We start from the raw sequence: 72,089 nt of genomic DNA on the forward strand, positions 1-72,089 counted from the left end.
GCTGAAAGCCCCTGAAGTCATGCAGCAAAGGATCGTCTTGGGCCACAAAGGGTACAGACCAGTCCGCGGCACTACCACTCAGGTAGGATAGCACAAAAGCGACCCGTGATTGGTCATTCGGAAAGGCCTACAAAGGAAGTGCAGGCGGCACTGGTTCATGAACGTTGCAAACCTCTTGGGATCTCCCGTAAATCGTTCGGATGGGGCCAAGGGAACTGCCCCAGGAAGGGTTAGCTGAACGGGATTGGCTGATGGCGCTGGCATCGAGGGCACGCTTCCCAGCAATGGTGCATGCCCTGCTTGTGACTGGAGAAGTTGCCGGCTTAAATCATCAGTGCGTTCTTTGGCTACTATCAGCTCTCTCCTCAGGGTGTTGGTCTCCTGCCTGGCTGCATATACTTTGGAACATAGCTGCCCCAACATGTGGGCTAACTGGTCAGTTTCTGATGTTTCCATGACGCCCAGGTGGATTTTGATGTGAGTCTTTGCTATCTGTAACGCTCACCTGGTATCCACGGGGACATCACTCAGCCTGTTCTGACCTCTTATGACCTCAAACCCTTCCCTGGAGCCTATTCGACTGGAGACTGGGCCTGAAACACAGGATTGGTAGAGTTTAACTCCCTATTGTCTCTGTGTGCTTGAACCCCTTCTTCCCCGGGGTCCAACCCTTCCCTTTGATCCACAGCTCACCTTGTTTTCTTGGATAGTGTGCTCTACGTCCTGCCTTCAGCGCAGGGGCGCGTTGATTGATGCAGGCTCGTTGCTGCCTAGTTACTTCACTGGCAAGAGTCTGACCGGTAAGTATAATGAGTCTTTTGAACAGTTCTCTAACTTCGTTCCTTTCCTTCCTTAGATGATGGCCGACGTATTTGTATTTGTATTTATTTATTTATAACGCGCAAACCAGCAGGCCCGGAGGCATCAGGGCGCAATTTGTAAAAGGTTACAGATATGCAGGTAGAGCAGAGAATCATAAACATTTACACATGGGATCCGATATGCAGGTATAACAAAGAATCATTATATACATTTGCAAGAGGATCTTATATACATATGTACAGTAGTTTCAGTGCCGATAGGTGATAGTAGCGGTCGGCAAGTCAGGGTAGGTCAGGAAGAAACGTGAAGCTGGCCTTAAAGCTGGTTGAAAAGCCAAGATCTAGTATTGGCTTTGAAGGTATTGAAAGAGTCTTCCGCTCTAATTGAAACAGGGAGGGAGTTCCATAACTTGGAAGCTAAGACGGGGAAACTTGAGCCCCCTGCTTTTTGCAATTTAAATCTGGGGATCGCTAGACAGTGGGATTGGGCTGTTCTTAGAGGTCGGGAGGTAGAGTGGCGCGACAGTCGACTACCAAGGTAGATCGGGGCTTTGTTGGCTAGGCATTTGTGCGTAAGGGCGAGTGTTTTGAGTGAAATTCTCTGTTTGACAGGTAGCCAATTTAACTTACTTCTGGTTTCTGTGATGTGGTGGTGTCGGGGAATGTTTAAAGCGGCACGAATGGCGTTGTTTTGTGTCGTTTGAAGTCTGTTCAGGTTCTCTTGGCTGGTGCCAAGATAAAGAGCACTGCAATAATCAATTTTAGCCATAGTAAGGGTTCTCGCTAGCGTAACGCTGTTAGACGTAGTGAGGAATGGTCTGCAAGCTGCGATAAGTTTGCATGTGTATGCAGACGCAGATCTGACAGCATTAGTTTGTCGGGTTAATGAGAGTGTGGCATCAAGGAAGAAACCTAACGTTTTGGTATCTTTTGAGACACGAATGATATTACCATCTATGTTGAATGACTGATAGGACGGCTCTAGTCTGCTCAGGCGTTGTGCAGTGCCCAAGATCAGGAGCTCCGTCTTGTCATCATTCAAGCACAACTGATGTTGGGCCATCCAGGCTTGGATGACCAAGTAGACGTCGTTAAGGGCCTTGGTGTCACCTAGATAATCACCAGTGATGGGGATGAGTATCTGGGTGTCGTCCGCATAGTTAGTATAGGAGACACCCAGATAGTCAAGCACATCAAAGAGTGGTTTCGTGAAAATGTTATAGAGTGTAGGTGACACACAAGATCCCTGAGGAACGCCACAGTGAATCGGGGAAGGGTCCGCGGCTGCGGATGGGGCAAAGACTCTCATGGATCTGTTGCTCAGGAAAGATTTGATCCAAGCCGCAGCCGAGGAAGAGAAGTTGGCAGCTGAATGGAGGTGCTCGCACAGGATCTGATGGTTGACCAGATCGAATGCGGCTGAAAGGTCGAGAAGTAGTAGCATTGCTAGTTTGCCTTGATCCTTTAGATCCTCGATTTGAGTTTTAAGGTCTAATAATGCGGTCTCTGTCCCGTGTCTGGGGCGGAAACCAGATTGTCGTAGACCTAGCAAGTTATTAGTTTCCAAGTAATTTTGGATCTGAAAGTATGCGGCACGGTCTAGGATCTTGAGCAGAAATGGTACAGTGGTGATAGGTCGGAAGTTAGTGGGAATGTTAGGGTCTAGGGAAGGTTTTTTAAGCAGTGGGATAACCCAAGCGTCCTTCAGATTGTCCGGGACAATACCTGTTAGAAAGGAAGAGTTGATGAAGGCCGTGATGAATGGGGCCAACTCATGCGCTGAGTCCTTGATAGTAGGGGCTGGGCACGGGTCACCTTGGCAGTTAGTTGGCTTAATTCTAAGAATTATATTTTCTACCTCTGCCACGGTAAGCGGAGAGAATGCGAATGGTGTGATGTTGGTAGAGTCTGGCAAGGGGGCCTTAGTGAGGGAAGGAGCGTGGTTGTCGCGCTTCAGGCTGTCCTGTTTATCTTTGATTTTGTCTTGTAGTGTGGAGATTTTATTTAGTAAGGCTGCTTGGATGTTGGCACACCATTTACTATCTTTCACGCATGTGTCAGGGGGGGCCACTGGAGTTTCAAGCTCTCTTAGGATTTTAAAGAGTTCCTTGGTGTTCGAGTCGGCTTGAATAATGCGGTTGTTGAAAGATTCCTTTTTTGCCGTGATGATGGCATCTTTGTAGGAGAGTGAGGCTAGAAGGAAGCTGTCTTTATGCTCGTCTGAGGGGTGGCTTTTCCATCGATTTTCGGCACAGCGTTTAGCTTTGCGGAGCAATCTTAACTGTGGTGTGAACCATGAATTAAGATAAGCTTGAGGTTTAGCCTTTCTAAGTTTGAGAGGTGCTATACAATCAATGGCAGTTCGCATTGTTTGGTTGTAGGTGTGTGCTAGTGAGGTTGGATCAGAGTAAGAGTTGGTGGCTGTGTTAAGGGACGGGAGTAACAATGGGAGGAGTTTCTCCTTAGTTATATCTTTTTTGCTTCTAGTTGGGAGTGCTGGGGCTAATGGTGACGGGATTCGTGGTGTGGCTTCAATGTTGAAAGTTATAATGTGATGGTCGGACCATAGACAGGGGGTATTGTTAAGGACCTTGATATTGCAATTGGAGCCAGCTACCCAGTCAAGTGTTCTACCTTTAATATGGGTAGGCTCTTGGATGTATAAGGTAAGGCCGAGGTCAGATAGTGCGATCTCCAGGTCAGAGGCCACAGGGTCTTTTAAGTCACCAAGACCTAAGTTAAGGTCGCCTAGGATGATTGTTTGCGAATTGTTCTTTGTATTGTTGAGGAGGAGAGTGGAGATTTCACTGACAAAGGTAGGTGCGGGTCCTGGAGGTCTATAGATTAGGTGCATGGTGGCTGTTTGGTTAGGTGTGAGTGCTAGTTTGACAGACAGCAATTCGACTGATGTGAGTTTGGAATCAGGTAACACTCTTAGGTCAAGAGTATTTTTATGGATGAAGGCCACACCGCCGCCTTTGGAAGAGGCGGTGGAGCGGTCACATCGTGTGATGCCGTAGTTCGGCGGTAGGGCTAACGCTAGTAAGGGGCCAGATGCGGCATGAAGCCATGTTTCGGAGATAGCTATGAAGTCAAGGTCAGACGTGGTGATGAGGTCAGCTATGTCAAGTGCGTGTGCAGTGAGGGATCTAGCATTAATAAGGGCACCTTTGAACATGGGCAGTTTAACCTCGGTGGTGGTGGGTTTGCATGTGGTGGCAGTTGACAGAGATCCAGGAGAGAGGGGGGTTTGTTTCCTGGTGATGTGACGGATGTGGCGCAGGCGTAGGCGGAATCTGGTGCCTAGTCTCTTATTTCTAAGAGCGAGGGGGCAGGGTTGGTTAGGTGTAGGTTTCCTAGCAAAGTGATCCAGCCATAAAGCTGGGTCGTTGAGGTATTGGTTGGTATGGCCTACAGCGGGTGCTGCCGGGCTCATTCTAGGTGACACGAGAGGTCGTGGGGGTGCCATGCTGGTAGAAGGCTGGTCCATTTTAACCCAGAGTGTGGAGGTTGCTACCGTAGGAAGCTGGAGAACTTGGGCAAGTCGAAGGGATAGTGTGTAGAGTAATGGAAGGAGTACACTGACGTGCATGATGACAGTCCTGGTCACCTAGGTGAGAGAGGAGATGGTGGCGTGCTGCTGAGATGAGTAGCACTGAAGGTGAGTGAGAGCGCGATGCGCGATGCCCCCCTTTCGTATTTGCATTGAACTGAGTTATTTTTCTGTGTCTTTTAGGTGCCGTGACGTTTTCAGCCTGGATGCCGGTTATGAAGAACAAATGCGGTGGGTAAGCGCGGTATGCGGCGCCTCTAGATGTTTCCACGCTAACCTGGAGTATCTTTTCCCTCTTGCAGATGGATGAGAAGTTCTGGAGACAGAGTTCCCCCAGAGCGGCTGGGATTCAGGTAAGCGTTTGAAGCTCGTACAGTATTAAAAAATAAGCGAAGGTTTGCAGAATACTTACTAATTACTTTTTTCTGTTCTTTTCCCTTTTCCTTAGGAAGCGGCGTGCCAGGATGGGAATGACACAGCTGAAGATGCCCGCAGAACAGAAGGAGCGATGACTGATGGGCAGAAGCGCCGCAAGGTAAGGCTGTTCCTAACAGTGTTCTTGTTCTTGCAGGAGCTGAGCGCAGAAGAAAGATGCAGGCCTACTGGAGACCGACCCGAACACGGTGAATGTCACGCTGGAGGTGAAGAAAATGCAAAGCATGGTTCTCAGCCTGGGTGTGGCTTAAATAGTCTCTGGGTATCCCAGGTGCCGCTGAACCACACCCAAAAGACTAGACCGCACATGCAGTTCTGGGAACCGAAATATGTGGGGGCATCCATCTTGTCCCCATCAATGCACTACAAGTCCAATCCCCAATGTTATCCTATGGGAGTGAGTGAGTCTGGTGCCACAAGCGCCAAGTCTGACTCCAAGTGGGTCTTTGGAGGGATGGAGAGGCCTTTGACGGCCATGTAGGTGATCGTGGCCTGGCTCCAGCCTGACATCTTGGAGGGCTGGGGACATGAGGGGCAGGAATCATGACAGCGGTTGGGGACAAACAATCGGATATACAATGTTCTGAACCAAGAAATAAGGAGCCTGCTGCCCTGTTGATGTAAGGGTTGTGCTTCTGTAACCAAGGCATGCCAAGAACCATAGGATAGTGGGCAGATCTTATGATATCTAATTTAATCCTCTCTTGGTGGTGGTTTATAGAAAGAAGAATCTCTTTGGTTTGAAGAGTTATGGGTCCTGAAGATAAGGTTCTCCCATCAATAGCTTCAACAGGTTGCATAATCTCTCGTGTTTCTTGCGGAATATTGTGACTAGTGACCCAATCATGATCTATGAATATGCCCATGGCTCCGCAATCCACTAATGGCAGGATGGGGTAGGATTCTTTCTTAGAAGGCGATAGGAATGCCTGTAGAATCACAAGATTGTTTTGTCCAGGAGAGTTCAAGGAAGGAATTGATGAGGAGCAGACAGCTTTCTCCCGAAACTGTGCCCCATCTAGGATCGAGAGCTGGCGTTTCCCGAACGCCGTGGTGGAGCGATAGGGCACTTTCTCACAAGGTGTTTATCGGAGGCACAGTACATGCACAGTCCAGTGTGAATCCGACACACCCTTTCCTGTGGGGTAATAGGTCCACGGAAGGCCCCTAATTGCATGGGTTCTGGATCCGAGGTTGGAGATGCAGCGGGCTCTGGTCTATATGGATGGTCTGTGGCAGCCTTTTGGGACATTGACTTAGACTTCCTTTTCTCTGCCTTTCTTTCCTGGATTTGGAAGTCGATTTGTAGGGAGAGGTCCATGAGGGCTTGGAAGGAGCTTGGGCGAGCTACCCTGGCTAACTCGTCCTTTATTTCTTCATTTAGGCCTCTTCGAAAGAGGGTGAAGCTGGCCTCTTGGGACCAATCAGCCTCTTTTACCAGTTGTTTAAAGCGGGTCACATAGGTAAGCATATCCTGGGATCCTTGTTGAAATTCAAGTAGTCGTTCTTGAGCGCTGTAAACAAGCTCTGGACGATCAAACATGGCTTTTAGGGCTTCCACGAACCCATCATAATCATCCAGGAGGGCGTTGTCCGAATTAACTAGGGGGGTTGCCCAGGTCAAGGCGTTACCAGTGAGGTGTGAGATCATAAACCCCACTTTTGCTCTTGGGGTGGAAAAGTAGTAGGGCTTGAAGGTGAAATGCACCAAACATGAATCAAGGAAAGCACAAAGGTTCTTTGAAGAGCCATCATATTTGTCCACAACTCCTCCCAACAAGACACTTTGTTTGGTTGCTAAGTCACGAGACAAGACTAGCTGCTTTAAAGCAGCGTTCTCTGCCTTAAGGTTCTGGACTTCAGTCGTTAATTCCTGCACACCTCGCATGAGGTCTTGAACGGCGGCTTCCATCTCTGTATTCGTATCGTTTTTTAGGCAAATCAATCTGTCACAAGTCTCTCCCCTTCTCACCTGTTTTTCCTTGCTTGCGACCTTCTGGGATGATTTCTTTCGCATGGTCCGGGATTTGTACAGACCCGTGTGCTGGTCTTCGGGTCCCAGCGTGAGGATAGCAGTCCTATACTAGGAGGCGTTCAGATGTCCAGGACCGGGAACCAGGAAGGAAACAATGTCTGAGCTCGGAGGCACGGAACGCTGTGACCCGAGCGCAGGCGAGGATCCAGGAAGAAGCTCGAAGGAAGTTGGAGGAAGGAAAAGGGAAGGAAGATAATTCAAGGAATCGGGAAACAGGACTCGGAAGGAGACCCCGAGCAAACTCCATCGACACAGACTACACAGAGCGGTAGCGTTGAGACGCGCAGAGCCACGGGGGCGTGACTGTTTTGTAGGAAGTTGAACGTAGCGCGTAAAGACTGGCAAGCTGCGTTCCGTACCAAGCGGCCATGTTGGAAGGATCACAGAATTCAGTCCTCTATGGGTCAGGGACCACGAAGTCAAGAATGGACGCAGGCGGCGGTTCATGACACCCAGAGACCGTGCCTCATACAGGCCAATCTCAGTGTTAAACATTGACATGAATATCTTCTCCAAAATCTTGGCCAGTAGGTTGGCAACGATTCCGCCCAAAGTGATTGACATAGATCAGACCAGCTTTATTCTGGGCAGAACCACAGAGAATAATATTTGCCGGGCCTTAAACTTGGTGGAAATAGCAACAACCGATCTCTGTAAGATGGCTCTCCTGGCGTTGGAGAGCACTAAAGCCTTCGATAAGGTTGACTGGGCCTTTTTGAAGCTGACCCTAAAGGCATTTTACTTTGGGCTAACTTTACAGATTATGGTTCTGGCCAACAACCACTCCCCAAGTCATACATACGGGTAAACTAAAAGCAATCAGTGGCTATACAGCTTACGTGAGGAACGAGACACGGGTGCCCCCTTTCCCCGCAAATGTTTGCCCTAGTAATGGAACAATTGGCAAAGCGCATCAGGGATAACCTGGCTATTGAAGGGGTAAAGGTGAGCCAGAAAGTGTATAAACTGTCCTTATATGCGGACAATGTAATGCTAACCCTCACAAATGTTCAGTCCTCCCAGCAGCAATCCCTGATAGAACTGGAATCTGGAGCTACAGGGGTGGGCTTGATAGAAGAAGACATCGGAATGTTCCTCTCCTGCTGTCCAATAACGTGGAAAAAGGATGCATAAGGATAACTGGGGGTGCAGATCTTGGCACGACCAAAAGAGCTATATACGCGTATATTTCTGCAGCTGTTTAAATACCTGGAAGCAGATTTATAGAGGTAGAAAGCCCAGGAAATCTCACCAATGGGTCGCATTACGGGCAGAAAAATGAATTTGCTGCCAAGGTTCCTATATCAGTGTGCGGTGCTCCTGGTGGAGATCCCACGGAAATCCTTATTATGACAGCAGCAGGTCTTCTAATTTGTATGGTAGTGGAAAAGACCTAGAATTTCTAAAGCAGTGATGATGGGCAATGTGCGACTAGGAGGGATGGGAGTTCCTAACTTTTGTCACTACTATGCAGCAGCGCAATTGGCAAATGTAATCACCTGGAATATGTCCACTGATCATCCTAAATGAGTTGAACTAGAGTAGGCCAGACTCCCACTCCCCCTTCGCTCCTTGCCATACACCTCCCGGCTGGTGTCAAAACATTGGCGCTAACTCCTTTCCTCCACGAAAACCACAGTAAGGTTATGGGACTGGGCAAGGAAGCAGGCTTGCACCCAATGGGATTGGGCCCATGCATCCCCATCTTTCATAATCCGGACTTCACCGGCCCACAGACTTAAGCCGTTGGTCACAAAGGGGCCTACACTACATTTCACAGCTCTTCAAGAATGGCTCACCCCTAACCTTCGCAGATTGCAGGAACAGGTTTGCCCTAATGGAGGCAGAGCAATATAGCTATGCCCAGACCAGGCACTGGATAGTCCATCCCTTGATCCAACACAGGGCAACCCGTGAACTGGGGGCCATTGCACACACTCTGCTAGAGTCCACAGGAAGGTACCATATCCAAAATATATAGGTTCCTGTGGATGCAAACGTGGTTGCTCTGGCCCCGTTATATGATGCAGTGGGAATCAAACCTGGGCCGCCCCATAGAAGAACGTGGGTGGACATCTGGTCATGAAATTACTCCTCCTCGAAATGAGTGACCAATAAGGAATGCACCTTTAAGCTGACATATCGTTGGTACTATCCGCCAACCAAATTACATAGGATTAAGAGATCACTAGACCCATCCCGCTGGTGGAGGTGCAGGGTGAGTGTGACTTTCTTACTTTCATAAGTAGTGGGAGTACCCAGGAGTACAGACTTTTTGGGTTAAGGTGGCATTTACAGTTGGAATCCGTTATAATGCTGCTGGGGGTCTTGCTAATGGATGTGTACCCAAGATCAGGGCTGAAGGCCAAACTGATCACCCACCTCCTGTTGGTGGCAAGGATTATGGTTGGATGACCCCTGAGGGCCCTCTCACTCTCATTCCCCAGTGATGGACCAAAATCTGGGACATCCTAGCAGTGGAAAAAGTCACAGCTGCCAAAGAATGGGCCTGGATTTCCATGCACAGGTATACAAGCCAAGGCAGGCGACGAAGTTCTTACGAGACAATTAATGACACTGTTGCAGGCCTACATTGCGGGAGCCAGGGAGGGGGGGTGGGAGAGGAGAATAGGAGGGAGGGTGCAGCTGTTAGGAACCACTAATCAGCACTCTCCGGCTGCCTAATGTTTAAGCATCAATAATTTGGTGAACTGAAATAACGTTGGTAAAAAAAGAAAGAATGGTTTCCACCTGAAAGGAACCATAAAGACGAGGAAAATGGGAAGTCTGAAGAATGTGCATGTTCACACAGAAGTAGATAGTTATTCATAAGAATACTTAGTGCAGACAAAGAACTATGAAGAGGTTTAATGGCAGGACTGTGACTTTTCAATCTCTTTTGTATCCATTTCTTCAAATACCATCAGTACCTGCCCCAAAAGATAATAAAGTGACTTATGTCTTCTCTGCAAGGCAGGCTCTCAATGTTGGGCGACCTTTGCATATGGTGTCAGATGCTGGGTATATTACCATATGCCCCCTCCCCACCTGCACATCATTTGCAGAAAACATGATCCATAACTTGAGCCATCACTCACTCCCAGAGGCACTAGGTGAGGAGCAGAGGTGTAAGGGTGGGTTAAAGAAGTTGGTGATGGAGAGGGTCTTTTTTAGGATATTGATAGGCTGAATCTTTTTAGATGGAGTAGGAGTGTTAATCTGCTAATTTTATTACACAGCAGAAATCTATGGGATGAAGTACTCCCGTCCATACGTTATAAGGATCTTGCAAGTCCCTGAGGTGTTCTCTGGCCAAATAGAGCAGTAAGATTGAAGGCCGAGTTCCTTTATAAGATGAGAGAACTCTGAGGTCATTGCAATGCCCATGTTACATAAGTAATATGTATTGTGCCTTGTAATGCATGGTTACACAATGTCATCACCTTTAACAGCTGGCCGATTGCTTAATTTAATGTAAGGAATCTTCCAGTTGAAGATAAATATAATCAATGTAGAATTTGTTTGGATTAAGAAAAAACATGAATAGGCAACTTTCAACATGTTGGAGAAAAATAGTTCCATAACTTTAATAAGATACATCTAAAAACCCTTTTGTAGTTTAAAAACATTGTTAACATGCAGATAGAGTCTTGCTCTCCAGTGTTAAACTCCAGCAGTGCAGTCACGGAACATAACATTATTAACATTTCCTTATCAATCCATGGCGTAAAGTGGCACAGAAAGATATTCTAGAAAAAAAGAATTCGAAAAATGTGCATCTACTCAACGTTAATATCTTATTACAGGTACAGTAGTGATGTAGTTTTCCTATTACAGGACAGTAGTGATGTTACATCTAACCCATAATAAGGAATTGGTAATTTTGTAGGCATCATCTGGGCTTGAATCAATAACTATGGTATAACTGCTGCAGAAGGTAAAACATAATGATGCATATTTTTGATGTATTCCATTCCTAACATAGACAAGAGCAAAATATACTTTAATGATTAAACAAGCAAACAATGTGTGCAAATATATACACCTGAAATGAGCATGAGACAAACACTTTGATTCAGTCCTGTGTGCAGGGGGCTGTATTGCTGTTAATCAAGTTGCTAAAAGGCCACCTTGGTCAGGAAGATAGCATCTGTTGAATTACCTTTCAAACTGTTGATTTTCTTCTAAATAACCATATCATTATAAAGATAAAGTTAAGGACATGCTGTAGTGGCTACAATTGACCCTATTACTTTGTATTTGTATTTCTTTGAAGAACAGGGATGTCAGTTTTGATCAGAAACGACCTACAGTAACGCATTTACAGATGGCAGAAGTATTCCCAAAAAGGGTGCCTGTACAATAACATAAAGATGCGAACAAGTAGTGAGCCAGTTTACAAGGGTGTAAACAATTAGCACAAAACAAAAGAAACAAAAACTAAATATATATAAGAAAATAGGTGACTTATAAAGGTAACGTTTACCTAAGGGGGCAGGTGCTTCAAACTAAAGAGGAGTACTAATTAAATATTGAAAAATACATTATTAAGCATCACTGGAGGCAGTGGTTGGTCAGGTACGGAGGAAGGTGGTGCTCTCTCTTTAGCAAGTATAGGAAGTTTAAGCCAAGCTTTGAAGAGATTCACAGTTGGGCTGGCTTTGATTGTTATGGGCATTGGGTTCCAGTGGAGTGGGGTGGGTAGGGAGAGAAAGTGGAAGCAAGAGGAAGCACAGGGAGGGTATGAGATTTTGCAGTTGAGTGCAGGGGAGGATCGTAGGGAACAAGATGTTGAACAAAGTGAGATACAATCAGACAAGTACTGAGGAGCAAGGCCATTGATAGCTTGTAGACTAGGAGAAAGAACTTGAAAAGAGAACGGTTGTGCATTGACAGCCAACCTGCATGCTGTTGGTAGGTAGAAGTCGGGAAGGATCTAGGAAGGTTGTAGAGAGTGCGGGTAGCAATGTTGAGAACTCTGTCTAGTGGGAGCAATGAATAGAAAGGAAGGCCAAGGAGTAGGCTGTAGCAGTAGTCCAGTTTGCTAAGCATGAGTGTAGATTAGACTTTTTGTAACTGGTTAATAAGACAAGGATGAATTTCTGAATGCTGATCGGTTTAATATGAGCAGCCGAGGCAGTGGTAGTGATGAATTGTTGCAGACATAGGTCGCTATCAAGGAGAACACCAAGATTGCAAGCAACGGAGCAAGAAGGTTAGGCAGGGATGAGATAGGCGAGGAGATGAATGTCATTGGAAGCTGGGAGAAAGATTACTTCTGTTTTTGAAGAGTTCAGCATGAGGGTCTGGATAGACATCCAGCGATGAACTGTAGTCCAGCAGTTTGTGATCTGTTCCGAGTTAGCGAGGGGGAGAGGGGAGAAATATTTGAGTGTCATTAGCAATGAGGTTATTGTGAAAACGATAAAGGATCCTTGTGGGACGCTGACAGGCATAGTGGTGAGGCCAGAGGTTTGCGAGTTTCGACAGAGTTTAAAGGATCAACTTTCCAGGTAGAACAGCACCACAAACCTTAGAGATTTTAGAGGAAAAGTATTAAGCAACATCTTAGCAGAAAGGGAGGTAGCAATGAATATTGGCTTGGGAGTTGTGAGCAAAACCTTGAGAGTAGATGAAAGTTGCCAGGGTGATGGCTGAGGGAAGCGATTAGCTTTGTGAAAAAGAAGGATTTGGCAGTCCAGCACGGAGGTTAGGGCAGCAAAGGAATTTGTGTACACTAGGTGTAGGGAAGGCATTCTTAATTTGCACCAGCATAATAGGTCACGGCACATGTTTGTTTTAAGGGTCTGAATTTCAGAGGTGCCCATGGCTGAGAATGAGAAGGTGTAAACAAGATACTGTTGGTCAAATGGAGTCATAAGTGCATAGTGAAAGCTAGAGAAAGCACAGTCAATGGAAGAGACATGAATAAGGGAAGAGAAAGGACCTAACATCATCACGGTAAAGGACAAGAAAGTCCTGCCTAAATGTCCTCTTAGTCCAGGAAGAGGGGAGACGAGTTGTACTAGATGGAGGGACTGGGATGTTAAAGTGAACAATGGAGTGATCAGAGGGGGAGGGGTCAATAGAGAGGTCAGAGTAGGAAAGTGAATTGGAGAGAAAGACAAGGTCACGAGAGTGGGGAGGCTGCTCGTGGAGGTAGTGATCAGATTGGAGGTATTTAAGTTCAATGCAGGTGGCTACAGAGGGCTTGCGAAGGTTGAAGTACCCCAGCATGGTGTACGGTCAAAGGTTCAACACCAAAAGGATCGAATGCAATAGGGTCGAAGCAATAGGACCGAAAACCAAAGGGTCACATTTTTTTAAAAAATATATATTTTTTTGGGTTTTCGTATAGTAAAAAAAAGTGTTTTTTACACCAAAAACAGGGGCTTGGGGGGGACCCCTCCAAAAAAAATAATAATAATTCAACCCTTTGGTTTTCGGTTCTTTTGATTCGACCCTATTGCATTTCGGTCCTTTGGATTCGATCCTTTGACCTATAATCCCCCAGCATGACAATGGAGATGTTGGTAGGAAGTAACTCAAGCAGAAGGATCCGATCAGGAAAGAAGGTGTTGAGAGGACTACAGGGTTGATAGAGAGCCAGAAAAGTGAGAGGAGTATAAGGAGGGAGTTAAATGGTGGCATATTCAAAAGAAGAATAGTTGATGTCGGAGGGGGGAAGAGTGTTGAGGTCCTTATTAATAATGAACCCCATACACTCACCCTTCCGAACAGGTCTGGGTGTGCACCAGAAGGAACCAGAGTCAGTGTGGAGAGTTGTGAGGTTAGATCCAGGATTCTGTGATAGCAAGAAGGAAAAGTTGAGCTTGATAAGAGTCAAAGTGGTCAGTAATGTAGGATGCCTTGTTGCAGAGAGATTGTGCATTCCAGAGGTGGGGGAGAGGAGCTAGCATTGTGCAGTAGGTGACGAGGATATATGAGATTGGAGATACTCGCAGCACGGTAGTCTCTTACTTGAGGGGCGCAGGTTCAGGGGGCAAGGAGGAAGATGGGAACGGCGGAGATTGATGCAGAAGTTACATCAAGTTGAGGCTGAAGGATATTTATTTGTTTATTATGCACCGAGGGAAGTGTGAGTATAAGGAGGAATGGAGTGAAATCAGAATGCATGATGTATGGTAGAAGAAGTAGACAAGTGAAGGCAATGAAGAAAGAGTGCTGCCCAAGAGAGAGAGAGGGGGTGTGTGGGTGAATGGAAAGGTACGGGGTGGATGGCTGGCTGAGAAGACACAGGTGTAAGTTCTGAGTTCAGCTAGAATGGGTCGATAGGTAACAGGAGTGGACTGGAACCCGAAAGAGGCCCCGGAAATAATTTTCAAAGTGGCCCCATATTACATATTTTCACCAAGCCCAACCCTTTTCCTATGGGAAAATATTTAAATTCCACACAAAAGAGGCCCAGGGTGCCGAGGCCTACTGGGAAATCTCCAAATTGAAGTGCAATAATGTCTTGTTTCAAAAGAAAAAAACACTCTTCTAACCAAACCTAATGAATGCAGATAGGAGGAATATATATATACATACATATATTACACAGCCACGCTAGTGGCTGTGTAGTTATGGTTAAGTTGCTGTTTCCATAGGAAGAGCACTTTTTGGGCGGCTTATAACTTATAACTTCGCTCTCCCTGGACGAATCCTCACTAAAGTGTGCAAAAAAAGTATATGCCGTACTCTGAATTTTTTTTGCAAAGTTTGGTGAGGTTTTGTCCAGGGGGGGCAAAGTTATAGGGGGGTCCCAAAATGTATTTATTTCCCATAGACTGAATGGGGGAAAAACTTTGCGCACGGCTACAGATCAAACCACAGGACGGATTTTCACCAAATTTGTGGCAGGAGCAGCGGTTTCGTCCCGAAAGCGTGCTTTTGCAAATTTAGTGAAAATCTGTTCAGTACTTTTTTTTTAAACGATCAAAAAGCAGGTCTAAAAAAATTAGCTCCGTGGTCACACTTCCCTGTTCGTTCCGCGGACAAGATAACGATTGGCTAATAGGCCGCGTCATTTCTGCGGGCATGTGACATGTGACATGTGACATGCGGACATGTGACGCATTCACTCATTGGATGGTGAACAGCGTGAAGTGCGTCAGATTGTTTCGATGCGTCCGCCATCTTTCATCCGTGTTTTGGTGTCTACCGCTAAAACATATAAAAAAACACAACATTGCACTTGCTAAACTCATCAAATACTGTCTCGGAAGGTGAGGGTTGATGAGGCTGGGATGGGATGTGGCAGCAGGAAGTAATAAAGTGGTGTTTTATTTGTCACGAAAGTCATACAGTACATTTGGAGTCAATATAATGTGCATAAAGTACAGGCGAAGAACTAATGTGTCTGTGTTACAATGTATTTAAAATAATATTGAAGTCAGACTGGCGCCCTAGAGTTTGACATCTGAGGCAGCCACCTGCAGTGTTTGATGGAAACAGCGGGTCTGCAAGTGTATGTGAGTACCAGTTCTCATGAATGCATTGAGCCATATTGTTGCAAAGTGAGAATGTATTTGGATTCTGAGTAAAGGTCACCAGCTTTGATTTCTTGGTTGCGAGCTCAGGAGGCCCACGCATCGGACTGAACCCATAAGGTTCAATTGTTTTTTGACCTTGGGTCGAAAGGCAATGTTCAGTAACAATGCAGGGGGAGGAGGTTTGCAATAAGGAACATTTGATAAGGTTATGCATTCCAAATGTTTGTAAGGCACATGGAAAATCAGTTAATGAAGATTATTTGGTGCAAGCACGTTGGTGTCTGAGTTACACAAACAGAATGGAGACGGTCAATATCATTTAAGTTTGCTTTTGACGACTGTACACCGGAACGAGATTTAATTTTTTATTACCTGATCATTAATCTTTCTGTGTGGTTGTAATTTTTTTGTAGTTATGGGGGGTGCAGAATCTCTGCGTTTGTAGACTATCACTAGATTCACCCAGGTTCAACGCTAATATTTCTTTAAAATGTCATGTATGATCACATCGATTTGTGTATCAGTTTCCACGTTCTTTTTGTCTTTTTTTAAATTGTTTGCTGTGTTTACTAATCGTTAGTTTAAACTGTATGCCGAATTAAGAAATCACTAGATGTATCGTAATAAAAGTTGGGTATTGATATGTATTTTCTTTTATGTTTTCCAAATAGCTACATGCTGCCTTACTGCGATTGCCATGGATTCCAGATGCCAAGTGATGGATTCTTTGTACGCCAGGTGCACGTACTCGTGAACGGCTGCATCACCGTGACTGTTTTGTGGGATGATAACGCTGAATTCCATAGGTTTTTAGTAGCGCAACCTAACCATAACGTCCCTTTAACAAAGTTTTTTTACAGAATTTCATAGGTTTTTAATAGCGCAACTTAACCATAAATTCCCCTTATTAAATTGGATTTTACTGAATACACATATTCATAGTGTGAATTTGATCGATGTTTACTAGGATTCCCTTACTTTATATACATGTAACATAGAATATACCGGACCCCCTGTGCGTATGTCCGCGGACTGACACGGACAACGGCAACACTACCCAAGTACTTAGGGGGTATCTTAGATTGTTGTATCATGTTATATAAACACTGAACAAGTTCAAAAAGCACTATATAAACATTTTATATGTAATAATAAATAAGAAGTGGAACCTATATATGTAACACATCAACCATCCATTTAAATACCTTATGTACTAAAATGGAATATACCAAAACAAAAAAAATATGCTTCCAACATAATTACCTCACAGAAACTGCACAACTAGGAGCAACAGTAGACCTACAGAACAGTAAGAACACAATTGACCAGAAACTAGTAAGTAAACTTCATTTTTCTTATATATTTCTAAACTTTCTGTATTAGATACACTAAAAGTAATATATATTTTCTTTTTTTACACAGAAATGTCCAGTACTTTGGAATGGCTTAAGGAAAATTTCCCACATGAGGAAATGTCTGAAAACAGTTATACTAATGGTAGACACTTCTCTTTATAATCAAATTAATAATCATTACTTTATGTCCACTTAATATATATATATTTTTTAACAGACCATACAAACATTGAAAAGAATACACCAAAAGAGACATTGGAAAATACTCTGCAGCGCATGGAACAAAAAATGGACATGCTAATGGAAAATTTTAATCTTTTGAAACATTTTGTGGAGGACCACATAAAAGAAAAAAATAAATTTAATTGTCCCACATGCACTTGTTCCCCCTCTCAATGTCCCAGTCAACTATCCCCAAACCCTCCCACAACACCAGGAAAAACGTTTTGATGAGACTTCTATCCCTTCATCTCCTCCCATCCATCCTCTCCAAACCCCTAATTCCCCGGTATTTGTGTCAGTTTCTGCTTTCCCCTCTCCTTCATAAATTTTGTATCTGTATATAATAAAAAAAAATATTATATGTCTTTTAATTCAATCCTTTGTGTCTTATTTTTTTTTAAAAAGCAGTTAAAGTGTCTGCGGACAGCGCAGGTGTCCTGGATGTCCGTAATTAGGAAAATGGGGGTCTCCTAAGGACACTGGGCCTGTCCGTACCGTTCGCAAGCAAGATGGAACTGTTCTTAGAACACAGTCGGTGTCCGGGATGTCTGTAATTAAACAAAATGGAGGTGTCCTAAGGACACTATGGCCCTCATTCCAAGTTTGGAGGTAAGTATCGTCCCTTACCGGCATGGCGCAAATAGCGTGTCCGAGCTGGCAGCAGCCTGCTAATAGAGGACTATTACGACTTTGCGGGCACGAGCTTTGCGCCATGCCGGTAAGGTACCTAGCGCCATACCTCAAAAGGGCCCCAAAAAGCCCTTACCGGCATCAAGCGCACCATAGATAACACTACCGCCATAGTCCAAAGCAGCATTATCTGTGACCGTAAATAGCGGTGGCCGTAATTAGCGGTCACCGCTATTTACGGTCACCGTTAAATAGCAGAACCGGAAATAGCATCATTGCAGAGGAACGGGAAGGAGCACAGCGGCCATCTTTAAAAACACAATCCACTGCCATCCTCACCGCACAGTACCCCTGGCACACTGGTAATTGTCAGAACAGCACATCCTACCTTCCAAGAATGCCTGAAGCACCCAAGAAGGGATCTGCCCGCCTCCAAAAGGAGCGCTTCAGCCCGGATGAACTACAGATGCTCGTCGACACCCTGCATGAGCATGCAGGGACAGTGTTCAACAGCAACATGAGGAGGGAGGCAGTGTTGCGGAAAAAGGAGATTTGGGCACTAGTTGGGCAGAAGGTCAGTGCAGTGGGCAACACCTCCTGCACGGTCAAGGATTGCCACAAAAGGTGGGATGACCTGCGGCTGAGGGTGCAGAACATTCTTTCCGCAAACCGAACCCAGGCCTTGGAGACTGGAGGAGGACCAAGTTCTCCAATTATGCTCACACCGTGGGAGGAAACATGTGCGAGCATAATTGTCCCAGAATCCATAGAAGGCGTAGGAGAGATGGAGTGTGGCGCCACGTCTTCTGCTGATGGAGGTGAGTGTCCAAAGTAAAAACAGCTAAGCCAAATCTGATGAAAGTCAATTCCAATGTCTGTCCAAAGAGTGATGCCATGGTTGGACACACACACACTCCCTGTAAAGTATGCCGAAGTAAGTGAGACACATGCCGATGCCTGGTGCAAGGCCGTAACATACATGACACATACCACACAAAGCAGGAAATTTCATGAGACACACACCGTCCATGACCTAAATTGTGATCATGTCAGACAGCACAGTACCTGGCCAACGTGATTGACACCGAAATATGGCTGCATTTATCACCCATGTATGGAATGATGTGCCGTTCCCAACCCAAATGCCTATTACCCACAATTGTGTGGATGTGCAATTGTACCAATGTATGTATGATGCCTATCCGAACATCACTCATGCCGTCCCTCTCTTTCACCCCCACAGGCAGTGAGCATGACGGTGAGGAGCAGGACACCACCCCTGCAGAGGACTGCAACCGTCCCTCTACATCCAGGGGCCAAGCCAGGGGGCGCCGTGTCCCTGCAAGGAAGCCACCACAGGGACACATACCACCAACAACAGCAAGGCCCATGGAGGGCACACCACCCCCACCCCCACCACTCACTGCACTGCCTGCAGACACCTGTCCAACACCCCGTTCAGAGGAGTCCAGTGTGGCTGGGGAGGTGGCAGCCACGGCCCCCATCACAGCCGAAGACAGCCCCATGACATCTGGGGCACCATTCAGGATGACTCAGTGTATGTTGTCCACACCCCAATGCAATTGCCATCCCCCCAGGTATCCCCCCAGAGTGACACCGTTGATACCAACACCCCGCAGCAGTCTGGGCAAGACCAGACCCAGGGACATTTCAGTCCGGTATACAGTCCCGGTAGGATGAGCAGGCAGGGCATGCCAGCCAGATCCCCAGCAGGGCCACTGGTGCAGCCACAGGAGCACAGCGGGCTGACCGGCTCACTGCACTAATACAGGAATTTGTCCAGAACAACCGTCAGGCCAGGGAGGAGTGGCGCACGTATTTGAGGGCACTAGGCCGGTCCATCACTGATAACACGAACCGCCTCTGCGAGGTGCTTGGGCGCATCCCTGATGCTTTGGAGACAGCTCTTCCCACCCAACAGCCTCAGCATGAGGCCACACCATCAACAAGCAGCTCAACACAGACCAGCCCGCTCCGCCGGTCGGTCTGTGTGCTGCGCCGATGGGACATGCCACCCCCTGGCCCTGGGAGTGCTGAGTGACTGTTCTGGCAGCCTCATGTAGGATCTGTGGACCCTATGGGACTTGTGTGGGAGAGTTGTGGGGGGAGAGGGAGGAGGGTGAGGGTGTGTGGAGGAGTTGTGGGCGGAGGGGGAGGGAGGTGAGGGTGGTGGAGGGTTTTGTTATTCACATTACTATTGTTACTTTCAATACACCGGTTGTGTAAAAAAAGAGACCACAGTGGACCTTCATCATTGCGGATGTGTCATTTAATCTTGCACAGTGCATAGTGTATATGTACCCCCACACCTAGTGCCCTATGTCCAACCATTATGTCACCCTCTGCTGACATGTATGTCAGAAATTGTGCGATCACTGACTGGCGCACAGCACGTCCCTCCTGTGCATCGCCAACGTGATGAGGTCCTGCCACATCTTCATCATCCCCTTCATCATCATCAGGTGGTATCAGTTCCATGTCGGGGGCAGGGGCACGTTCCGGCGGATGCACATATTGTGCAGCATTACACATGCCATGGTGATCTTGGCCACCTTCTCATGACTGTAGAGGAGTGCCCCACCCGACCGGCTGAGGCAGCGAAATCGTGCATTCAACAGCCCAAAGGTCTGCTCAATTGACACACGTGCACGGGAACAATTGTTATCCTCCTCATGCCTGTTCTGTGGATTTCGGACAGGGGTCAGGAGCCACGGCTTCAAGGGATAGCCACTGTCACCTGCATGAGAGGGGAATGAAGGTAATTGTTTGAAGAATCATGTTGGACAACTGTACTAGTCTCACATGCCTGCAGGTACTCGTTGCCCACATGCACATGTCCCTGGATGCTTTGACCCCATTTCAGGTCCCCTCTATGTGTCCTGTGCCATGGACTAATGGTGTGGGTTGCATCTTCAAGATGATTCATGGTGTGCACTGACATCTTGTTGCACGTGCATTGTATATGCAAACAGCAGTGTTGGAGTCAAATTAGTGATTTGTTGTGTTCTGTGAGATTTACTAGTAGGGAGCGTTGGCAATAGTCTGTACAATATTGGGCATTCTGCGCTGATCATTCCCATGGTGACATGCAGTACTCCTATGGGTGTGCCGACCCGGTGACACACTGTGGAATCCCTAGTTGGCTCGTTCAATGCACTCCCAGGGATGATTGTCCTGTGTGGCGATATGCTGGAGGCAGCAACATAGTGCATATGCACTGCATGGTGCAGGATGGCCTCACGGTGGGTTAGGGCTGCTGATGAGTGGTGCATGTGTTATGAGATGTGGGCTGGTTGCCTGTTAGTCATGTAGTGATAGGTGTCGACCTTTCTTCATCACTATGGGATTTGGGTGTCATGTACCATTTCTGATGCTTTGGGGCACAGTGTTCGGTGATGTGCACGTCGTGCAGTCACATCAACATTCCCACCCAGGTGGAGTATGCATCCCCCCCATTCCCACCCAGGTGGAGTATGCATCCCCTCCCACCCATTCCCACCAAGGTGGAGTATTCATCCCCCACCCCCATTCCCACCCAGGTTGAGTATGCATCCACCCACCCCACAACCCCGATGCACTGACATGGCCCTGTCAGGCAACTCACCAATCAGCCAGGCACGTCATCCAGCATGTCGCTCCATGAAGCGTGGTAGCGTGGAGTTCCGCAGGACCATAGAGTCATGGGTTGATCCGGGATATCGGGCAAAGCAATGTGTGATGATCCTGCTGGCGTTGCATACCATCTGCACATTGATGGAGTGGTATTGCTTGCGGTTGTGATACACCACCTCCGTGGCATGCGGGACCACCAACTCTATGTGGGTGCAGTCGAGGGCACCTATACAATTTGGCATGTCTGCCAGTGCATGGAAGGCAATTTTTGTATTGAATATCTCCTGGGTAGTCCTTGGTAAGGATATGTAGTCCCTTGTGTGATTGAGGAGGGTATCCAGCACTTGGTTCAGAATCTGGGAAAATAAGGGTTGTGATATGCCATGCATGTGCCCCACTGGTAGGTGCCTGTGGCGAGGAAGTGGAGCACAGACACTACCTTTAGTAGAGGTGGGATGGCGGTGCGTATTTCTATGAGGCTCACTATGTCGTTGTGTATCAGGTCCACTATGGTGGTCATGGTGTCCCGGTCAAGCCGGTACAGGGTGTGGATCTGCTAAGGGTTAGATTGAATGGACTGGCTCTGTTGCTAGGGATTGGGGGCTGCCTGCGTGGCAATGGTGGCTGCACTGGTGGGGCATGGTGGCCCTGTCTCACCCTCCTCCTCCTGCGTCTCCTCTGTGGTGGCGGCTGTTGTTGTTGTTATTGTTGGTGTTGAGGCATTGCAAGCAGGTCCTCCAGATCCAGTAATGCTACTACTATTAGTATCATCTTGGTGTGGGAGGGGGTGTGGTGTGTGGGTGTGCTCCTTTTGTACTGGGCCTGACTCCATTACCTCCACCTGTGCTGATTGTGTGCACCTGTGGCAGTAAGCCTCTTTCCGCCTGGTCGGCGATGCCGGTATTTACGCCATGTCGGTAGGCACTTTTTCCGCCTTCATGAGGCCGTTATTTCCATGTCCACCTCAATTGTGATCTTCTCCGGTTTACTTCGTGCCGCTAATGCCAGCATGGTGTGTCACGTGCGCATGCCCGGGCCGCTATTAACGGCATCGTACTTTACGATGCCGTTAATAGCGGTCTGGTTGGTCAGAATAGCCCGTAGCGGTAAGCGATGCCGGTAATCCTTAACCGGCATCGTTTTTCCCTTACCTCCAAACGCAGAATAAGGGCCCATACCCGTCCGTACAGTCTGTAGAACATCTACGCACATGCGCACCACACCCATAAGTCCTGCGAACATCACGCCTGTCTGTAACTGTCCGTCTCACTTTTGTCTGAGGACCCGAACAGTGTCCGTAGAACACCCGCGCGAATGCGCACGACCGTCCCCATGCATTTGGTGTCCTACAGACACCCGTTCCCTTCGCGGACATGTTCTCGACGTCATCATGTGACCGCACCCACGCTGAGCGTGTGTCCTTATTTGCAGACACTGTCCGGGTCCCCAAACATTTTTAAAGTACTTTTTCAAACAATCCAAAGTATTTCACATTAAAAATTCACCATTGCACATGTCCCAGATAATGACCCTGGCTTTTCACGTACTTTTTGGAACTTTTTCAACCTTTTTGGGGTGTTCGATCTGTCTGCGAAGTGCACCCCTCCACCCCTATAAAAACCACACCCCAGAGCTGATCTTCATTGTGCTTCTGGCTATTACAGATTGCCTTTTGCTGCCTTTGCTGCTCTTCCTGATATTATCTCATCAACCCTGATGGCATCCATGGCTGCTGCTGCTCCAGCTGGTGCTACATCTGCCTCAGCACCACCCCCAACCCCTCCACCACCACCACCTCCCCAAGGATCTGCAGAGGGGAACAGGCATGTGGATGTAGAGGAGGAGGATGAAGAGGATGAGGTAGTGGAAGTCCCTACTACAGCACTCGCCGGGAGTCTTGGGTGTGGCGGTTGTTTACCATTCATGGTGACGTACCAAAAGCACGTGCGAACAAGGTCACATGCAACCAGTGCAAAATGGTGCTGAGGCATGGGAGGCGTGGTTCGTACAGCTTTGGTACGAAATCCATGAAGCGACACCTAACGTCGTTCCACGGTGGGGCCATTCGCAAGGTTCTACCTTGTGATAAATGTAGTAGGTTGAGTTCCTCTACCACATCCCCTGTTTCCGCTCATCTCACCACAAGAGACACTCCTGTGGGAGAGCGCATCCCTCCAGCTGCCTCACAGGACATTCACAATGCTGTTGACCCTTAACTTTCGAGGAACACAATATTGTGTATGTACTGCGACGCAGTACTCTGCAGGTGGGTGAGTCTTCGGAGTGCTTTCGAGACTGCGGTCACACAGCATGAGAAGGTCTCCTACCTACCTAAATAAGGCCCACCCTACATCTTCCTCTCTCCACCTGCCCTTTCTTATCCCCGTGGTGGGTGTCCCCTCCTTACCCTCCTTTCCCCTCCTCTCCTAGTGTGTCTTGTGTAAAAAAAAAAATGTATATAAAAGAACAAAAATAAAAAAAAACAAAGGCTCTTTTCAGAGCCGCCTTTCACAGTTTAAAAATAGAAGTGGCAAATAAATAGTGCAGGGCCCTGTGCAATTTTTAGAAGTCTGCGGACAGTTCGAGGACATATAAAGATTTGGGGTGCTGCCCTAGCAAGACCAATGCACTTTTCTCTGGGAGAAAGTGGTGGCTCTGAAAAGAGCCTTTTGGTGGTGTTTTTGTGTGTTTGAAAAACTTGAAATCGTCAATATCTACTGCCTTAACAGCCTTATTGACATCGCGCCTCGCTTTTTCCATTTGTGGATCAAATGAAGCAGAACGCAGCCACATTTGTCTTTGCGCAATACGAGAAAAAATTACTTGGAAATTTGGAAACATGTCCATGACCTTCCCAAGTCCTTCTTTCATTGCAAATTGCAATAAAATTCCAGACACATGTCCTAAACTGTTCCCTCCACAATGAATTATAATTATGTCTGGATGATGCGCTGTCTCTAAAGTAGCACAGAGAGATACCAAGTCCAGCCACCTCATTCCATGCACTCCATGCCAGTGCACTTCCACATGAGGGAATCCAAGATCTACAGCTACTCCACACTGTTATGCATGCACCTCCAACCAATGTATCCATGAGTTTCCCAAAATCCAGATAATCTGTTTTCTGAAACACACAGCCATAGCTATCTGTTCTTCTCTCAGGAAAAAGACTTTCTGACAAACTCTTTCCTTACACAACACACCCATTAAACTTTACTGACCAATCCCTTGCTCTGCTCATTCTCATTTGCATGCCTCTCCACTCCAAAATCCCTGTATGTAATACGCGCTGTTCGCGGACTACCACCATGTCCGCGGACATATCGAAAATCTGAGCGTGGTGAATGTAAATTTAAATAGTGTGCCCCATTTCCCCTTTGAGGTTGGCTCTGAAAAGAGACTTTTATTTTGTTTTTTTTGCAGATGCTTGACAGACACCTGTTATTTAGTATTTTTTGGGGGGTTTTTTCTTCTTACTTTACTACTAAAATCTTTACATAACCTTCTCCAAAGCAACCCTTACATTCCGAAGCAGCATAGCATTTCCCAAAAAAGATAAGAAAATGCCATCTTCTTTAAAATAAACAGCATTAGTGGAATCAATATTCTCATTATTACAGAAAAACATACCAGCTCTAAGCATGAAAGCAGACATGCCTCGCTTGATTGCACACCTACCAATGTTTTGCTGAGGACAAAAAACAGAACTATTGTCCCATATTGCCCAAGATAGTAATCCAGAAAAAAATACTTTGGCATTTGGAAGGATGTTCATTACTACTTGAACCAAGTGTTCCAAATCTGCCAACAAAGTATGGGCACTGACATAGCTCAAATGGAAAGCACCATAATGCAAAACTACCACATGGGGACTGTTCATCCTGCCCATATCTTAACAAACTTGTACAATTCCCTGTACAATGCAATCAGGCACAGTGCTCCGCACCACCTCCACTCATGTAATATCAAAATTGTTTGCCACATGCCTGCATTGAACATACTGCTGTAAACCATGCACAAACATATCTCCAAGCACCAACACCCTGACTTTCTTAACCTCTGCCATCATCACTACACACAGCCTCTTTCTACACAAATCCACAACCTCAACATCTGATTGGCTGATCCCTACAGTCCCCTTTCCATGCTGGATTTGCTGGAAAACCCTGGATGTGGCACGCCTTGCCCATGGACAGCCGCGGTGTCCGCGGAGTGCGTAATTCTTAGACTGCCTTTCTACCCTTTCCACATCACTCTCTGTGCCATTTCCTCATTGGACACAGCTAAGCAGTCACACAACCATCCACCAATCACATCCAAGACCTCTACATCTAACTCCATCATCAGAGTTCCGCACTTCAAATGTACTGTTGTTCACTCTCATATCATTGGAAAGCACCTACTACAAAAACTACTCAACAAGTCTCCAAGATTTCTACTTGCAGCTGCATGCATATCCACATGCATGAAAACAAACTACAGGTATGCATATTTTCTGCACAGTGCATGTACAACTCTTATGAATGCATATAAACAGAGTAACTCCCACTTAACCTGTATAACCTATGAAACAAACTTACTGTCATTTTCCCCATCTGCTGTAATCAACAGTCACTTCCAAACCTGTCTGCTATCTACAACACAGCTTTAAAAAACCAAGTGAATTTCATACACTTAATATTCTACTCATTTACAAACCATGTTGAACTAACATATTGTAAATAAAATATAAAGGCTGCACATAAGTCACATGAAATGCATGCATACACTATGTTCAGATATCAAACAAGAATACTACTACAAAAACATAGATATCAATGTCTAAATTAACATCAGTGCTATAAACACACACAATTACTAACTTCTTTCTTTTACAATTGCAGTGAAGACCACTCTCCTGAAAAGCAGCAGCTTCTGAACTACAAACAACATCTCCGAAGAAACCTGCTCATTCGACAAAAAAGAGTAAGTACAATACTACCTTAATATTCTTACTGTTACTCAAACACACTGTGTGGTTTATTCATGTAATTTGTGCACCAAAAAAACAGATTTCTGAACCATTCTGCCCACAAATCCCCATTTATTAAACAGGTATTAGCAGGCAGAATGGCACACAAATCCCCGTTTTTTGGAACACAAATAACATAACTAGACCCCTAGAATGTTAGTATTACAAAACAAAGAAGTGTTTTAATTGTATACCATTAAATTTACTATTAGTGCTTCTCCTCACCACTGGCTCACTTTCTACTGTCATCTGAACCGCAGTATAGTAACACACAAATGGAAGAATAGCCTTTCCAACTAATTGTAGCTGCCCAATGCACAATCACACACCACCACATACATCTTTACCATCATACTCAGACACTCATGCACACAGCACACATACATTGCAGAACGGCCCAACCCATACCTTCTTTTATTTTCAACAGACCCCAAAGAATGCCTACCAAAAAGCAAGTCCGTAGAAAGGAACGCAGAAATAGAGCAAATGAAAATAAAACTGTCCAAAATAAGCATCCATCTCTAGCAGTTTGTACAAAAAGTTCAAACAAAACAGCTACTATAGTAATTTAGCGAAACAAAACAAGCTTCCAGTACAGAAACGTTGCCTCCTCTATCAAAATGTAAAACGAAACAGAAAATGATTAACAAGAATTCAGCTACCACTACTGCTAAAACTCCTCCTATAATCTTGAAATAATGGCAAGTAACCATACCAAAAAAAGTCAGAATCTTATAAGAACAGGAGACAAATCATGCAGAACCCTTAAAACCTACCATAGAAAATTAATCTTCGAAGCTTTGATGGACAGTGCAATCCTTCTCCAAAGAAAGTTATTTATTTTAGTGTTAAACAGAATGAAACAAAACTAACTACTAAATTACAAAAAACACTTCTCAATAAACGGAATGTCAACAAAAATAACTTCTTAAATATCTGTGGAGGTGAATGGAGTCACACCACGAGCACAGAACCATATTTTAATGAAGAAGCATACAAACAAAAGCAAACAAACACAATTGCCATACATAGTATTGGACGAGGTTATGAAATAATACCATAATACAACAAGAAATACTGCTTACAAAAATATCCCCAGAAAACTCAGTATTACCTCTCTATTCGACTGAACCAGAATGTCCAGTGTACAAATGGCCATGCACGTCAATGTGTAACTTTGCCCAAAAATCTTTCAAATCTTTACGCCAGTTCCTCAATAAGTATGTGAAAGGCAAAGGCAAAATCAAAATGAAACTGCTGCAAAATATGAATACCTGTTCAGTGCGCAAATACACAGGACTACAAGGACATTCATTAGCCTGCATTTCAGGACCTATTTGCAAAAGCACCTTCCATCATATCAAAATAATATCAGCACATCATTCAACTATAAGAAATCTACTCTATAAACTGTACTATGCTAAAAGTCCGGCTTTAGCAGTAGCCAATTTAAATAACAATCTTCTACATGGTACAGCCAAAGACCTACTCGAAGAAATAGAGCATATCCAGAAAAAATATTTTGGAAGTAAAAGCCACTTACAAAATGCATTAGCTTTACAACAGACTAGCAACAATTGTACAGATGGCAACCTTCTACTACACACATAAAAAAAGAAATACTAAAATTTAAAAGTACATCAGCTGAAGTACCAAACCATGTGTGTGTGTGTTGCCGCAGAACTTTTTATAAAAGTAACACAAAAACTATAGACGTATCATACAAAATAGAAAACAATGAAGATTCCAAATGGTTTGAATTAGCTCTCTACCTTATAGCAGAAAAGAAATAAGAAATAACTGACCCCTTAATACTTTGCAGTTACTGCACTACAAAACTTGACAACAATAAAACTCCTTCACGTGCTGTCACAAATAACTTGGAATTATTCCCACTACCAAAACCCCTGCAACAACTGAATTTATATGAGAGCATCATAATTCAAACAGTGCACCCATTTCAAGCAATAATACGCCTTCAACCAAAAACAGCAAAATTACCTCCCTCTGAATTGGTGAAAGGCATTCGTGGCAAAGTAGTTTATTTACCATTAGATCTAAAAGAAAATGTGCACACTCTGGGAGTGCAACGTCCTATAGAGCAATCTTTAATTGTCTTAGTAAATGGTGTACCTACAAAAGACAAAAAAAATTGGCGACAACTCGTAGACTTACATAAAGTTAGACAAGCCTTGCAATATCTAAAAGACAATAATGAATACTACAAAGAAATACATATTGAAGAAAACTTAAGGGAAATAACTGAAATAATTCAAGAGTCACCAGAAACTGGTCAATTTGAACTTCTAGATCCTGCTACAGTATCCAATATTTTAGACCATTATACAATTCATCCATTACACTCTAATGACTCCATAGATGATGCACTAGAAACGTACCAAATGCGACAAACCAAAGGATCACCAATCAGCATATGGGAAAAAAGTATAGAAGCACGTGCTTTTCCTCTACTCTTTCCTACTGGTAAAGGAGGAAGGTACGATGATAGACATATTCAGATTACAGCATCAGAATACCGCTCATTACGAATGTATTCTGAAGATCCCAGATTTAGACAAAATGTGGAATACATATTCCACCTACTCTTTGAAAGTGAACTAGCAACTCTATGTTACAGAGTTGCACACACATTGAAATCAGGAACCCACTTTCAAAATATGTCAGCTACACAATTACTACAAAAAGTGCAAGAAAAAGATGAGGTTTTACAATCAAGCATTACAGATCTATTAGCAAACATGAGTGGTACTAAAGAGTACTGGTTCCGACATCACGGAGATGAACGTTTTATGATAAGAAACTTTGGCCCACCCACTTGGTTTGTTACATTAAGTTGTGCAGAATATGCATGGGAAGATTTACATGATTTCCTACGCATATCAAACAAAAACAAAACAAACATAGATATACTAGCACCTGGAGAACTTTGCTCTCTAGATCCTGTTAATGTTTCAAGATATTTCCATCATCGTTTCATTGCTATGCTGCACTTTATTTGTAATAACACTGTTCCTCCCCTCAGAAAAGTGCAACACTTCTTTTGGAGAAAAGAATACCAAGCCAGAGAAGCACCACATATCCACATGCTTTTATGGATTAAAGATGCTCCTAAATTTGGTCAGGCAGTGATGACACTGTTTTACAGTTTGTCAAAAAAAATGTCACTTATGAAATTCCATCAGAAGCAACAAATAGGGATCTTCATGCACAAATTGTACAATTTCAAAGACACAAATGTGGCAAATATTGTCATTGCAAATACAAAACCAAAGGGAAATACTACACCAAATGCTTCTTTGGTTTCCCTAGACCAGTTACAGAAACAGATGAAGTGAACAACTTCATGTCTTCAGTTAGACATAGTGTTAAAGGTAGATCACCTAAGAACACATGTTACATAAAAAGAACAGAAGAAGCAAAATATATCAATGATTACAATGCAATCATTGCCCTCTTATGGAATGCAAACATAGATGTGCAGTACATTAGACATTTCCGCTGCAGTTGCACGATATGTTACAGCCTACTTATCAAAAGCAGAAAAAACAGACCTTCAAGACCTCTGGAATGACCTATCAGACAAAACACTGTCTCAGAAATGGTAAAGCTTAGGCTTAAAAATGCTCAGTCATAGAGAATGTGGCTGCTATGATGCTGCAGATCATTTAACCGGTACTGCTTTGTATGGAAAATCTGAAACTATAGTATGGCTAAGTCTTGGCCCTGCTAAATCTAGAAAAAGAGTTCTGAAATCATACAATGACATAGAAACAATAGCCAAAAATGAGCCCAACAGCCAAGACATTTTGAAAAACAATTTACTAGACACATACTACCCAAACAAGAGTACCACTTTGGAAACCATGTGTCTATACCACATAGCCCAAAACTTCACATACAAAAATAATATAAATCCCAGTTGAAAAAAAGGTAGATAGAGAGTGACAAATTGTGAAGGCAGCTTAGTGAAATTTACCAAACCAAGCTTAATTAATCATATGAAATTGTCATTAAAAACTCCTCAACATATAAAACAATATTACATGTCCCTGCTACAACTTTTTAAACCATGGAGAAAAGAAGAAGAGATACTAGAAAACTATGACTCCTATGAAGACGCTTTCAAAGCAAATGAAAGCACTATAACCGATGTTAACTTTACACAGTACAAAACAATGTTGCACAATGAACAGCAACACAAAGAAGAACTCCAGGCCCAACTAGATAAGGACACTCCCGACAGTAGTCAACCTTCTGTAACAGGAAGCCAAGTACCACTGGGACAGCCACTAATAGCAAATGAGGCAGAATTAGCTATGACAGAAGTAGAAAACACCATGTGTCACTATGAAGAAGATACAGAAGACTTAACTGTACTACAATCGAAATTGAACAAAGAGCAGCGTACCATTTTTCAAGAAGTAACAAAAGAAATTGCACATGGTGTACAACATGAAAATAAAGAATGTACCTGCCAAAATTACAAACCTATACAACTATACGTCATTGGTAAAGCTGATTCAAGCAAAACATTCTTAATCAAAATCATCAGCAAGTTCCTTCAACAATTGACAAACAACAAACTGTTAGCTGTTGTAACTGCCCCCACAGGTTTAGATGCCTACAACACAGGCAGTGTTACTTTACACTGATTACTACTCCTTCCAGTAGAACACCAAAACAAATTAGAATATTACAAACTTTCTACAGAATCTGCAATGGAACTACGCAGAGTGTTAAAACAAATGAAAATGCTAATAATAGATGAAGTAAGCATGGTCTCCAACCTAATGTTGGCTTTGATTCACCTCAGATTACAAGAAGTACTGAAAACAGACTACGAAGAGCTCTTTGGAGGAAAACACATTATTGTTTTCGGAGATCTTCTTCAATTGACACCAGTGAAAGGTGAACCTATTTTTAAAACCTTAGGACACAAACTCTGCCGTAAAACTGTTGTCAGCATAGGAAATGTCAACCTTTGGCAACATTTCCAATACAGAGAATTAACAAAAAACATGCGCCAATCTGCAGATCTCACTTACGCCAACATTTTTAAAAGTATGAGCCTTGGTGTACTATCTCAAGAAGCACAAGCAATATTAAAAACTCGGCACATCCATGCACTTTATGGCCATAACTCATGTGCTACTGATGTCATTGAACAATTAGCACACAAAAATATCAATTGTATGTCCTTAATGCCAACTCTTGCAAGCTGTTCCAAATTCAATGAAACAATGTTGAAAAAAGAAATGCAAACAATAATTGAAATTTGCTCCACAGACAAACTGGACGTACATGGTATGACACTACCGATGTGTCAACAAGCCACAGCAAGACTAAATACCTTAGAAAATTCTATCTCCAACACAGCTGGTTTGGAGAAAATATTAAAATTATCCTTAAACTGTAGAGTAATACTTAAACGTAACCTTGACGTGGAGCAAGGACTATTTAATGGAGCACTGGGTACAGTTGTTGACTTTCAAACATACCCACATGACAACAACATTCAGTTTGTCAATATTCTCTTTGGCAAACTTTCAGAAGTAAAAAGGATAGGGCGCTCAACAGCTCGAATCCTTCTTTTCAAAGACATGTATGTACGCAGAGAACAATTTTCTCTAACTCTAGCATACGCAGTCACCATTCACAAATCACAAGGTCTTGCCCTAGATAAAGCATTGATAGATATTGGGAACACAGTCTTTAAAGAAGGCATGAGCTATGTAGCACTATCACGCTTACGTATACTTGACAGTCTATTTCTAATCAACTTTGATGCAAGTAAAGTAAACACTGATATTCCTTGCATTTTAGAATACAATAGACTACGTTCACTATACAACCCCCATCTAAAAACATATCCTGTTCCACAAAAAGGAAAACTTTGTAAAAGAAAATGACTTCAAACAGAAATGCAACAGGAACTCACTGCAAATCCTCCAATGAGAGTAAAAGAAGGTAATACCTCATCAATTACCACAACCAAAGAAGAATCTATTACTCAAAGTAACTCAGGTACTTCTTCAAAGAAGCAACACACACTCTGAAAAAATGACTTGGACACAGAACTATCTGGTCCATACACATTTTCAAATATAACTGGTGTAAATTGCTATGCAAATGTAGCAATCAATATTCTATTTCAATTGCCACCAATTGTTGACAACATTTACTTACACAGTATAGACCAGTTGTGTTTGTAAATGTTAGTACTTCATAGAAATGCAACCAACAATCCTGACAACACATATAGTGTTCATGGAATAAGACAAGAATTGGACTACTGTGCTGGAATGGTGAAATTCACTATAAACTCACAAGAAGATCCACAAGAATTTCTAATGTACTAACTACAAGTACTGGAAAACAAAAACATACCTATAAATCTTCCAGATTTCATACATGTGGAAACATACATGCATTCTCTGCAACAATGTAGCACAGGAACAAATCCCTAATGAGTACTTTGTGTATGTAGCCATACCTAATTGTGAATCCGTTCCATTTCAGCAACTTGTACAAAATGCAAACCATGGCAGATTATGTACTACCTGCAATTCAGATAATCGCTCAACCTTACTAATACAAACACATAGTAAATACGTAATACTAATACTTCTACGTTACAATGCAGATGGTACCAAAAACAACTGCAAGCTGACTGGATTCACACATGGACAAGTATCACTTGGTAAGAAAACCTTCACAACAATAGGTATAATCTACCACACAGGAGCCACAACCAATGCAGGTCACTACACTGCATACATAAAAAAAAATGTGCATGGTTTCGAATGTAATGATAGTACCATTACTCTAAAGCAGATTACCAGCAAATCTTACAAACGCTTATTTAATCTTCTTAAAACCAAAATGTAATAACTAATCTGTACTTAAACATTAGCAAAACTTCAATTAGAAAACTATAAACAGTTAGAATACGCCAACAGGTATTTAACTGCTCCAAGATTTTTCAACAACCAAACAAATAAATCAATAACACTAATAACTAATCTGTGCATAAACATTAATAAAATTCAATTAAAAAGTTATAAACAGTTAGAATATGCCAACAGGTATCTAACTGCCCCAAGATTCTATTACAACCAAACAGATAAATCAATACCACTAAATTATAAGAAGAAATAAACAGTTAGAATACGCCAACAGGTATCTAACTGCCCCAAGATTCTGGAACAACCAAACAGATAAATCAATACCACTAAATTATAAGAAGAAATAAACAGTTAGAATACGTCAACATGTATCTAACTGCTCCAAAAATCTGCAACAACCCAACAGATAGATCAGCAACTTGAGAATATAAATAAAAAACTATAACTGGGTAAAATTCAACAACAGGTATCTAACAATCTGCAACAAGTCAACAGATAGAACATTAGCCAGAAACCATAAGTGAACACAGAAAACAAACAAACAAATATACTTTAGCATAAAAAAGTGTTTTTTTAATCCAACATGGATTTTTTTTCCCACAGACCCAATGATTTAAAAAAAAACAAACACAGAAACTGAGCTAATTGCACAGTACACTGGTTTGTAAACTACTGAATATGAGGGTTGAAAAAAAGTTGAAATGTCAATTATGCAATGTAATAAGTCTTTATAAACTACCTACACTACATTGATCTTTTCTTTTATCACAGAAATTGAAAACGAATATCTGCTCCAGTTACCCATCTCATCAAAAAAATATATCCAATCACAAAAAATCAAACAGTAAGTATATTCTAATAGAACGCATAAATACTGCTGCATAACAGAACCATTGAAGCAAACATCTAACCATACACCACATTACAAAATGTTTACTTCCATGAATATGTTATACTGCAGTGCTTGTTGCCAAACTCTACAATCTTAATGACATGACGTAGCCAAAACTTCACATACAAACTATACAAATCAAACAGTACACAGACTGTAGATTTGCAAATATTTTATAGATATTCGATTCTATGGGTGTGATCTTTGGGTGTGATATGCTGCGGTGGTTGTGGCCAGGGCCTAGAGTCTTGGGTGCGTGGCCTACGGCCACCGCAGCATATCACACCCATAGATCACACCCATAGAATGAAACATTTTAACTATGCCATATGGGCATTTTTTATGTCAGCGGACACCGCGCGTGTTCTAATAACAGTTTTATTTTGCTTGCGTACAGCACGGACAGGTATAGTGTCCTTCGGACACCTCCATTTTGTTTAATTACTGACAACCCAGACACCGCACGTGTTCCTAGAACAGTTTCCGCGGACAAGACGAACACAACGGGGGTGCCTGCCACCTAAGTAAACACAGCATTTGACCCATCTCTTACTCCCCCTCCCTCCCCAAACACTCTTACACACCAACAAACTTGCCAAAGTTGTATTTCTCCCCCATTTGTCACTGCGCTGTCTGCGGAGGTCTGCGGATCCAAGATGGCGGGTGCATCGGAACAATTTGATGCACTTCACGCTCTTCACCATCCAATCAGTGAGCATGCCACATGTCCGCGGACATGACGTGACCCGATCAGCCAATCAGTGTCCTGTCCGCGGAGCGAACAGGGAAATGTGTCCGCGGAGCAGGCATAGATATCACACATTTTTTGTCACCTACTTTTTTATCGTTTAAAAAAATAACTACTGGACAGATTTTCACCAAATTTACAAAAGCACGCTTTCGGGACCAAGCCACTGCTCCTGCTGCAAATTTGGTGAAAATCCGCCCAGCGGTTTCGGCTGTAGGCGTGCGCAAAGTTTTTTCCCCATTCAGTCTATGGGAAAAAAATAAATGTTGGGACCCCCCTATAACTTTGCCCCCGCTGGACCAAACCTCACCAAACTTTGCAAAAAATTCCAGAGTGGGCCATATACTTTATTTTTGCAAAGTTTGGTGAGGATTCGTCTAGGGGGAGCAAAGTTATAAGCCACCCAAAAAAGTGCTCTTCCTGTGAGATTAGCAACTTAACCATAACTACACAGACACTACTGTGGCTGTTTAATATATATTTATAGGAACCAATGTATCAGGAAACATTTGCTGTGATGCTTCCTTACATCATAGGCTGAGGACCTCAGGTGTGTAACAGTGGAGTATCAGTCTGGTGAGAGTGGGGGGGATGTGTGAAATTGTCGCCTTCTGGAGCACCCATGCGTTGATGTGGGTATTAAAGGGGTATGGAAGCTGCGGCTCTCCAGATGTTTTGGACTACCACTCCCATGATTCCACATATTTGTCAATGCTAAGGGTGATGGGAAATGTAGTCCAAAACATCTGGCACACCAAAGGTTGCAGACCAGTCATAGGAGATAAAGAGGTAACTCCCATCTATCCTTGGGTAAACATTTTGATGATTATAAAATGACAGAGCAATCATCACCCATGCCAAATAACATTGCAAATTCCATTCTTATACAGCTAAAGGCATTAAAGTGGAATCTACACAGGATCACACAAATTGTCAGAAGTCCATATTTTGGACATCAGCGTACTAAACAACACTATTAATCAGAGTCTCCTCACGATAATTGCATAGATTAATGAAAAACTGTTTTGTTGAATTATAAGATTCTTCCAAAATGGCTTCCTGTGGAAAAGGCAAACAAACGTGTAATTATTTGAGACACGCTGTGGATAGTGAATCACAATAAAATTTAAAACTCCCTAATCAACGAACCGTGTTCCCATTGGTAGGCTTTCGTCGTTGAGAGTAGTAACAAAAAGGGCCATTTGTTTAGTGAAGAATAGCAATTGTACTTAGACGTTTGTCAACGGAAACGCCTGAAGACCAGAGGCGTGCTTGTCGCCAAATCAATGCTGCCTTTTTAGTGATCACAATCAGATATAAAGTTTCGAGAAGCTGCAAGAATCAAAATATGTGATTTCCGAGTTGCATACCGGTCTCCCTACTGAGCTATTTTGCTTGCTTGTAATTGACATGGAATGCCAATATACAAAAGTGGGTAGGATTATATACATTCTGTACTGATGTAGTGCAATGTTGCCCTATTATTTTAACTGGTGCAAACATGCATTGATGCATCATGCATTTGCATCAAACCAGTTTTTGCCCCACTGCTCTTTGCACACAACATTCACACTGGGTTCCTATGGAATCTGCGTGCTTTAAGCAGAGTCTATAAATAGGCGTTTCCATAGGAAAACAAAAGAGTGATTGCTGGAAGGTGTAATCCTCTCCGGACCAACAAGTTCTGTACTGCCCCGTTAGGGGTGGGGCCAAGTGTGATAGACACAAAGGGGCTTATCACGAGTTTGGCGGTAACCCTTAAATGTGGCGGTAGCGCTATTACTGTCGCATTTAAGGGTCCGCCAGATCATGGCCTTGGCGGATTTCCCCCAGCTCAGAGCTGGGGGGAAATCTGTGACACAATTGCTGATTTTTGGCGCTATTACCGCCGGCGGGAAATCCGCCGGCGGTAATAGCACGAATGTTCCCCATTGGGCTCAATAGAGAATGTGGAATTCCCGAATGGGCCGGATGGGGAATGGGCACAAACCGTTCCGCCAAACCCGTGATCCGGCGCTAATAGCGCCGGGGGGTTTGGCGGTAGGGCTAAACTTGTGATGAGGCCCATAGTCTTTCCCCTTCTGTTTTATAGTAGGAGGTTGAAGTGGTTTGGAGGGTTGTCCAATGTAAAGTCAGAGGTTATGTTTCATTCAAAATCTTCCAGCCATCACTGTGTCAGGTTCCATAAGAATCCTTTCCTTTTATGCCTGCATGAAAATCTAATACAGATATAAAATCATGCAGCCTTTTCACCACCTTCAAATGGCTGAAAAATGCCCTGGGGTGTAAAAGCAAGGGCGTACATAGCTAAAGCCATGTTTTTGCACATTACGTTTGCCCTCCCTTGCTTTAGAAGCAACCCAACAGAATGAAAATGAATTATGTGATCAAAACCCTTTCATGGCAATTTATCAAACAAAAGACGTGCTCTAAAAGGGCCCTTAATGAATACTGAAACATTACAGCATAGACTTAAAAAGCAATCAGTGATAATGTGATTATCTCTAAAAATACAGGCACTGATCAGATTATTTGAAGCAATGCTGGTAAGTATTTCAGTTTATATGATGACAAACAAGGCAGCCAAAGGGTTTGCATACATTGGAGCACATTTTTCCATTGTGGCATAATGTAAATAAAAGGCGTAAAAGTGTTACGCCTTTCATTCACGTCATAGCCGATTTTCATGCATTTGTATGACAGAGCGGTGGGGGGGGGATCGTAAGTTACGATTCCGCCGCTCCCTTCCTCTCTGCCATTCAAATACTCCAGCATTTGCACTGGCATGGATTTTCATGCTGGTGCAAATGTTCTGGATTCCTATGGATTCTGCATACTTTTTACACCGCAAAAAGCAGACGGACTCCGTAGGAATCCGTTGTAAACGCTGCTTGCCATGCGTATATTTATTTACATTTTTAAAGCGCTCACACAGCCCGCAGGCATCGAGGCGCTGTTCCAGAAATATATATTTTTTTTTTAGTTGCTTAATTGTTTTTTTTTTTCTTTGTCTTAGTTGCGTATTTATAACATGCTTAAACACCCAGAGGTTTCTAAGCGCGGACCCGGGGGAACAAACCTGTGTAGCTTCGTGTCGTCTTGTTTCCAAGGCGCGCACATTGCAGCTGAGCTATCCTCCGGAACTATATGTATACATTACTTCACTTGCACAGCACATTGCAAAAGGGTTACATAAAAGCGTGTACGCTGCCTTTTTCCACTCCTTTCTGCACTCCGCCATGCAAATGAGGAAAATTCGGGAGCACCAACCTTTTTATGCTAAAGTGCAAATGTAACAGGATCCTTCCATCTAATTATATGGCGACTCGGAAATGAGCTCTATTGTGTCCAATGTCTGGTTTAATTCCGATGTATTGAAGGATTTGGAAGTCTGTAGTGGGGGTCTCCTAAATATTTATTAAAAGGAAGCTTTGAAAATTGTGACAATGACAGCGCTTGACATGAGCTAGAAATGGCAGTCACCTCAGGTAATCTGCTTCTGTTTTGGCTACTAATTGCCAAAAGCACAGCTAATCCACAGAGCAAAGAGGCGTGAACACAAATGTTTCTAGAAAAGAGGGGAGAGATCATTTTGAGAGCCCATAGAGGGATTTTAGGACAGTGGCAGATGAACAGACATGCAATCAGGCTTTAGAACATACTCTACCAGTACAGAGGGTCCAAGCATAAGCTTAAGTTTAATGGTGATTGAAACAGCGACCAAGGAAAAAAGCTTTGGTCTGGACCCCTGTCTAATAGGTCTGTATAAACTAAATATCTGTGCCTGGCGCGCACAGCGCAGTCAGTCTATACCATGATTATAATATCGAAGAGAATACCAAATAATTATAGTACGTTACTTTTATAATTTTAACCATTTTAAGTGGCAAGTTATATGTATTTCAACAAAATGTTCTTTGTGAATGTTCAGCCACAGGTGGCTGTTTGGATCCGCCTTTTTTTTGTCTCCCTTCAGTTGAGAAACATCTCGTCCCTGTTTGTTCCTTGGCAGAGGCCATTTACAACCCTTCACACTTAGCATTTCCTTTAGCTGGCGGATGTCCATTGTTTAGTCCTTGGCTCACGAGCACTTACCACCTCCCCATGAGTTTCAGATGGGGAAGTGTACTGCTTCTGTGAGGAAAGCTGTTATTCCAGTTTGGTAGCTTTAGCCAGCTTATTTTAACTATTAATTCTGTTTAAGTTTCCCTTAGCATGCCACAAACTTGTGGGATCAAATCACAGCTAAATACTTATTCATGATTTTAAACCATGGGATCTAAACAATTGTAAGATGGGTTACTCTCAATAACAGGCCTCTTAGATTGCAAACATTTGATTTCAGTTTATACATGTTTAAAGTTTACTCAGGCAGGCTTCTGACAGCTGTCATTCAGGCGGCCGAGGGTACTGCGCCCAGATTTTGACATCCACAGCCAGGCTACTTTTGCTGTGGAAATCTCTTGATGCTTTCAGCTGTTCAGGACATTGTAAGTTCACAATGAATTCTTGAACTAAGTGAATTGTAGCACCCAGCAAGAATTGTGGATGTTTGAGGGTGTTTTGTACCGGCATTCTGCAGTTTCAGCAACAAAGAAAAAATGATTTAAAGCAAGATTTGGGGTTTCCTTTAGCAAAGCACCGGTTTTCCTTCTGTGCTCCATTTTCACTTGTTGTGGAGCCCAGTGACATGTTTCAGGAGTGAGATCTCTGTTCCACCACTGACAACATACATGGCAGATTGGGCAGCCATCTTTTTGTGCTTTGCAAAGCGCGATTTTCAGAGGTTTTGGCGCGCACAAAGGTTTTGCAGCCATTTTACTATTTTTGGCACCATCAGAACACAGTGATGCCGCATGGCAGAGACAAAATGGGTCAAGACATCACACAGAGCCCCCTCACGACTTGAGTTTGACCGCCCGTCAAGGGGAAGTCGGGAGATTGGGATGTTCTTTCTTTCTTTGGTCCAGGTGGAGAAATTCAGCTGCTTCTCCCATCAGTGATGGATCGACATGCTCTCCTCGCCGATTCTGGATGGGAGTATGGAGCGATACTCTGGGCTCCTTGGGTCTTTCCTCCCGGTCCCTGAGTGGTCCTTCTTGGTACTTAGAAATTCTTGGTTCCAGTGCTATGAGACAGAACAGAGCATGCTTATGGACATTTCCCCACTACTATTCATGTAGTGTGGCAGATGCATACATTGAATACAATTTACCATATTCCCCGCCTGTAATTCCTAATGATTTTAACAGATGAAATGGTTTTAACAGTTGGAATTTTCTAGGGATCCGGAATGATGTCCCGCTCTGGGTTTCCGGGTTGGTTCCTCTTTTTTCTGCACAGTATACCTGGGATGGCAACTCTTCAGTTGGTTTATGTGGACCCACTTGTCTTCCCGTTCTGCCAAACTGCCCTTGGGGATGTAGATTTTGTAGGCGACTGGTGAGATTCTGTCTACAATTTCGAAAGGACCCTGCCAACTTCGGAGAAAATTGCACTGTTTGGCTTGGTTCCTTTGGAAATTGTACAAGAAGACCTGGTCTCCTACTTGGTATTCCTTTTTTAGTTGTCTTAAGGTCATAGTGTGCCTTCATACTGTCTGCAGATCTTTCTAGATTCCGCTGAGCATAGGCAAAAGCATGTTGAAGGTTTTTTCTCAGATTATCAACATACTTATGAGTTGTGGAGGCATTTATCAAGGTCTGCTCTTGGGTTCTGTAGAGCAGATGCTGGGGTAGCACCATCCTTCACCCAGTTATCAGCACAAATGGAGACATTTTTGTTGCAGAAGAAGGGGTAGATCTGATGGTCATCAGGACAAGAGGTAATCAAATGTCCCAACTTGGCCCAGAATCTGCCACAAACATTTTTAATATGCTTACAATAGTCTTGTTGTATCTCTCAACTCTAGGCTTGCCAGTAGGCAATGTGTAGTTTCCTTTTGACCCCAAGTATCTCCCTTCTATGTCATCACTTCGCTAGTGAAGTGGCTACCCCGGTCTGACTCAATCCTTTGGGGTGGTCCAAAACGCAAGAAGATGTGATTGATCATCAGGGCAGCTGCTGTTTCTGCCTTGAAATTTGGGGCCGGGAGACATTCCACCCATTTAGTGAACAAGCATGTCACGGTCAACATGTACTTGTTCCCACTAGAGGAGCGAATCACGGGCCCGATAAATTGACTTGCAAATCTGATCAACGCAGTGTCATCCCCCTCTTTTGGAGGGGAGCACGGTGTGTGAGTGATGTTGGCTGAAATTGTGCACACACAAGACACCCCTTCAAGTATTGGTCGAGGTCCTGCCCCATGTGTGGCCAGTATGCAACCTCTCGCAAGATTTCTAGTGTCATATGAAACCCCCGATGACCGGCTGTGGCTGCATCATGGGCGTAGCTTAGCATCAGGCTTCGGAATGAGGTGGGGACCACCCACTGGTCATGGCCAGCTATGGACCTCCTCACCAACAAACTGTCTTGGATTCGGAACATTTTTGGACATTTCATCAACACTCCGAGGTCCTCTTTCCCAATTTAATCGGTATCCATCAAAGGAAAGTTCTCAGGGTCCTCAATGTGTTGATAAAACTTACCAATTATTGGAACCCCTTTTTGAGCCGTAATCAAATCAGCATCTGGGGTCTCCTTACTCCATTGTGCAGTTGAGAGGGCATTGTGAGCATTTGTCTGAGACCTAGACATAGCAGTGACCTGGATTTCCCCCAACAGGGACTCGATCTCAAATAGATCTGCTTGGGTGGCTCTGGTTTTGGCCAGCTGATCAGCTAGGTCATTTCCAGTTTTGTCTGGTCCCTCTACTTTAGAATGACCCTTGATCTTTTTCCAGTAAACGGTCATCCCATTCGAGGTGACCAGATCATCAATATTTTGTATTAATTTCCCATGTTTCAATGGTTTATTATTAGCACATAGCATGCCTCTGTTTTTCCAGTTAACGAGGTGTTTCCGAACCCGTTCCGTACATAATCTGAATCAGTGATTATGACCAGTTCGTGGAGTTGGTGTTGGACAGCAGTGAGGATGGCTTGATGCACAGCCATCAGCTCTGCCACTTGTCTACTTCGGGGACCGATTTTGTACCCAGCGGAGGGTTCTGGGGCATCATTCACCCATGCATTCCCTACGCCAGCCAAAAGTTCCTTTTCCCCGTTGTTGTCAACATGGCAGGAGCACCAATCCACATAGACCGTGGGCATTCCATCACACTGATCTTCTTCATAGACTTTGTGTGGGGAATTAAGGTAGGCCTCCATGTTGTCCTTGATTTTAAGACTTTTGTCCTCGAGACAGTTTTCTCTGGCACAATCATGCAAGTCAGCCAGACCTTGCGTGAGGGGACTTTTCTTGTTTTGGCCCTATCTGACCTCCACAGGAAAGCCTTGCATTGACAGAATCCAGGAAGTCATTCGGGAATTACTTACATTTCCGGCCCGGATTCTATCACTTTGAAGATATTGCAAAGGTTGATGTGGAGTCTCCACTATGATGTGTTCCCCCTGGATAAACGGGCGGTAATTCTTCAATGCCCACACCGTTGCCAGGAGTGCCTTCTCACAATCGTTGCATTTTTCCTCCACAGAGGATAAAGTCTTACTCGCATAGCAGATTACTTTATTGACCTAGTCATATTTTTGATATAATACTGCAGTCAAGCATGTATTTGAGAACCCTGTCTCCAAGAACAACTCCTTTTCTGACAGGGTAAACTAGGCAAGGTGCTTGTGAGAGACTTCATTTGAGTTGTCTTACTGCCTCGGCTTGTTCTGGACCCCACTCCCACTTGACCCCCCTTTCAAAAGATGGATCAGGGGTCTTGTGATCTCTGCGTAATTCTCAATGAACTTTCTGCTGTAATTAGTTAGTCCAAGGAGGCTCCTTAGTTCCCGCAGAGTGGTGGGGTCTTTTGTTTTCTGGAGGGCTTCTACTTTCTTTTCCTGGGGACAGTGACCCTGAGGAGTTATCTCATGCCCCAAGAAAGTGACACGGGTCCTGCACCACTGTGCCTTTTGAAAGGAGAGTTTTGCTCCAGCAGCCCTCAACTGTGTCGGGACATAATGGATCTCCGCTATGTTTTCCTCCACAGTTGAGCTTTTGACTAGAACATCACAAGTCTCTAGTGGCTGTTAGGTTTCAGAATCCCCATCAACGGATTATTGAAGGTGCTGTGGACTGGATGAATTATCCCACGGAAATCAAGGATCTTAATTATTTTAGTAAGAGACTCCATTGATGTGAGAGGCAAGCAATATTGCTTCACAAACACTGGAGTCATGCCAGGGTCGGTGGGAATTGTTGTGTGGATGTCGGTGCGACCACAGTCATATGAGTCCACCGCAAAGAGATCTTGAAAATCTAAGAAAACTTGTTTCAATGTTTGCTTTTGCTCCAGAGTCTCACAGGCATCATCTAGGTTGACTCTCTCTTCAACAATCTGCCTGAAGCCTGGAAAGACTTCCGGTTTGGCTATCTCAGTGGCCTCCTCCAGCTGGGTGGAGAAGTCCCTGGTCAGGGTATTGACTTGGACTAATGGCTTCAGGTGGGGAAGGCAGTCCTTGTGGACTTGAAAGATCACCTCGTCCCTCCTGAAGTCACAGGTCACATCTTCCTTACCATAAGGGCAGGAAGAGTACACCAGGAAATTTCTCCCATGCCGGGTGAAGATCCTGTAGGGTGTTGTGTCATCGTCGCTATCACTGTCTAAACAGTCCTTGGGGATTAGTCCTAACAATTCATTACCTAAATCTATGTAAAAATGACGGTCATCAACCTCCATTCCAATAATGGTGCCTGCGCCCAGAGTGATACTCTTTAGGTCGCTGTTATCCACCTCTATTGGAATGGTGTTGTGTTCTATGTTGACTAGTGGTGTTGGGTTTACCCCCAACCCTTGCTGTTGGAAATGAGCATTAAGATGAATATAGGCATCAGAATATTTCAGTTTCTGTCCTCTTTTAATTTTTACTTCCAGTGAGAATTGTCCGGTCCGTTCTGGGATGATGACTTCCTCTCCCATCTGAATTTCAACTGCATATGGCAGCACTTGAGCTGACTGAAATGCTTTTGCTGTGTCATCAAATTCCATGGGATTACCCGCTAATCAGGACCAAGCTTTGAAGTTTGGCGGGTCCAAACTAATTGCAAAGCGATTGAGAATGTCACTGCCTAAATAAAATGCAGCAGGGACATCTCACACAACCCAACAATTAAGGACTGTGCTGTTGTTGCCTATGGACATTTTAGCATACACCTGCTAGGCAGGAGATGTTTGGAATTGGGTGTTTCCAGGTCCATTTCCCATTTGTCTAACAGTTTAAATGTGGGAATGGCTGGATCTTTTGGGAGTTTGTGGAACATGGCCTCGCTGATTAAGCTCTTACCATTGTTCACACACACTGGGGCGAGAACAGAGTCCTTCCCCTTATCTAACTGTATAGGGATGAACAACTGCTCTCCAATCTTCTGAATATTAGCCATGCTTTGAGCTGATTTCTGATCATTTTGGACTATAGGAATGGGATTTTCTGATTGTAAATTAGTATAGAATTTCAGAGTGTTTGCTTCCAGTGTGGAATGCCACCTTAGACTGGAAGGAAGGTTGATTTTCAGAAATAGAGAGGACTCCCCATCACCAGTTTGTTGTCCTACTACAATTACTGTCACGTCTGGGATTTGATTATTCTGGAAGTGGAACTCAATTTGGTCAGGTTTTTGTTAAACCATGTGGCATGTGCCACTTAAACTAACATAGTTGACACTCTGTTTCAGTTTTATTGGTCGGTTAGTCTGGGTCCAGAGGACCTTGTTTACGCAATCTATGAGGGGAGACATCCCCTAGTAAACCCTAGTAAACAAGGTGTGCCCTCTGGAGTCACAACTATGACCGGGTGCTTCACCTTGTGTGGCCCAATTTTAATGTCTAAATCCGCAGTCCCCTTGACAGGAATTTCCTTTCCGTCGAAGTTCTGAAGTTGTCCAGGAAGAGGGGTGAGAGGAATTTGGTATTTCTCCCCCCATCCCGAATTCAGTTGATCAAATTCCTTTTTGACAGAAGGGTAGCTTGGGATCCAGTCCACCAGTGCCAAAATTGTACATTGCCCCTGTATTTGGACCGGAGCATAAAATCTTCCCTCCTTTTCCTCAAGGGGGCAAAGGTAATGCACATTTTTGGCCAACTGGTCGGTTAATTTCCTTGCTTTGGATACCGACAGAGAGGTGATTTGGGCAGGATTCTGTTTGGGATCTTGGGAACCTGTAAGAAAAAGGTGACAGCTAGATATGGGGGATGTTTTGGGTTCCCCTGGGTCTGATTCTGGGCTGCCCCCCCCCTTTTTGGAGGCAGTCACCAGAGTGGGTTTGCACCAGGGGATCTTCGTGCTGGTCATTCTGGCGTTTGATGATGGGCGGTTTTAACACGGTCCCCACATTTGCCCAGTCTGGATTCGGATCCTTTGGAACCAATTTTTCTTTGGGAGGAGTTCCCCCAACCCTGAAGGAGAAGATCCTTTTCCCAGAATCCTCTGAGGACCCCTCTCCTTCAAACTGGAAGACTTGCACCTCCTCCGAAAAATTGGCCTTTTTAGGCTCTTTATTTCTCCTACCCACCCTCTGATCCTTGAGTTGCAGACTTTCGGTTCCGGTTTCTGGGTCTCCAGGGGCTTTTCACAAGTGGGGAAGGAAGCTTCCTCCAAGGCTTTACACCCCGCTTCCCCTTGAGCCTCCTGCCTGGGAACCGGTGGGTTGTCGGGGTTCTTCCCCCGTAACTGTTCTGGAGCACCAGACCCTGGATTTGAGGAATTCTGAGGCGCCATGCTCATCTGAGGGTTCTGTTCAGCCCTCAGCATGCGACCCAGATCCTGTGCCATGTTCTGGACCTGACGCTCTAGTTGGGACACCCGCTCTGGCTGGTACGGGGTCCTCAGGTCTACCCTGGGTTGATCCTGGGAAGGGTAACTATCCCTTCTCACATAATACCACTGGTTAGGAAAGTTTGGGTACCCCTCCACCCTTGGCCTCCCCTCTCCCAGATTGGGCTGTCTGGGCTCAGGAAAGTGGGGAAAGAAAGAAGGGTTGTTTTGGGGGTTGAAGTTTGGCGGATACCTGGGAAAGAAATTTGGTCCTACATTTGGGGGATTACTGCCCTCCTGGGTAAAGTGAGAAGGGAAGTTTCCTGGGTTTCCAGCTGTCTAGTTGGACCCCCCCATCTCCAGATCTAAAACGGGGACAACCTTCACTTCCGCCACCTTAGCAGCAGCAGGGGTGTTGGTCGGTTTGGGGCTTTTGCCAATTTATTTACTTTCCAACGGCTTCTGTACTTCATAGATGCACGTTGCTTGTTCAATGACCCAGTCTAGTGATCTTTTCGCATGAAAGTCCCTCACTAGCTGGGTCATAATATACTTAGGGAGAGCATGAAAGAAGGTGTTCACAAATTCCTTACTGTCAGTGCGCACCCTTGTAGTGGTCTGGCCAAAGGCTCGTTTCAATTCCTGAACAAATTCTTGTGGGGCCTGGTCCCCCCACATTGCAAGTTGTAGGCTGCCCTGCGAGCCTCTTGAGGGTTCCTATGAATGGAAAAATGTTTCAGGATGGCCGCACTATAGGTGGACCATCTGGATTGGTTCTGATCCTCCAGCCCCGCAAAGAAGCTGGAGTACTCAGGAGAAAATGTCCACTTTAGATACTGAATACAGCTTTGGCTGTCCTTCAGATGGAAAGTCTCCATCATCTGCTCAAATAATTCAAGGTGCTCCCAAACCGAATATTTGGCATTTTTGTGGTAGGGCGTGATGACGCTCCTAATAGCTTTTATTTGCTTCAGGGGATCCTTGAGTAAAGCCCTCTTGACCTTGTTAGCCTTTTTAGTTCTTGTCACCCTGGTCCCCTCATCCTCTGATTCAGATACCAGAGGTGGCTGTCTGGTCTTCTAGAATCTCCCGGATTCTGCAAGCTTGGGAATGGCTGGCAGAATGTGGGGGCCTAGTCTTTAGGGACCTGTGGTGCTCAGAAGAGTCTTCTGACCCTTCCTTGCTCCCAGGATGGGATGAATACCCCCCCAGTGTCCTAGCTGGGAAGAGGTTTTTAGTATGCTCTTAGTGGGCCTAGTCTCATGGAGTTCCCCACCAAATTGTACCGCCTGATCTCTAGGTATGTGATATTTCTGAGGATCCAGTTCTCTGATTCTCCCCTCATTGGAGTCTCTCTGATCAGAGAAGATGGCCCTAGTACTTGGGAACCTGTACATAGATGCCCACCCATCCATTTCTGGGAGGCGCTGACCTATTAGCCCCATATTGCCCATTGGGTTGAAGTGTACCATCCCCATGGCCCTTGGTTCATGTGAGTCAGTGGACATGGGGGTGGCAGAGTCCATGGAATTGAAGAGATTAAAGTCTCTGGTGCCAGGGTTCCTGAGGTAATGTTCAAGGGATTTCCCTCTACCGTCTGACATCATCTCTCTCAGCCCCTACTCCCTGATGGCATGCAAGAATCTGACCATTTTGTTCTTCTATTAAGGCCTTACTGGTCTCTATTAGTTGTTCCTGCATGGCTATCTGTCTATGGAGCCCTTTTATTTTTCTCACAGAGAACCTCATTGTCTCTCTGTGCTTCTTGCCTGCATTGGGAGTATTGGGCCAATTTTTGCTGCAGGAGACTCACCTCCTGGGTCTGATCCTTACTGGCCTAATTGTTCTTGGCCAAAGCATCTTCCACCCTCCTGGTGTGCTCTAACAGCTTTTCATAGTCCATTTTGAGTTCACCAAGTCCCTGAAGGGCCAGGTGATTTTCTTCCACCTTGGTTTTTAGATGGCTGACTTCCTGGCCTAAGGCGTCCCTTTCCTGAATTAGAGTGCCCCTCTGTGCAGCCAGGTCATCCCTCTGTTTTTTGAATGCACCAGCTTTCTGGCCCTCTTCATCAAACTCTGTTTGGAATTCAAGGTCTTTAAGAATCAATTTATTATTTTCTTCCTTTAATTGGTCTATCTGGTCTTGTAAGACGACCATCAGTTCTGCGCAAACTCTATTAAAAGTTCATTGTTGCGCCAGTTTTTGTTGGCTCTGTTTTAAAGAGTCCAACCTTTCTTGACACTCTTTTTGCAGTGTCAGTAATTTGGTATCCTGCTCTACCCTCTCTTGCTGCAGGAGATCCAGATCTTCTTTTACTTTTGTCAGGTACTGTCTGGTTTCACTCTCTAAATCTTGGCTCTTTTGTAGCCTTTGCTCTGCAGAGTCCTGATCAGTTTGGGTTTTCTCTAGGGATTGTACTTGCCTTTTTGCCAGATCTAGGTTTTCGGCATATTATTCCTGTATTACTCCAATGTGGAGGTACAGGTACGCCGCTATTTTGGCAATTTTACATTGCTCTTCTTTTACCCTTGGGGCCATATACAGTTCACTAAGTGCCTGGTGTAATGGACCCTAATCCTGCCATATATCTAATTCTGTGGCAGTGGCTTGTTGTTTGGGTTCTTGCAACCAGACATTCTCGTCCTGCTTTGTCCATTCACCCCTGACCAACAACTTGTGCACTGGGTGTTCTTTTGCCATATTAATTTCCACTGGGGTCGCCATTCCGGCAGTATTAATTTCCTTCTGACTTATCTCAGGGTTATTTTTATCTTTGCAAACAGGCCAAATTCCTTTGAGTATTTCTATTGAAGGGTATTTTTACAGTTTAGCACAGTATGGTAGCCCAACAAGGTGTATGTACCCCATCAGTTAGCACGCTGTGTTAGACTGTCACAAGTGGTATGTCTAATTCAGGATCTCGTGATGAGCCCCCAATCTGTAAGTGATTTCAAACCGGGATCCACCCAAGTCAACGCCTGGCATGTAATGCACAACTGAAATCCTTATTTATTTTTGTCTAAAAGTTCATTTTTCTGAACGATATACCACTCATATCACGCCCCTACCCTGAAACCCTCCCCGGTCACACTGAACCAGGAATCAGGCTGGTTTAGCCTAAGCTCACCCCTTTAAAAGGCGATTGGTCAGAGTCTCCTCTCTGCCTTGATAGGAGGAGAGAAACAGGGTGTCACCTTTATGGTGTGGGTTTATGAGGCTTAGAGTCCACCTCTAGCCTCTTGAACACAAAATCTACTTGTGACACAATACATATTTACACAGGTGCAACCTCTATAATAATCACATATACAGATTACACATTTTGTATAGCAGCTACTCCTCCAAACCCCGTCACTGTGGGATCTTGTGTCTGCTTTTCACTGAATTTCGCCCTTTTCATCAGGAACACAATGTCCAATTCATCAGCTAACTTCTAAAAGTGTGCGCGTATAACATGGGCATAAGTGTATAAAGTTTCATACTTCTAGCAGAAATACATTTGGTGTAAAATCACATTTTCTGCCGTTTCCTTCCAGAACATGTCACACGATTTTGCCACCTCTTGAAATGTGCAGCCAAAAATGATATTCGCAAATCTGTTACTTTTGTGATTTTAACAATTTTAACTGGCAAGTTATATGTATTTCAACAAAATGTTCTTTTTGAATGTTCAGCCACAGATGGCTGTTTGGATCCACCTCTTTTTGTCACCCTTCAGTTCAGAAACATCTCCTCCCTGTTTGTTCCTTGGCAGAGGCCATTTACGACCCTTCACACTTAGCATTTCCTTTAGCTGGAGGATGTCCATTGTTTAGTTCTGGGCTCACCAGCACTTACCACCTCCCCGTGAGTTTCAGCTGGGGGAAGTGTCTTGCTTCTGTGAGGAAAACTGTTATTCCAGTTTGGTAGCTTTAGCCAGTTTATTTTAACTATTAATTCTGTTGAAGTTTCCCTTAGCATATAACAAACTTGTGGGATCAAATCACAGCTAAATACTTATTCAAGATTTTAAACCATGGGATCTAAACAATTACAAGATGGGTTACTCTCAATAACAGGCCTCTTAGATTGCAAACATTTGATTTCAGTTTATACATGTTTAAAGTTTACTCAGGCAGGCTTCTGGCAGCTGTCATTCAGGCGGCCGAGGGTACTGCGCCCAGATTTTGACATCCACAGCCAGGCTACCTTTGCTGTGGAAATCCCTTGATGCTTTCAGCTTTTCAGGACATTGTAAGTTCACAATGATTTCTTCAACTAAGTGAATTGTAGCACCCAGCAAGAATTTTGGATGTTTGAGGGTGTTTTGTAGCGGCATTCTGCAGTTTCAGCAACAAAGAAAAAATTATTTAAAGCAAGATTTGGGGTTTCCTTTAGCAAAGCACAGCTTTTCCTTCTGTGTGCTCCATTTTTACTTGTTGTGGAGCCCAGTGACATGTTTCAGGAGTGAGATCTCTGTTCCACCACTGACAACATGCATGGCAGATTGGGCAGCCATCTTTTTGTGCTTTGCAAAGCGCGATTTTCAGAGGTTTTGGCGTGCACCAGGGATTTGCGGCCATTTTGCCATTTTTGGCAACATCAGAACACAATGATGCCGCATGGCAGAGCCAAAGTGGCTAAAGACATCCCACAGAGCCCCTCCTCACGACTTGAGTTTGACCTCCTGTCAAGGGGAAGTCGGGAGATTGGGATGTTCTTTCTTTCTTTGGTCCAGGTGGTGGAATTCAGCTGCTTCTCCATCAGTGCTGGATCGACATGCTCTCCTCGCCGGTTCTGGATCGGAGTATGGAGCGATACTCCGGGCTCCTTGGGTCTTTCCTCCCGGTCCCCGAGTGGTCCTCCTTGGTACTTAGAAATTCTTGGTTCCAGTGCTATGAGACAGAACAGAGCATGGTTATGGAAATTTCCCCACTACTATTCATGTAGTGGGGCAAATGCATACATTGAATACAATTTACAATATTCCCCGCCTGTAATTCCTAATGATTTTAACATATGGAATGGCTTTAACAGTTGGAATTTTCTAGGGATCCGGAATGTCCCCCTCTGGGTTTCCGGTTGGCTCCTCTATTTGCCGCAAAGTATACCTGGAATGGCAACTCTTCAGCTGGTTTATGTGGACCCACTTATCTTCCCCTTCTGCCAAACTGCCCTTGGGGATGCAGATTTTGTAGACGACTGGTGAGATTTTGTCTACAATTTCGAAAGGGCCCCGCCAACTTGGGAGAAATGTGTGCTGTTTGGCTTGGTTCCTTTGGAAATTGTACAAGTAGACCCAGTCTCCTACTTGGTATTCTTTTTTAGTTGTCTTAAGGTCATAGTGGGTCTTCATACTGTCTGCAGATCTTTTTAGATTCCACTGAGCATAGGCAAAGGCATGTTGAAGGTGTTTTCTCAGATTCTCAACATGCTCATGAGTTGTGGAGGCATTTATCAAGGTCTGCTCTTGGGTTCTGTAGAGCAGATGCTGGGGTAGCACCATCCTTCGCCCAGTCATCAGCACAAATGGAGACATTTTTGTTGCAGAAGAAGGGGTAGATCTGATGGCCATCAGGACAAGAGGTAATTGATTGTCCCAACTTGGCCCAGAATCTGCCACAAACTCTTTAAATATGCTCACAATAGTCTTGTTGTATCTCTCAACTCCACTACTAGAGGCTTCCGGTAGACCATTTGTAGTTTCCTTTTGACCCCAAGTGTCTCCCACATCTTTGTCATCACTTCGCTAGTGAAGTGGCTACCTCGGTCTGACTCAATCCTTTGGGGTAGTCCAAAACGCGAGAGGATGTGATTGATCATCAGGGCAGCTGCTGTTTCTGCCTTGAAATTTGGGGCCGGGAGACATTCCACCCATTTAGTTAACAAGCATGTCACGGTCAACATGTACTTGTTCCCCCTAGAGGAGCGAATCACGGGCCAGATATAATCGACTTGTAAATCTGACCAACGCAGTGTCATCCCCCTCTTTTGGAGGGGAGCACGGTGTGTGAGTGATGTTGGCTGAAATTGTGCACAAACAAGACACCCCTTCAAGTATTGGTCGAGGTCCTGCCCTATGTGTGGCCAGTATGCAACCTCTCGCAAGATTTCTAGTGTGGTATGAAACCCCCGATGACCGGCTGTGGCCGCATCATTGGCATGACTTAGCATCAGGCTTTGGAATGAGGTGGGGACCACCCACTGGTCATGGCCAGCTATGGATCTCCTCACCAACAAACCATCTTGGATTCGGAACATTTTTGGACATTTCATCAACACTCCGAGGTCCTCTTTCCCAATGTAATCAGTATCCGTCAGGGGAAAGTTCTCAGGATCCTCAATGTGTTGATAAAACTTACCAATTATTGGATCCCCTTTTTGAGCCATAATCAAATCAGCATCTGAGGTCTCCTTACTCCATTGTGCAGTTGAGAGTTCATTATGAGCATTTGTCTGGGACCTAGTGATAGCGGTGACCTGGATTTGCCCCAACAAGGACTCGATCCCAAGTAGATCGCCTTGGGTGGCTCCGTTTTTGGCCAGCTGATCAGCTAGGTCATTTCCAGTTTTGTCTGGTCCCTCTACTTTAGAATGACCCTTGGTCTTTTTCCAGTAGATGGTCATCCCATTCGAGGTGACCAGATCAATATTTTGTATTAATTTCCCATGTTTCAATGGTTTATTATTAGCACATAGCATGCTTCTGGTTTTCCAGTTAACCAGGTGCTCCACGAACCCGTTCCGTACATAATCTGAATCAGTGATTATGACCAGTTCGTGGAGTTGGTGTTGGACAGCAGTGAGGATGGTTTGATGCACAGCCATCAGCTCTGCCACTTGACTACTTTGGGGACCGATTTTGTACTGAGCGGAGGGTTCTGGGGCATCATTCACCCATGCATTCCCTACGCCGGCCACAAATTCCTTTTCCCCGTTGTTGTCAACATGGTAGGAGCACCCATCCACATAGACCGTGGGCATTCCCTCACACTGGTCTTCTTCATAGGGTTTGTTTGGGGAATTAAGGTAGGCCTCCATGTTGTCCTTGATTTTAAGACTTTCGTCCTCGAGACAGTTTTCTCTGGCACAATCATGCAAGTCAGCCAGACCTTGCGCGAGGGGAATCTTCTTTTTTTGGCTATATCTGACCTCCACAGGAAAGCCTTGCATTGACAGAATCCAGGAAGTAATTCGGGAATTACCCACATTTCCGGCCCGGATTCTATCACTTTGAAGATATTGCAAAGGTTGGTGTGGATTCTCCACTATGATGTGTTCCCCCTGGATAAACGGGCGGTAATTCTTCAATGCCCACACCGTTGCCAGGAGTGCCTTCTCACAATTATTGAATGTTTCCTCCACAGAGGATAAAGTCTTACTCGCATAGGAGATTACTTTATTGACCTTGTCATGCTTTTGATATAATACTGCAGTCAAGCATGTATTTGAGAACCCTGTCTCCAAGAAGAACTCATTGTTTTTGACAGGGTAAGGTAGGAAAGGCACTTGTGAGAGGCTTCTTTTGAGTTGTCTTACTGCCTCGGCTTGTTCTGGACCCCACTCCCACTTGACCCCCCCTTCAAAAGATGGATCAGGGGTCTTGTGATCTCTGCGTAATCCTCAATGAACTTTCTGCTGTAATTAGTGAGTCCAGGGAGGCTCCTTAGTTCCCGCAGAGTGGTGGGTATTTTATTTTCTGCAGGGCTCCTACTTTTCCTGGTGGCAGAGACCCTGAGGAGTTATCTCATGCCCCAAGAAATTGACACGGGTTCTGCACCACTGTGCCTTTTGAAAGGAGAGTTTTGCTCTGGCAGCCCTCAACTGTTTCAGGACATAACGGATCTCTGCTATGTGTTCCTCCTCAGTTGAGATTTAGACTAGAACATCATCCACATAGGCCAGGTTACCCCTTTCACCGAAGTCGGGCATGGCCTTATGTAGAAAGATGTTAAATTCATTGCCGGAGTTGATGTATCCGAAGGGAGTCCATGTCCAAGTGTACTGCTGCCCCCGAAGGTAAAGGCCAGCTTGTATTGGTCCTCCCTACTGACAGGTACAGTCCGGAACCCACTGGTCAGGTCAATTGCAGTGAATACCTGTGACCCTTGGATCTGGGCCAGCCCTTGGTCAATGTAGGGAAGAGGCCTTTGGGAAGTATGGACCCGTTTATTGAGCTCCCTTGGGTCAGCCCAGAGTCTCCACTGGCCGTTAGGTTTCAAAATCCCCAGCACCGGATTATTGAAGGTGCTGTGGACTGGACAAATTATCCCAATGGACTCAAGGTTCTTAATTATTTCAGTAAGGGACTCCATTGATGTGAGCGGCAAGCAATATTGCTTCACAAACACTGGAGTCATGCCAGGATCTGTGGGAATTGCTGTTGTGTGGATGTCGGAGCGACCACAGTCATATGAGTCCACCGCAAATAGATCTTGAAAATCTATGAAAACTTGTTTCAATTTTTGCTTTTGCTCCAGAGTCTCACAGGCATCAGCTAGGTTGGCTCTCTCTTCTACCATCTGCCTGAAGCCTGGAAAGACTTGCGGTTTGGCTATCTCAGCGGCCTCCTCCAGCTGGGTGGAGAAGTCCCTGGTCAGGGTATTGATTTGGACTAATGGCTTCAGGTGGGAAAGGCAGTCCTTTTGGATTTGCAAGATCACCTCATCCCTCCTGAAGGCACAGGTCACATCTTCCTTACCATAAGGGCAGGAAGAGTACACCAGGAAATTCCCCCGATGTCGGGTGAAGATCTGGTGTTGTGTCATCATTGCTATCACTGTCAAAACAGTCCTTGGGGATTGGTCCTAACAGTTCATTACCTAAATCTATGGAAAAATGATGGTCGTCAACCGCCATTCCAATAATGGTGCCTGCGCCCAGAGTGATACTCTTTAGGTCGCTGTTATCCACCTCTATTGGAATGGTGTTGTGTTCTATGTTGACTAGAGGTGTTGGGTTTACCCCCAACCCTTGCTGTTGGAAATTAGCATTAAGATGAATACAGGCGTCAGAATTTTTCAGTTTCTGTTCTCTTTTAATTTTTACTTCCAGTAAGAATTGTCGGGTCCGTTCTGGGATGGTGACTTCCTCTGCCATCTGAATTTCAACTGCATATGGCAGCACTTGAGCTGACCGAAATGCTTTCTCTGGGTCATCAAAGTCCATGGGATTACCCCCTAATCAGGACCAAGCTTTGAAGTTTATTAGGTCCAAACTAATTGCAAAGCGATTGAGAATGTCACTGCCTAAATAAAATGCAGCAGGGACATCTCACACAACCCAACAATTAAGGACTGTGCTGTTGTTGCCTATGGACATTTTTAGCATACACCTGCTAGGCAGGAGATGTTTGGAATTGGGTGTTTCCAGGTCCATTTCCCATTTGTCTAACAGTTTAAATGTGGGAATGGCTGGATCTATTGGGAGTTTGTGGAACATGGCCTCGCTGATTAAGCTCTTACCATTGTTCACACACACTCGGGCGAGAACAGAGTCCTTCCCCTCATTTAACTGAATAGGGATGAACAACTGCTCTCCAATATTCTGAATATTAGCCAAGCTTTGAGCTGATTTCTCATCATTTTGGACTATAGGAATGGGATTTTCTGATTCTGAATTTGTATAGAATTTCATAGTGTTTGCTTCCAGTGTGGAATGCCACCTTAGACTATCCACTTACTTACTATCCACCACCAGAGAACACATACAGGTGTGACGCATTATGAGTGCACTGAATGTGGGAAAGGCTTTGTTCAGAAGGGAGCTCTTATTATCCACCAGCGCACACATACAGGTAAAAACCTTATGAGTGCACTGAATGTGGGAAAGGGTTTGCTACAAAGGGAGAGCTTACTAGCCACCAGAGAACACATACAGGTGAGAAACCTTATGAGTGCACTGAATGTGGGAATGGGTTTGCTACAAAGCGAGAGCTTACTATCCACAGGAGAAGACATACAGGTGGGATGCCTTATGAGTGCACTGAATGTGGGAAAGGGTTTGCTACAAAGGGAGAGCTTAATAGCCACCAAAGAACACATACAGGTGAGAAACCTTATGAGTGCACTGAGTGTGGGAAAGGGTTTGTTCAGAAGGGACATCTTACACACCACCAGAGAAAACATACAGGTGGGAAACCTTATGAGTGCACTGAATGTGGGAAAGGGTTTGTTCAGAAGGGACATCTTACACGCCACCAGAGAACACATACAGGTGAGAAACCTTATGCGTGCACTAAATGTGGGAAAGTGTTTGCTACAAAGGGGGGAGCTTGCTATCCACCAGAGAAAACATACAGGTGGAACCATATGAGTGCACGGAGTGTGGGAAAGGGTTTGCTAGAAGGGGAGGTCTTATTATCCACCAGAGAACACATACAGGTAAGAAACCTTATGAGTGCACGGAGTGTGGGAAAGGGTTTTCTACAAAGCAAGAGCTTACTAGCCACCGGAGCACACATACATGCTTTCCGTAAAGCTATGAAAACCATCCTCTTCACATAACGTTCCTCGCAGCACCATGAATACTAATGAAATGTCCCACTGCATAAGCTGCATTGTAAGGATCAAATGCATAAGCTGTAATGACAACTATGTTTGTAGCAATCATAATGTGCCAACGACTGCTACCATTCCTGTACCCATGTAACTAAGCTCCTGCAAGTAACAGCGCCTCAATGCCCCTGGGCTGTTTGCGCGCTATATAAATAAAATACATACATACATACTGGAAGGAAGGTTGATTTTCAGAAATAGAGAGGACCCCCCATCACCAGTTTGTTGTCCTACTGCAATTACTGTCATGTCTGGGATTTGATTATTCTGGAAGTGGAACTCAATTTGGTCAGGTTTTTGTTCAACCATGTGGCATGTGCCATTCAAACTAACATGGTTGACACTCTGTTTCAATTTTATTAGTTGGTTAGTCTGGGTCCAGAGGACCTTGTTTATGCAATCTATGAGGGGAAACAATCTACGCAGGATATCATTCCCTAGTAAACAATGTGTGCCCTCTGGAGTCACAACTATGACCGGGTGCTTCACCTTGTGTCACCCAATTTTAATATCTAAATCCGCAGTCCCCTCGACAGGAATTTCCTTCCCGTCGAAGTTCTGAAGTTGTCCAGGAAGAGGGATGAGAGGAATTTGGTATTTCTCCCCCTTCCCGAATTCAGTAGATCAAAGCCCCTTTTTGACAGAAGGGTAGCTGGCATCCAGTGTCCACCAGTGCCAAAATTGTACATTGCTCCTGTATTTGGACCAGAGCATAAAATCTTCCCTCCTTTTCGTTAAGGGGGCAAAGGTAATGCACATTTTTGGCCAACTGGTGGGTTAATTTCCTTGCTTTGCATACTGACAGAGAGGTGATTTGGGCAGGATTCTTTTTGGGATCTTGGGAACCTGTAAGAAAAAGGTGACAGCTAGATATGGGGGAAGTTTTGGTTTCCCCTGGTTCTGATACTGGGCTGTCCCAATTTTTTGGAGGCAGTCACCAGAGTGGGTTTGCACCAGGGGATCTTCGTGCTGGTCATTCTGGGCTTTGATGATGGGCGGTTTTACCTCGGACCCCACATCTGCCCATTCTGGATAGGGATCGTTTGGGACCCATTTTTCTTTGGGAGGAGTTCCCCCATCCCTGAAGGAGAAGATCCTTTTTCCAGAATCCTCTGAGGACCCCTCTCCTTCATACTGGAAGATTTTCACCTCCTCCGAAAAATGGGCCTTTTTAGGCTCTTTATTTCTCCTACCCACCCTCTGCTCCTTGGGTTGCAGACTTTCGGGGGCAGGAGATTTTGGCTCCGGTTCCTGGGTTTCCAGGGGATTTTCACAAGTGGGGAAGGAAGCTTCCTCCAAGGCTTTACACCCCCCTTCCCCTTGTGCCTTCTCCCTGGGAACCGGTGGGTTGTTGGGGTTCTTCCCCCGTCATTGTTCTGGAGCACCAGACCCTGGATTTGAGGAATTCCGAGCCGCCATGCTCATCTGAGGGTTCTGTTGAGCCCTCAGCATGCGACCCAGATCCTGTGCCATGTTCTGGACCTGGTGCTCTAATTGGGACACCCGCTCTGGCTGGTACGGGGTCCTCAGGTCTACCCTGGATTGATCCCGGGAAGGGTAACTATCCCTTCTCTCATAATACCCCTGGTTACGAAAGTTTGGGTACCCCTCCACCCTTGGCCTCCCCTCTCCCGGATTGGGCTGTCTGGGCTCAGGAAAGTGGGGAAAGAGAGAAGGGTTGTTTTGGCGGTTGAAGTTTGGCGGGTACCTGGGAAAGAAATGTGGTCCTGCATTTGGGGAATTACTGCCCTCTTGGGGAAAGTGAGAAGGGAAGTTTCCTGCGTTTCCAACTGTCTGGTTGGACCCACCCCACCCCCGCCTTGGCCTGGAGGAGTCCACACATAGCCCAGGATGGGTCTATTTCCCTTGTAGCGTGGACTGATGTAGTCAGGGAAGTTAGGAGTCCCATTTGTGGGGGTTACCTCCCTGGCTCCCTGTTTGGGATTGGCCCGAGGGTCTTCTGGATTTGGGGTTGGTCAGATTCTGCACAGGAAGGCTTTTAGGCCCCCCATCACCAGATCTAAAATGGGGGCAACTTTCACCTCCACCACCTTAACAGCAGCAGGGGTGTTGGTCGGTTTGGGGCTTTTGCCAATATTTTTACTTTCCAACGGCTTCTGTACTTCATAGATGCGCGTTGCTTGTTCAATAACCCAGTCTAGTGATCTTTTCTCATGAAAGTCCCTCACTAGCTGGGTCATAATATACTTAGGGAGAGCATGAAAGAAGGTGTTCACAAATTCAGTACTGTCAGTGCGCATCCTTCTAGTGGTCTGCGCAAAGGCGCGTTTCAATTCCTGAACAAATTCTTGTGGGGCCTGGTCTTCCCCACATTGTAAGTTGTAGGCTGCCTTGCGAGCCTCTTGAGGGTTCCTATGAATGGAAAAATGTTTCAGGATGGCCGCCCTATAGGTCGACCATCTGGAATGGTTCTGATTCTCCAGCCCCGCAAAGAAGCTGGAGTACTCAGGAGAAAATGTCCACTTTACATACTGAATGCAGCTTTGACTGTCCATCAGATGGAAAGTCTCCATCATCTGCTCAAATAATTCAAGGTGCTCCCAACCGAATATTTGGCATTTTTGTGATAGGGCGTGATGACACTCCTAATAGATTTTATTTTCTTCAGGGGATCCTTGAGTAAAGTCCTCTTGACCTTGTTAGCCTTTTTAGCTCTTGTCACCCTGGTCCCCTCCTCCTCTGACTCAGAGGCACTGCAACCAGAGGTGACTGTCTGGTCTTCTAGACTCTCCCGGATTCTGCAAGCTGTCACGCCCTCTCACATAACCCCTCTCTCACTTCCCCCCTCACACCTGTCTCCCTCATCAGGTGCTTCTCGCCGTCATATTTCCCATTCACACCAGCGGGGGAAACACGGCAGGCGGAATACCATGTTGGGCGGACATGCCTCTTTTCGCCCTTTTCCGCGTTGGCGGTTGCCATGGCGCCTCCTGCACAGCCGGCGACGCCAGGATACCAGGACGTACCGACAGCCCCAATCGTGGCAAACAAGATTCTTTGCTTCACAGCTACTTCTACGGAGGACTGCCAGGCGTTACCTTTGCTTCTTGTTTTCTCTCCTTGCTTCGACCTTGGAACGCTTCTTGGAACTGCTCTTGGATTACCCTTGGACTCTGGCGTGCTCTCTGATTTCCCGGACATCTGACACCTATTTGTACTCTGGACTTGCTTTTGGATTGCCCTTCTGTTTTTGCAACCCTTAGATTGCTTCACGTTTTGCCACGGATCCAGTCTTGCTCCACCAGGTGCTTTCAGGAGTGTCAACTACATCATCCCAGCCTGCTGTGGGTTCCCCTGCATAGGTTCCTTACCTACACTCCACCCCTTTTAGGTAAGCTGGTGTCACTGCATCTTGTTTACTCCTTCTGCCAATTGCCAAGTGCCTTTTTGAGTGTTTCCTTGATTATAACCCTTTGCCTTACAGTACTCAGGGGTCCTTCTGGCGTTCCCGATACCAGGCTGACAACGACATTCCCACCTGTGGCCTCAAAGATTGCTAGGGCAGTATTTTACATTCTGCTCGAGCGGTACTTGGGGACGGAGGCATTACATAACTGCACGACCATCAAGTCGGACCCATCAAGTTAGAACAGACTGTGAAGCCTTATGGTCGTCCAGTTATGGATGTTTCAGCCGGGGACCCTGTGATTGCTTTAATGCAAGCAGTGACATCGCTTAGGACAGATATGGCAGCTGCTACCACTGCCCTCCGCACTGACTTGGCCTCTGCCACCAATGCACTGAACCACCGTCTTGATGCCATGCAAAGCACACGACATCCCTTATCTGTTGATGCCGAGTTCGGCAATGCTGCCCCATCCCAAAACACGATTCCCGTCACACCACCCACTCTGCCAGCCCCGTCTGTGGTGGTTCAGACCCCATTTCCTCTAGCAGCCCCTGAGAGGTATCAGGGGCATCCCTTGAAATATCGCACCTTCATAAATCAGTGCAAACTGCATTTCTTATGCCGACCCCAGGCTTTCTCTGATCCGGTCTCTAAGGCGGCTTTTCTTCTATCCCATTTGTCGGGTGTGGCAGCCACATGGGCTAACCCATTGTTGGAAGGCAACCATCCTGCTCTGTATGATTTCGAGTTATTGACCCAAGAAATGGCCAAGGTTTTTGACACTAGATATAAAGCCCAATCCAGAGACATGGAACTCTTAGATCTTACTCAAGGCCGATCCACCCTCATTGAATATATCACCAAGTTCAACCAACTCGCTACTGAGACTTCCTGGCCAGAGAACAAGAAAGCAGTGATCTATTATCGGGGATTGTGTGGTTCCATGAAGGATGCTTTATCTGTGGTGCCTTCTCTTCCCTCACTCTATATCGACCTAGTCGATTTGACCTTGCAAATCGACGCCAGGCGGGCAGAACGTAATGGGGAAGCAGGGTTATCCCATACCGCACCTTCAACCTCATTTGGCACCTTACCTGAACCCATGCAGATCGACGGGGTACGCAGTCCTATTACTCATGCCGAACGAGAGCGAAGAAGGGCGGACAACGCTTGCTTCTACTGCGGTCTCAACGGGCATTTTGTAAAGGAGTGTCCCCGCCGGCCAAGGAACAAAGTTCCGGGTTTTCCGAAGACTCGCCCTTGAGATCAGGGGTTGGGGCGAGTCCTATACAAAATTCCTCTGATCCAGCTTTTGGTCCCGTCCGACCTGTGGTGGTACAAGCTTCCTTAAACCCAGCTGCAGGGGTCTCCCATGCAGTACAAATAGTGATCGACTCTGGAGCTACAGGCTGCTTTATAGATATAGCGCTAGCCAGTTCGCTAAACTTACCTCTGATCAAAAAGAAACACCCCGAACCGGTTCATGCAGTAGACGGGACGTCCCTAGCCTCTGGACCAATCTTACAACAGACAGCCCCTATGGAATTAGTCATACAGGAAGTCCATAGAGAGACCATGTCATTTGATCTCATAGCCACGCCTCAGTTTGGTGTTATCCTGGGCATTCCTTGGCTAAAGAGGCACAATCCTCTGATAAACTGGGGCACGGGTCAGGTCTCCTTTGAATCAGAAACGTGCCAATACTACTGTCTGCTCGAGACACCTCGGGTTTCCAGTCCCGCAGACATTCTAGGGGTAGTCGCTTCTTTAACCATAGAAGACAGATCCGACGCCCAGGACACTCACATGATAGGGTCGGTCACGACCAACAAACCTCCTGAGTATTCTGAATTTCGGGCTGTGTTCGACAAAGGCTCTGCGGAAGGTCTTCCTCCACATCGATCCTACGACTGCCCCATTGATTTAGTCCCGGACGCCCCCATCCCAAAGGGGCGGATCTACTCCCTAACCCAGACAGAAGAGCGAGTCCTGCAAGAATACATACAGCAGGCCCTGCGTCTGGGTCACATTCGCCCATCAACATCCCCACCTGCAAGTCCTATCTTCTTTGTGCCAAAGAAGGAAGGGGATCTCCGTCCTTGCATTGATTACAGGCGTTTGAACGCCATCACGGTAAAAAACCGCTATCCTATACCTCTCATTACCCCATTGTTAGACAAACTCACTCATGCCACAATCTACACCAAACTGGATCTGCGGGGAGCATACAATCTCATACGCATGCGGGAGGGAGATGAATGGAAGACGGCCTTCTGCTCACGACAAGGGTTGTTTGAGTATACAGTTATGCCGTTTGGCCTCTGTAATGCTCCTGCTACGTTTCAGCGCTTCATGGATGACATATTTTGCGATATCCTGAACGCTTACTTGGATGACATATTGGTTTTCTCTTCCTCCCTCGATGAACACATCACGCATGTCAAGGAAGTGTTGTTGCGTCTTCAAGCCAACACACTATTTGCTAAACCCGAGAAGTGCATTTTCCACACCAGTCAGGTTGAGTTCTTGGGGTTCCATATCTCTCCTGGGGGTCTCTATGAATCAGTCCAAAGTCCGGGCAATTAACGAAAGGCCAATTCCGACCACACTCAAGCAATTGCAATCATTTTTGGGTTTCGCCAACTTTTACCGACGATTCATAGCTGGGTTCTCCTCTATTGTAGCACCACTCACTGCGCTCACTAGCCCTTCAGTCCCCTATGTCTGGTCCGTGACACAACAAAACGCCTTTGACTCCCTGAAAACTATGTTCACCACTGCTCCGGTGTTACAACACCCTGACCCTGAACTCCCGTTTGTCCTCGAGGCAGACGCATCCTCTTATGCACTAGGAGCTGTACTGTCCCAACCATGTCCTGCCACTGGTCATTTGCATCCGGTTGCGTTTCACTCTCGTAAGTTCACGGCAAGCGAATTGCACTACACAGTCACAGAAAAAGAACTATTGGCCATTAAGGACGCCCTACAGACCTGGAGACACCACCTCCTGGGCGCAAAACACCAGACGGTGGTGTTCTCCGATCATAAGAATCTCCAAGACCTTGCCTCCCTGAAATGTACAAACAGCCGACAAGTACGTTGGCATCTCTTCTTTGCCGCGTTCGACTTCGTGGTCAAACATAGACCTGGTGTCGGGTATGGGAAAGCAGACGCTCTGTCTCGTTCCCCTGGGGGGGAGGTTCTCCCATCCTTCCCTGAAACCTTGTTGAGTGAGACTCATGTAGTTTGTGTCTGCACACCATCATCTTCATTACAGTCCACCATACGACAGTGGGTCTCCCGCTATCCACAGTCACTAACAGAATGGGATCCGGTCATGCAGGATGGGCTGCCCTTTGTACACGGGAAGCTTTTTCTTCCCACAAGTGAAACCAGGAACCTGGCGTTGGAGTGGTCTCATGATGCTGCCATTAATGGTCACCCCGGGCAGCATCGTACCCTGGAATTACTCAAACGCTGGTGTTGGTGGCCGACTATGAAACGCGACGTACAAAATTACGTCAATACCTGCTCAGTCTGTGCCCAGGGCAAGTCACGCAGGGGCCGACCTTTGGGTCTTCTTCTTCCTCTCCCGGTTCCTCCACGTCCCTGGCACACGGTCCATGGACCTGATTACCGACCTGCCACGTACACAGGGTTTCGATACTATTTGGGTCGTTGTCGACTCCTATACCAAACTGGCCCGTTTCGTACCATGCAAGGGGGTACCCTCAGCCCCGGTCTTAGCCAAGCATTTCTTTAGGTCTGTCTTCTGTCTCTTTGGCCTGCCCCATGTTTTGGTGTCCGATCGAGGCACACAGTTCACCTCCCGATTCTGGCGGGCCCTCACCTCTCTGTTGGGTATTGATGCTCATTATTCCTCTGCTTAGCATCCAGAGAGCAACGGGCAAACCGAGAGGGTCAATCAGTCATTGGAGCAGTATCTACGCTGCCTAACGTTACAGTATCAGGACACTTGGCTTAACCTCTTGCATCTCGCCGAGTTTGCTTATAACAATACATTGCACTCTGCTACTGGGTTCTCACCTTTCTTCGCCCTCTATGGCCAACATCCCCGTACTCTTCCTATTCCGGACTTCTCCTCTTCTGATACCCCCACCGCTTCGGCCTGCGCTCGGGATTTGGTCTCAGTTCATGCCCAAACATTGGTCCACCTGCGTGAGGCCCAATCCTCCATGAAAACCGCTGCTGACAGGAGGAGGGCGGATGCGCCTGCATACAAGGTGGGGGACCGGGTTTGGCTCTCTACCCACCATTTACACATCCCTGGCTGTCGCAAACTTCTCCCTCGCTTTGTGGGTCCATATGAGGTGGTCAAAGTCCTGAACCCGGTGGCTATGCTCCTGGCGGTGCCCCCCGCCTGGCGGATCCACCCGGTTTTTCACGTCTCCCTGCTTAAACCTTGCCCTGGCCCTACCCGATTGGCTGCCCCTCCTGCCCCGGTCTCTGTCTCGTCCCCCGATGTATTTGAGGTGCGGGCTATTCTGGGTTCCCGTATACACAGGGGCGGATTACAGTATCAAGTGGACTGGCGGGGGTTCGACCCTGAGGACCGCTCCTGGGTTGCTTCCCGGGATGTTCACGCTCCTCGCCTGGTGGCCCGGTTTCACCGGGAGCATCCTTCCGGCCCACGCGGTCGTGGGCCTTTGAGGGGGGGCTCTGTCACGCCCTCTCACATAACCCCTCTCTCACTTCCCCCCTCACACCTGTCTCCCTCATCAGGCGCTTCTCGCCGTCATATTTCCCATTCACACCAGCGGGGGAAACACGGCAGGCGGAATCCCATGTTGGGCGGACCTGCCTCTTTTCGCCCTTTTCCGCGTTGGCGGTTGCCATGGCGCCTCCTGCACAGCCGGCGACGCCAGGATACCAGGACGTACCGACAGCCCCAATCGCTGGCCGCGTTGCGCTCCACGCAACGTGCGCGAGCAGTCACGTGATGCGTCACGTGATACCGCTCGCCTCTTCAAAAGAAGCCGGCAAACAAGACTCTTTGCTTCACAGCTACTTCTACGGAGGACTGCCAGGCGTTACCTTTGCTTCTTGTTTTCTCTCCTTGCTTCGACCTTTGAACGCTTCTTGGAACTGCTCTTGGATTACCCTTGGACTCTGGCGTGCTCTCTGATTTCCCGGACATCTGACACCTATTTGTACTCTGGACTTGCTTTTGGATTGCCCTTCTGTTTTTGCAACCCTCGGATTGCTTCACGTTTTGCCACGGATCCAGTCTTGCTCCACCAGGTGCTTTCAGGAGTGTCAACTACATCATCCCAGCCTGCTGTGGGTTCCCCTGCATAGGTTCCTTACCTACACTCCACCCCTTTTAGGTAAGCTGGTGTCACTGCATCTTGTTTACTCCTTCTGCCAATTGCCAAGTGCCTTTTTGAGTGTTTCCTTGATTATAACCCTTTGCCTTACAGTACTCAGGGGTCCTTCTGGCGTTCCCGATACCAGGCTGACGACAACATTCCCACCTGTGGCCTCAAAGATTGCTAGGGCAGTATTTTACATTCTGCTTGAGCGGTACTTGGGGATGGAGGCATTACATAACTGCACGACCATCAAGTCGGACCCATCAAGTTAGAACACAAGCTTGGGAATGGCTGGCAGAATGTGGGGGTCTAGTCTTTCGGGACCTGTGGTACTCAGAAGAGTCTTCTGACCCTTCCTTGCTCCCAGGATTGGCTGAGAACACCCCCACTGTCCTAGCTGGGAAGAGGTTTTTAGTATGCTCTTAGTGGGCCTAGTCTCATGGAGTTCCCCACCAAATGGTACCGCCTGATCTCTAGGTATGTGCTATTTCTGAGGATCCAGTTCTCTGATTCTCCCCTCATTGGAGTCTCCCTGATCAGAGAAGATGGCCCTAGTACTTGGGAACATGTACATAGATGCCCGCCCATCCTTTTTTGGGAAGCGCTGACCTATTAGCCCCATATTGCCCATTGGGTTGAAGTCTACCATCCCCATGGCCCTTGGTTCATGTGAGCCAGTGGACATGGGGGTGGCAGAGTCCATAGAATTGAAGAGATTAAAGTCCCTGAGGTAATGCTCAGAAGTTTCCCTCTCCCATCTGACCTCATCTCTCTCAGCCCCCACTCCCTGATGGCATGCAAGAATCTGACCCTTGTGTTCTTCTATTAAGGCCTTACTGGTCTCTATTAGTGTAACGCTCACCTGGTATCCACGGGGATGTCACTCAGCCTGTTCTGATCTCTTACGACCTCAAACCCTTCCCTGGAGGCTATTCGACTGGAGACTGGGCCTGAAACACAGGATTGGTAGAGTTTAACTCCCTATTGTCTCTGTGTGCTTGAACCCCTTCTGCCCCGGGGTCCAAAACTTCCCTTTGATCCACAGCTCACCTTGTTTTCCTGGATAGTCTGCTCTCCATCCTGCTTTCAGCGCAGGGGCGCGTTGATTAATGCGGGCTCGTTGCTGCCTAGTTACTTCACTGGCAAGAGTCCGACAGGTAAGTATAATGTGTCTTTTGAACAGTCCTCTAGCTTCGTTACTTTCCTTCCTTAGATGATGGCCGGCGTCTGGGGATGGCGGCGTGCTGCTGAGATGAGTAGCGCTGAAGGTGAGTGAGAGCACAATGCGCGATGCACCCCTTTCGTATTTGCATTGAACTGAGTTCTTTTTCTGTGTCTTTTATGTGCCGCGACGTTTTCAGCATGGATGCCGGTTATGACGAACAAATGCGGTGCCTCTAGATGTTTCCACGCTAACGTGGAGTGTCTTTTCCCTCTTGCAGGTGGATGAGAAGTTCCGGAGACAGAGTTCCCCCAGAGCGGCTGGGATTCAGGTAAGCGTTTGAAGCTCGTACAGTATTTAAAAATAAGCAAAGATTTGCAGAATATTTACTAATGCCTTTTTTCTGTTCTTTTCCCTTTTTCTTAGGAAGCGGCGTGTCGGGATGGGAATGACACCGCCGAAGATGTCCGCAGAACAGGAGGAGCAATGAATGATGGGCAGAAGCGCCGCAAGGTAAGGCTGTTCCTAACGGTGTTCTTGTTCTTGCAGGAGCTGAGCGCAGAAAAAAGATGCAGGCCTACTGGAGACCGATCCGAACACGGTGAGTGTCAGGCTGCAGGTGCAGAAAACACAAAGCATGTTTCTCAGCCTGGGTGTGGCTTAAATAGTCTCTGGGTATCCCAGGTGTCTCTAGGCTGAACCACACCCAAAAGACTCGACCGCACATGCAGTTCTGGGAACCGAAATATATGGGGGCATCCATCTTGTCCCCATCAATGCACTACAAATCCAATGCCCAATGCTATCCTATGGGAGTGAGTGAGTCTGGTGCCACAAGTGCCAAGTCTGACTCCAAGTGGGTCTTTGGAGAGATGGAGAGGCCCTTGAGGGCCATGTAGGTGATCGTGGCCTGGCTCCAGCCCGATATCTTGGAGGGCTGGGGACATGAGGGGCAGGAATCATGACAATTAGTTGTTCCTGCATGGCTATCTGTCTATGGAGCCTGTCATTTTTCTCACAGAGAGCCTCATTGTCTCTCTGTGCTTCTTGCCTGCATTGGGAGTATTGGGCCAATTTTTGCTGCAGGAGACTCACCTCCTGAGTCTGATCCTTACTGGCCTGATTGTTCTTTGCCAGAGCATCTTCCACCCTCCTAGTGTGCTCTAACAGCTTTTCATAGTCCATTTTGAGTTCACCCAGTCCCTGAATGGCCAGGTGATTTTCTTCCACCTTGGTTTTTAGCTGGCTGACTTCCTGGCCTAAGGCGTCCCTTTCGTGAATTAGAGTGCCCCTCTGTGCAGCCAGGTCGTCCCTCTGTTTTTTGAATGCATCAGCTTTCTGGCGCTTTTCATCGAACTCTGTTTGGGATTCAAGGTCTTTAAGAATTAATTTATTATTTTCTTCTTTTAATTGGTCTATCTGGTCTTGTAAGACGACCATCTGTTCTGCGCAAATTCTATTAAAAGTTGATTGTTGTGCCAGTTTTTGTTGTCTCTGTTTTAAAGAGTCCAACCTTTCTTGACACTCGTTTTACAGTGTCAGTAATTTGGTTTCCTGCTCTACCCTCTCTTGCTGCAGGAAATCCAGATCTTCTTTTACTTTTGTCAGGTACTGTCTGGTTTCACTCTCTGAATCTTGGCTCTTTTGTAGCCTTTGCTTTGCAGATTCCTGGTCAGTTTGGGTTTTCTCTAGGGATTGTACTTGCCTTTTTGCCAGATCTAGGTTTTCGGCATATTTTTCCTGTATTACTCCAATGTGGAGGTACAGGTACGCCGCTATTTTGGCAATTTTACATTGCTCTTCTTTTACACTTGAGGCCATATACAGTTCACTAAGTGCCTGATGTAATGGACCCTGATCCTGCCATATATCTAATTCTGTGGCAGTGGCTTGTTGTTTGAGTTCCCGCAGCCAGAAATTCTTCTCCTGCTCTGTCCATTCACCCCAGACAAACCATTTGTGCAGTAGGTGTTATTTTGCCATATTAATTTCCACTGGGTCGCCAGTCCGGAAATATTAATTTCCTTCGGACTTTTCTCAGCGTTATTTTTACCTTTGCAAACAGGCCAAACTCCTTTGAGTATTTCGATTGAAGGGTGTTTTTACAGTGTAGCACAGTATGGTAGCCCAACAAGGTGTATGTACCCCGTCAGTTAGCATGCTGAGTTAGACTGTCACAAGTGGTATGTCTAATTCAGGATCTCGTGACGAGCCTCCAATGTGTAAGTGATTTCAAACCTGGATCCACCCAAGTCAACGCCTGGCATGTACTGCACAACTGAAATCCTTATTTATTTTTGTCTAAAAGTTCAATTTTGAACGATATACCACTCATATCACGCCCCTCTCCTGGAACCCCCCGGTCACACTTAACTAGGAATCAGGCTGGTTTAGCCTAAGCTCGCCCCTTTGACAGGCGATTGGTCAGAGAATCCTCTCTGCCTTGATAGGAGGAGAAAAACAGGGTGTCACCTTCATGGTGTGGGTTTATGAGGCTTGGAGTCCACCCCTAGCCTCTTGAGCACAAAATTTACTTTTGACACAATACATATTTACACAGGTGCAACCTCTATAACAATCACATATACAGATTACATATTTTGTGTAGCAGCTACTCCTCCAAACCCCGTCGATGTGGGATCTTGTGTCTGCTTTTCACTGAATTTCACCCTTTTCATCAGGAACACAATGTCCAATTTATCAGCAAATTTCTACAAGTGTGAGCGTATAACATGGGCATTCGTGTATACAATTTCATACTTCTAGCAGAAATAAATTTGGTGTAAAATCACATTTTCTGCCGTTTCCTTCCAGAACATGTCACACGATTTTGACGCCTCTTGAAATGTGCAGCCAAAAATTAGATTCACAAATCTGTTAATTTTGTAATTTTAACAATTTTAAGTGGCAAGTTATATGTATTTCAACAAAATGTTCTTTGTGAATGTTCAGCCACAGATGGCTGTTTGGATCTGGCTCTTTTTGTCTCCCTTCAGTTCAGAAACATCTCCTCCCTGTTTGTCCCTTGGCAGAGGCCATTACGACTCTTCACACTTAGCATTTCCTTTAGCTGGAGGATGTCCATTGTTTAGTCCTGGGCTCACCAGCACTTACCACCTCCCTGTGAGTTTCAGCTGGGGGTAGTGTCCTGCTTCTGTGAGGAAAGCTCTTATTCCAGTTTGGTAGCTTTACCAGCTTATTTTAACTGTTAATTCTGTTGAAGTTTCCCTAAGCATACAACAAACTTGTGGGATGAAAACACAGCTAAATACTTATTCAAGATTTTAAACCATGGGATCTAAACAATTACAAGATGGGTTACTCTCAATAACAGGCCTCTTAGATTGCAAACATTTGATTTCAGTTTATACATGTTTAAAGTTTACTCAGGCAGGCTTCTGGCAGCTGTCATTCAGGCGGCCGAGGGTACTGCGCCCAGATTTTGACATCCAGAGCTAGGCTACTTTTGCTGTGGAAATCCCTTGATGCTTTCAGCTTTTCAAGACATTGTAAGTTCACAATGATTTATTGAACTAAGTGAATTGTAGCACCCATCAAGAATTTTTGATGTTTGAGTCCCGGGAGGATAGCTCAGCGGCAGCGTGCACGTCTTGGAAGCAGGACGACACGAAGCAACAACAGGTTCGATCCCCGGGTCCGCGCTTAAAAACCTCTGGGTGTTTAAGCGCGTTATAAATACGCAACTAAGAGAAAAAAAAAAAAAAAACAATTACGCAACTAAGAAAAAACAAACAATCCCTGTAACAGCGCCTCGATGCCTGCGGGCTGTGTGAGCGCTTTATAAATGTTAAATAAATAAATAAATAAAGGGTGTTTTGTGCCGGCATTCTGCAGTTTCAGCAACAAAGAAAAAATGATTTAAAGCAAGATTTGGGGTTTCCTGTAGCAAAGCACCGCTTTTCCTTCTGTGCTTCATTTTCACTTGTTGTGGAGCCCAGTGACATGTTTCAGGCGTGAGATCTCTATTCCACCACTGACAACATGCATGGCAAATTGGGCAGCCATCTTTTTGTGCTTTGCAAAGCGCGATTTTCAGAGGTTTTGGCGCGCACAAGGGTTTTGCGGCCATTTTACAATTTTTGGCACCATCGGAACACAGGGATGCCGCATGGCAGAGCCAAAGTGGGTCAAGACATCCCACAACTTATTTTAAATAAAAAAAGACAAAGGCTCATCACCATCAGTTTATCGACTAGTATCTCTTTTATAGGCACTGTCTAAGGTCTTTGAGAAAGTGCTATATTTAAGAACAATGAATTGGGAGAGGAACCCACTAGTAGATAATGATGTTCACTTCAGGTATCGACAAAGGACTCAGAACAATACAACGCACATTTAACTTGTAATTGCTGGCTACAAAGTTCCGTAACGGGTATGGCGACCCCGTCTATATAGATTATTTTATACTTCTGTAGCGCATTCAACTGTATTGATAAAGACGTGTTATGGAGAACTTTAGATTCCATAATGCATCCCTAGGGACTTTCTGTAGCTACTGAAATGACTACAAACAACAGAACGTAATCTGCTCAAATTTCCTACGCCCCGGTATAGGCAGATTTACTTAAGATTTCGACTTAATCTCATTAAAACAAAACAAATTTTAGAACAACACCATTAAATAAAAGAAGAAGAGAACTGCTGCAGTTTCTGCTCCATACAAACGTGCAAGGAGACCCTACAGCAATTAGTAGTTGAGTGCCCCAGTCTAATGTCAACGCAAATTCTGCTATTTAAACCTTATTTTGATCAACATATAGTTCTAACAACTCACGAATTGTGGAACAGATTATATAATTCCCAAATAACGATGGTTCAAATAGCCATTCTGCAGCTTGGAATGGAGGACTGGCCATAGCAGCATTGTAGTGCTGGCAATGGTGATTAATATTGGCCAATTGTTGATTGCTGTAACAACTGCTGACATGATGTAGTTATTATTACTTTGAAACTGTTGTCTATGAACCAATTTGTTATATCTATTTACCCTTTCATTTATATTAAACATCACAACATTAATACTATATGAATTTAGTATCAACTTTCTTTGAATTCTTCCTATTGTCTTTTTAATATCTTCTTTGATTTGTTTTGGTTAAAAACGGAGGCTACCATATACAAGAATACTTGTTTTATCTGTTAATTTAAATATGACTTCTTTTATACCTTCTTTTAATTGAAACGTTGATTGTCAACTAAATCAATTAATAAAAAACAAAAAAAGAAATTACTTCATAAGGAGCTAAGAGTATCTGTTAGATGCAGGCCGAGAGAGGAAAGATATCGGGCCTCATTACAGGTATGGAGGTGCGGGTAAAAGTGCTTCTAAAGTGGCAGTAGTTCTGTTACCAAGACTTTACCACCACATTAATGCACTACCATACAGTTTGGTGGTATTGTGGAAGCAGAGTTGGAGGTAAATCTTCCACCTTACTGCCAAACATTGGCAGAATTACCACTAGCGGTAATGTTGCTGAAATCCCCATGGAGTTTGATGGGCTTCAAAAATGGTGAATTACACCAACCTACCACCACTCCTAATCCTGTAGTAAACCCACGGCATAAATTGGCTGTAATAGTAGTCGAGTCTGGCAGTAATTCATTAGATTTACCACCAAATTACCATCACACTAGCAATGAGGCCCATTGCCATTTTGCTCCTGCAGAAAAATAAGACAGGAATGTCTGCTTCCGCCACTTTTATTCAATCTTTATATAAAAAACCTGAGTGAAGCGATAGGCTTACTACTGATAATCGATGGCTGCCTCAACCCACTTTGCATTTATGCAGGCATGATAGTATTATTGGAATTGACACCAAAGCCCATCAAATACTTTTGGACAGGTAAACAAACCAGCCCGAGGTAGCATCTGGGGCTGATCTCCCCGCAACGAGGCTGCAGGAGCAGCCCCAATATTACCCGGCGCAAGGTAAGCCCTGGTGGGATTTGTGTACATTTTATGCACATTGTACCTGTAACGGAGCGGCGAGCACTCAATGCTTCATAAACTTCCTGCCTAGATTCCATTTAATTGCTGCAGCTTTCCA

This window comes from Ambystoma mexicanum, chromosome 9, assembly GCF_040938575.1.
Source record: "Ambystoma mexicanum isolate Mex_15411 chromosome 9, UKY_AmexF1_1, whole genome shotgun sequence".
Taxonomy (NCBI): Eukaryota; Metazoa; Chordata; class Amphibia; order Caudata; family Ambystomatidae; genus Ambystoma; species Ambystoma mexicanum.